A 52,363-nucleotide genomic window follows, 5' to 3' on the forward strand; every position below is an offset into this window, starting at 1 on the left:
CAATGAAGAATTTTGAAATTCTTAACTTTTAGGTGTCATTTCAAATTCTCTAAATTTAACTTGAACAAAATAGTTCATAAATTTCCATCTGTTTGAAAATTCTTCTAATTATTATCCAAACAATGAAATTCACCTCAACGTATTTGAATTTCCTCAAAATATTACATTCCCTCAAAGCATTCATCCATCCAAACACCCTCTTGGATATTAATCTTTATAGTTACGGGCACATAATGTAAGATTTCAATAAAATAAAAAAATCAAATACCAATATTGTTAGTTTCGATACCTACACCATAGGTTTGAATCTCGGAACTCGAAGTTGTTTTATTCTACATACAATAAAAAAAAACAGAAAGTCAAAGAGCTATCTTAAGAAACTAAACATACAAATACGGTTCTTATGAATAAAAATATGAGTTCGTCTAAGAAACTAAAAATAAAATACGGTTCTTATGAATAAAAAATATGAGTTCGTCAAAAACAATATATAAAACATGAGTAGAATTCATACATATATAAAAAAAAAAAACAAAGAGCCAAATAGTATAAGAAAAAAGTCAAAGCAGTCTATGATATTTCCATGGAATTATGTGTAAAAAAGAATTTAATTGGTATGTACCGTTACTATGCTGTTATTATTTTACAGATACATTTAATTATGTGTTTTTCTCATCAATTACTGAATATAAAAATATATGAGTTATTATATTTATTATTTGATGTAACAGTTTTGGTATTTACTCTTTTATGGATATCTATAAAAAAAAAATTCAAATGCTAAAATGTTAGTTTTACGAAATATGCGGTATATGATATGAATTTGGTCACTCATAAATAATTTAACGTTTACACTAATATTGATTATATTAATATATATAATCTATTTGTTTATTTGTCAAAAAAAAAATAATCTATTTGTTTAGATGTGTGGCTCAAACAAAAACAAACTAACTAATACCGGTATGATTAGACTTGACACCTTTAATACCGGTATGATTAGACTTGACACCTTTGCTCAAGTTCAAACCCAGGACCTTCGTAGTTGTAAACGTCTACATACAATGAAAAAATATAAAGTCAAAGACCTAATTAGTCCTTAATAAATTAAAAATACAAATATGATTTTTAGGAATATAAAATACCAGATCAGTCAAAAACAATATATAAAATATGAGTTATATTAGTCCCTAATATAAATTTAAAATAACATGTCCTTAGAGATTAGTCTTTATAGTTACAGGCACATAATGTAGGATATAGAAGAAGAAAAAAAAGCAAATACCGATATTGTTAGTTTTGATACCTACACCTAGGTATGAGTTGTTATATTTTTTTTTTAAGAATATGAGTTGTTATATTTATTAATTGATGTAACAATTTTAGTATTTACTCTTTTATGGATATCTATAAAAAAAATCAAATGCTAAAATGTTAGTTTTACGAAATATATGGTATATGATATGAATTTGGTCACTCATAAATAATTTAACGTTTCCACTAATATTGATTATATTAATATATATAATCTATTTTTTTAGGAGTATACTATAATTTTTCAACATTTATTTATTTTCAAATGAAAAAATATTTTAAAATAAATTTAATCACCTTATAGTGTATAGTTCATATCATCAAAATAGAGTCATTTGTATCGTAAAAAAAGTAGAGTTATTTTGTAATAAAATATGTTTTGTAATAATTTTTTTCTCATAAGATTTTAGTATTTTTTTTACTGGTTTATAATTACTTTTGATAAGCTAATTGAAATAGTGTTTGATCTTATAGTTTGTAGCATATCGTATTTTATTTCAATTTTATCATTAATATCGTCATTGGTGACTTTGTATTTAAATTTTTAAATTTATTTCCTTTAGCTTTAATTATATGACCTAAATAATAAAAGAATAAACATCTTGTAAGAATTCTCTCCTACTTATTCCACAAAACTTCTCATTCCTCTCAAAAATATCAAATATTTTCTCCAAAGCCCTATTGTTCTTCGTTCTTGTTTCACATAACCAAAAAAACATCTTCAACAAGTGGATTGTGTTTGTTACCATTGTCAAACCATGATTTCTCTTCATTATGAGGTATATATGCCTCCTTTCTTTGTCTTCTTCATTTTCTACTATCTTTGTTGTCTTCTGCTGATTTCTGCATTGCCTATTGTAATTTGTAGAGTGGAATTTCATTTAATAATATGTATTTTTGTGTTTTTTTTATGATGATAAACCCATTTTTTTTGAATTTTTATTTGTTATGTAATAAACTTTCCATGAGTTAAATGATATGGTTTTTGGATGTTATAAACCTTTTAGATGGATTTTTTTCATGGGGAAGGTAAACTTCGGATGATATATATAATGATGTTTCTTTGAATACTTTAGATGAGTTGAGTCTTGTGTGTGTGGAATTTTTCCCCCTTTATGTTGGCCCTCACCGGAAAGTTTAGGTTTTCGAGGCTAGTAATTCACAAAACATTAAGGGGAAAACTTTTTACACCCCTAAAATCATTTTGAATGTTTACATTAAAAAAAAACACACAATTTTTGTGCCGTGTTTAGGATTACAATAGAGTCATGAATGATTTGAAAGTTGTTCAATATGTATCTTAATTTTATCTTCGATCGGATCTTACTTTCCCATTGGTTGATTTTGTGTGTAAAATTCAATCAGATCGTAATTTTTTTATCAATATTTTTTAGAGTAAATAATTTTGAGGTCCTTACTGAGTACCCATCATATGACTTTTACTAAAGAGTGGAAATGTTGCTAACCAACGGTCCGATACAAAGTAACATTTAGTAGACGAAATGATTTAGGGTAAATGCCTCTTTATTGGGCCTCACTAGTATGAGTTTTGAGGCCTATAGCAATGACCTAACATCATTTTTTATTTTATTTAGTGTCCTGTTTAAATTTTAAAAGTAAATATTTGAATTTTTTTGAAAGTAATTTTGTTTTTGAAAAAGTCAAAGCAAACTTTTATTGTTTTTTAAGAAGAAAAGTAAACTTTTATTATAATCTCATTCTGTATATATGATTATGAATTTAAATTTTATACTACCAATAATTTTGACCGAAAAGATTAATAAACAATCATATTACCAATACTTTTGACTGAAAAGATTAATAAACAATTTTTTTGACTGAAAAGTCTAACATTGATATACTACCAATTTTTTTCTATACATTTAATTTTATATCATGGTATAATTTTAATATTTTTTTCCCATCAAAATAAAAATTTAATTTTTTTTTGACAAGATATAATTTTAACAATGCTTCCTAAAACATATATAAAAATATCTATGTGGTGAGATGTGAAGAGATGTTTGGGTATATAATTATTAAATTCTTGAAGATATTAAAAATATCACAAAATATTCCTTCAAAAAAAAATATATCCCAAAATATTTTAAAAAATTATAAAAAATAATTTAATTTACAAATATAGTTTGACCACAAAAATAAGTTTGACCATATCGTTAAGATTTAAAATTCATACACAATTTCTTGAGAAAAAAAAATTTAGAATTCATAATCTTACTTACCAATTTTTTTACAGATTCCCAAGATTATAGTCATTTTCTTACAATATATATTCTTTTAATAATATAGATTATAAGTTTTCATCCGTTTGTTATAGATTGAAAAAATAACATAAAAGATTATAATAATAGTTTCAAATAAAAAGTTGTTTTGAGCAGATTTTCTAGATATTAGTATAATCTTGAAATTATTGAATATTAAAATTATATTTTATAGTTCCAATATATTTTTATAATTTGTAACAAACAAATTTAATATTGTCTTCGTGAGCTTATCTCAGTTGGTATGGATAATGCATAATATATGCAAGGTCTGAGGTTTGAACTTCAGCCACCACCAAAAACAAATCTAAATCTAATATTGAATGCTCTAAGTTAACTTGCTATCTACTTTGGTTGAAAAGGGCAAGGATGATAAATTTTGAGATTGTTTATAGCCATCCAAAGAGGTACCCATGTGTTGATAACAAACTCTCCCTTTCATTTCTCCTTCCCCTAAAAGCTTCTTTTAATTATATTTTCCCATACTTATTAATTTTTTTATTCAAACCAATAATTTTAATGATAGAAAAAATAATTATAATCCACAATGCCCCAACCCAACCATACATATAGGTTAAATATTAACCAAGGTTAATGAATACATGAATCTCCTCTAACCCATCTAATATATAAGAAGGGTAGTACATGTACCTCTCTCACCAACAAACAAACAAACAAACCCTTGTAAAACTAAATCTCCATTTTTCTTTTATCTTTATCAAAATGATTCTCTTCTAAATTCCCCCAAAACAATTAAACCTAAACCAAAGAAAAATAAGAATTTAGTTATTATTATAAAGAAGACACATAGGAAAATCAAAAAGGTCAAGGAGGTAACAACACAAAGTTTCATTTCATTTCATTTTCATTTTCAATTTCAACATTTTCAATTTCAAGTCACCATAGGGGTCCATCTATTTTCCTCTCTAAAAAAAACTGGTACGTTTTCCTCTCTTTTCTATTCTATTCTTTTCTTTTTTACTCTTCCAATGAAAAATAATTCAGATTTTGAAGATTAGGGTCTGGTTCTGTTGAAAATTTTCAATTTTGGCCCCTTCCTTCACTCTCTCTCTCTCTGCAATTAACATCAATATTCTAGAGAGAGAAAGTGCCAGATGGGAAAATGAAACGTTTTTTCTTGGCCACACACAAAGGTGACAGAACAAAACAAGCTTCATTTCAAACAAAAAAAAAACCCTAGCTAGTATCAGATCTTAACCCTTTTGAATTTTGCCGCCAAAATCCAATTTTAAGCTTGACCCATTTTCTGAATCGGTGTTAATTTCACACCCGTGAACTCAATTTCATTGATTATTCGTAACAAAAAAAGTTTGTAAAAAAAGGGTTAATAATAATTTTAATTTTTTTTTTTTTTTAAGAAATGGATGATTTTGAACTTGGTTAATTGTTTCTAGGGTTTGGATATGAAATGCTTGACAGGGTTGTTGATGTTTTACGAAGTTGGAGTTTGAGTAGAAGATAGTTGTGTTTTTGTTGTTGAAGTGTTGTTATATACGACATTGCTTTGTGTCATTTTGAGACTTGCATTGTTGTGTTTGATTTGATTGATGTTTTTTTGCAATGTTTGATGATGGACAGAAAGTTGATTTGCACAAGCTGTTGATTGTTGTTGACGGGAAAGGTGGGTTTGATGCTGTTTGTGATGGTGAGTTGTGGGATTTGGTTGGGGAAGAATGTGGCTTAGGTGTTAACGTTGGTTCGACGCTGAAACTGGTGTTTAGTAAGTACAAGAGTGTTTTTGAGTCGTGTGTGATGAAAGTTGGTGATGCTAAGGTGTTTGATGAGTCTGGTTTGATGGGGTTTAAGGCTGAGGTGAATGAGTTGTTGTCGGGTCAGGGTGGGAATGTGGTGGCTGGAGAGAAGGTTAAGGGTGGAGCTGATGGTGCTAACGAGGTGAAGAGTGCGAATTTCGAGTCTAGTGGGGAGAAAGAAATTCACGGTGGGAATGTGGTAACTGGAGAGAAGGTTAAGGGTGGAGTTGATGGTGCTAACGAGGTGAAGAGTGTGAATTTTGAGTCTGGTGGGGTGAAAGAAGTTCCCAATGTAGGATTTCTCGATTCCAGAATGATGAATCGAGGGATGGTCAGTGATACCGATGTTGGAAAGCTGAGTGAGGGTAATGGTGATGGAATGGAAGTAGTTGAAGATTTTGATGGAGGGAAAATAACTGTAGGGACAACTGAGGATGCGTCTGATTTGGTGAAGAGCGGTGAGTCTGGATTGCTGAATGTTGGCGAGAATCATGATGGTGATATCGGTGATAATATTGTTCCGGTAGTGGATTTGTCTGGTGGTGATGGAAGTGGTTCTAGTCTTAAGAGGAAGAGAGAGGAGGCTCTGTTTGATATGATGAGTTGGGTTAAAAAAACCGCGAGTAACCCTTGTGATCCTGAAATTGTTCCGATGCCTGAAAAGCCAAAGTGGAGGGCTTACAGTAATCAGGAGGCTTGGAAGCGGGTTCTGTTGTTTCGAGAGGCTGCGTTTTACAAGAAAAAGTCGAGCATTGAACAGCAAAATTGGCAGGTAATCTTATATAACTATGCTATTAAGCCGAGTTAGCCAAACTTAAATTGCTTTAATAAATGTACGTGTTGTCGATGCATGCTTGAAATTTAGTAAACTTGGGAAGTAAATTAACTGAAAGTTTTTTTTATAAGTTTACATATATTACTTTTCATTCTGTTTTTGTTCTTTGCAATTAAAATTATTTGTGCACTTACATGCTGCATGTAATTGTTCTGTTTCTCAAGGTATATGTGCTTTCATGTGTAAATGATAATTGGATGCACTTTTCTTATTTTGAGCAAATAATTGGATGCATTTGTTAGTTGTTACTGTGGATTTCTGTTTCTTTTTTATTCCCAAGTTTTAATGTCAACTGTTACAGTTTCATTTAGTTTGCTGGGGGGAAACAGATTCTGTTTGTCTTGTAGACCACTGATGACTTATTAAATTTCATGTGGGACCACTTGTCAGTTTTTCATGTGGGGTGAATCTTTCTTTTTGACTGTTAGCTACTGTAAACTTATGTTAATTATGACAAGCTTACATTCTGTCTTCATATCCTTCATCATGATTTAATTTTGTGATTCTTTTATATCATTTTAACATATAATGCAATGCTAATGTGATGTGTATTTGGGTGGGGAAAATTGTTGGACACTGTTTTGTTTGCTTGATCGTTGATGCCGAAAAAAAACGCTGAGATATTGTCATAGTATTTTGGAAGTTTATCTTATTTATGAATAGTATCTTAATTTATTAATATCTTGTTTTTAGTTAGTTAATGTTGGGAAGTATGCTGTAGTGCTTTTTGTGTGAATTATTCAGTTTCCTTACTATTAAGGTGTGTTATTGTTGTTGTTATATTAAAAGTGGCAAGGCAAACATTCTCACCATTATGGGCCCTTTTTATTTAAAGCATGGTTAACTTATGCATTTATGGGCCCTTTTTGGGATAGCATACATTGACTTGCAGGTTAAATTATGATCTAGTAAGTATCTAAATTGAATTGCAGGATAGAAGTAATTGCACGTATTTTTTAGAGTAATAAAGGTTTATTAGCTGGTTCTCAAAAAATATATACTACAATATATTTTTTATTTAAACAAAACCTAAATTTCCTTTTGCATTAACACCAAAACCTTGTATAATTTTGCAGAGTCAGAAGATGCATCCTAGCATGTATGATGATCCCACTCCGACAATCTACAATCTTAGGGAGAGGGGGAAACGTGACAAGAAACTATTTGAAAAACAAAAACCATCTTCACGAAGCTCGTCAAGTTCATCTGTGCTAGGCGAAGGAGATTTGGACGGGACCACAAGTCGTCGTGCTGTGAAACGGTTGCTTGCAAGTAGACGATCAAGTTATAGTAGATGGGCATCGGCTCGCATCTGCGTGGGGCAAAAGTATCAAGCTGAAGTGCCAGAGTGGACTGCTCCGAATCCTGAAAGCGATACTAAGTGGTTTGGGACCCAAGTATGGCCATTGGCTGTATCGAATTCTCAATTTCTTGTCGAAAGGGATCCTATAGGAAGGGGAAGACAGGATTCATGCGGCTGCGCAGTTCCAGGTTCTGTTGAATGTGTCAGATTCCACATTTCTGAGAAAAAAGCTAAAGCTAAGCTGGAGTTAGGCGTGGCTTTTTACCATTGGCGTTTCGATAAGGTCGGTGAAGATGTTCGGAATTCGTGGACAGATGAAGACGAGAAAAGGTTCAGGGAAGTGCTACAGCTTTACCCTCCAAAGAGAGGATATGAACATTTCTGGGATCATATTTTTGAAACATTTCCTAACAAGAGCAGGGAAACTTTAGTTAGCTACTACTTCAATGTCTATCTCCTGCAACGCAAAGCATACCATAGCAGGCATACACTTGGTGACATTCAGAGCGACGATGAAGAATCAGAATCTGATTTGAAGAAGCTTTTTGGACGTCGGGGATAGATTCCAGAGTAGCCACATGGAAAGGGAAAATAGCAATCCAACATTTGTCAACACAGGAGGTTCGTTGAGAATCTGACGAATTTGTGCTTCTTCACATGCAATTTTCAGTATCAATGAATTTTGCTCTCTTTCTTTAGAATATACATCATAGATTTTAAAGGGTTAAAAATCAGAATTTGAAAGGTTGGTTTGTTGTTTTGGTCATGTCTGGAGAGTTCGTGTTTTGAACAGCGTAGGTGTTTTTTAGTCTAGTATGCTTCAGATTTTGAGGTTTAACTTTTGTCTGTCTACATTTATATATAGTGGCCATAGATTGCATATCATATTTTCATTTTTTCATCACTTGGTGACTACAAAGGTTACCTGAAACAGAAGCTTTTTAGAAATACAGGGAAATTTTATTGTAGAGGGTCATGATGAACAAGTACATCATAGTACAATCCAAATTGGAGCTTTTCATTTGATGAGTTCGTTGTTTGATGTTTCTTTTCTTTATCTGAATGCGGTATTCAATTTGTATGTTGTTCTAATGTTGTGGTAAATTTGTATCGTATTCATCCAAAAACGCTTGGATGAAGTGATCGAGTCTCTTCCAATTTAGAGATATTGAGTTCAAATCCAATTTTGAGAATGCAACATCGTTAAAACTCTAGAGTGAGTTTTGCTTAATGGATTATTTTTTGCACTTGTGTGTTTAGGATACTTGATTTTCGCAATAACAAAACCTATACCATATTCTCATTCACGAGGAATAGTAGTGCTTGTCAAAAGTATAGACTAGGTAACCAATTGATTAAGTTCAAATGTTTGAGAGAACTCGAGTTTGATTTTCGAGTGAAATAATTTTTTGTTAGACCATACTTATATTACGGCCAAACTTCATATTACCATACTCGTCTTTCCTTAGAATTTGAAGGGTTAACACCAAATAAAAAAGTACAGAATATGTAAAATATAGCTCCGTAGAGGTAGAGTGTAATTAAAGAAAAGTATTAGTTAAATTAATAAAAGATATTTAGATTTACATGGTTACTTATTGAATACATTTCATTACAAAATCTCCAAGATAGAGTGAGTATCTTGTGGTGGCTAATCTAGTACATGGATGAGAAACACATTTCATTACAAAATCTCTAAGATAGAGTGAGTATCTTGTGGTGGCTAATCTAGTACATGGACGAGAAACACATTTCATTACAAAATCTCTAAGATAGAGTGAGTATCTTGTGGTGGTAATCTAGTACATGGATGAGAAACACATTTCATTACAAAATCTTCAAGATAGAGTGAGTATCATGTGGTGGCTAATAGCACATGGATGAGAAAGTTCTCTCTAAATAAGATGGTTGCATTTTTACGGAGCCACATATCGGTCCTTTTGATTAAATATACTTTTGATCTCCCTGTTTAAAAAAAAAAAATGAAGTTTTGGTCCCCCTATTTCAAGAATCGACTTTTTTATCCTCCAATTTTAAATTTTCTTGAGTTTTTGTTCCGAGTGCATTGTTAATTTATTTAATTAAATAATATTTATTTTAAAAATGATAAACATTTAATTAACTAAAATGTGTTCATTATCATCTTCATCAATGAACCTAAAAAATATCAAAATCATCTTCATCAAAATCAATAAACTCTAGAAAATCAAAATCATCTTCAATAAACCTAAAATATCTTAAAAACATAATCTCAAAAATCCCAATATACCCTAAATTTACCAAATTTAAAAAACTCCCAAAATTCAATATCCTTTTCAATTCCATTCCACCACACCTCAATTCAATTGTGGCAGAGCCTTAGTTCAATGTCTCTGTTGTACAATGGAATGAACATTCCATTTCATGAACTAGAACCAAGATTGGTCTTGTTATGAAATTACCCGGTCTTGTTTTTGTTTATTTGATAGTGTTGATTTTTGGAGGCTAATTGTGATTCACTTACAGCTACTGATAAGTTTTGGGATTTTTTTAGATTTCATAAATTTATGGTATATTGAAATTTTGGATTTTTGAAGATATTTTAGGTTGATCGAAGAAGATTATAGTTTTTTTTTGTTACAAGAAGATTCTAGTTTGTTTGAATTTATTCATTTTGATTGAAGTGATTTTGAAATTTTTAGGTTTATTGATGAAGATGATGCACACATTTTGGATAATTAAATATTTATTATTTCTATAAATATGACTTAATTAAAAATTAATAATGATTTGTATAATATATTTGATCACATAGTCGTCACTACATCATCATTGTCTTTTTTTTTTTCTTGTCAAAAAAATGACAATGATGCATCAGCAAAAATGCCACATAAACAAAATTGCCTTTAAAATGGGCTCGAGGATCAAAACACAAGAAAAAAGTAAGATAAACACGTTTGGTTTCTCGTTTAAAATGCCTTTAAAATGCCTATAAAAGAACTTAGCATGTGTTTGGTTTCTCGTTTGCAACAAACATAAACACGTTTGCACAATTCCCGATGCGTTTTTGCCGTGATTACCAGAAGCTCCAAATATTAGCTTCTAAGCTAACATAGTTTTTTGCCGTGGTTTCCATCAAACTTCATTCTGCAAACCGCAAGCGCAGTACCAAACAGACAGTTATTTTTTTTTGTTTTTTTGACAATCATAAAATTAACTCATTTGGTTCCTTAGAGTAGTCAGTCACAATACAGGATGGAATATACGTAAGATAATGCCTCTCTAGCTAGCAAATGAGCTACATTGTTAGCTTGTCTCCTAATAAAACTTATCCTAAAGTTTGGTAAAGATTGCATAATACGTTTACAAGCACATAGTATAGCGCTAAACTCTGTCCTTTGAATTGGGCTGCCTTTCATGCCATCCATGACTAGCTTGCAATCTAGTTCAACAGACACGCGAGTATAACCCAAACCCATAAGCCATAGCAACGCTTGCTTCAAACCCCATGCTTATGCTTCTTGAGGACTCGGTTGGCCAGCACTCCAAATGGTTTGTGCATGGATAAATCTTCCTTTATCATCTCTAATACACATACCTGCACCAAACATATTAACATCTTTAAAAATAGCCGCATCAACATTGCATTTCAGCTCGCCAATTGTTGGAACAGTCCACTGCCCCACTTCTGTATTGATCCGGTTCTGAAATTCTTGACCTGCTGCCCTTCTTGCACCTTGTACGCTTGATTCAGCTCTGTCATTGTACTGCTGTTGCTGCTGTTCTGCTACTGCGTTGTGCTGCTGTGCTGCCACTGCGTTTCTTTGTGTGTTCCTACTTCGCTGTTCCGATGCTCGTCTCTCACCCCTTGCGCTCACCACCCTCCATTGGTGCAGATTGTCTTGCGCAATTTGGAACGCTATCTCAAGTCGTATCTCTTTGTTTTCCCATATTTTGTCATTCCGTCTTTTCCAAATGCACCAAAGGCCTGTCACAAATGCAATCAGTTGATCTTGCTCCAGCTGCTCCAACATATGAAAGAACTACGATTTAAAACCATCTGCTGTGCCAAACTCACCACTGAAAAAATGTTTAACACTGTTCATGGACCTAGCGATTAGCCGAGGTATCAGTTGATGTTATCAACTTGGATTCTTTCTTCAAAGTGATTAACATTAAGGAAGGAATTTGTCCCTCGGCTTTGGGTTCCTTAACTGCCCTATTAGAGCATTAAGTACGACTGTTTTGGTTTTTTTTTTACTACTAGACTAAGAAATACACGTAAATAAAGATAAAGCCGTCAAAATGACAGGGATAAAAACAACGAAAATAATTTGTGTTTGATTGATTGTGTGTCCAATACATTATAAAAAATTGGTATTTATAGGAAAATTTATTCCTATTGGCTAAAACAACATGGCTTACAATGTCTAGTCTTTGATCGACTATTCATGTGGTACACTTGAGAAAGAATCAGCGGACCATCGTTTGGATCATATAACCTTCACTTAACCTTCCATCGGCTAGGGAGAAACTCTCAATAACCCTCTAATCACCTATCTGCCACAAGATTGATACATCTCTTCAGATTTAAAAATTGTTTATATAAATCTCTGTTTTTTAAGACAAAAAGTAAAGAATACAAACAGATTAGTGTGGAAACCCGAGATGAATGGGCATTATTCGGTGCGGAGTGTGTATGGTCTTTTTGTCGAAGATATTGTGGATAATACCCACCTAAGAAAGAATGGTTATCCGAGTGGAATTTTGAGGTTGAAGGTTTCTCCTTAAGTAAAGAATACGGTGTCAGTTTGTACATAATGTTTTCTTACTCGTGTAAACTGTCTGTTGACGTGTGTAATGTGCAACAATCCGCATGAGGACAACTATCACATTTTTTCCACGACTGTACAGCAGTTAGTATTTGGAGAGCTGCTGGTGTTTGGAATTTTATTGAATCTCTGCTGAACCATTTTGATGATGCGCCTGACATAATTTTTCACTTGTTGGAAAAGGTTTCAGCAGCACAAGCAGAATTAATTGTCACTATTATGTGGAGTATATGGAAAATTAGGAACCTTAAATTGTGGAAACAAGTAGTAGAGTCTAGCAGCAATGTAGTAGGGAAAACAAAGCATGTATACTAGAAGAATGGAGGAGCGCTAATAAAAACAGCAGCACCCACAACTGCTGTCACACTTCATTAGGACCAGGTTCGGCTAGCAGACATGTTGAACAGAAGTGGAAGAAACCACAGCGTGGTCGACTCAAGTGTAATGTCGATGCGTCCTTTGCGACATCCAGAAACAAATTAGGCATATGCATTTGCATTCGGATCTAGGAGAAGCATCAAGATTATATCATGCTATTTGGTGGATTCACGATTTACAACTAACAAATATAGACTTTGAGGTTGATTCGAAAAGAGTAGCCTACTATTTCAAGCAAGGTAATGGCGATATCACCGAATTTAGCGTCATTATGGATAGTAACATACAATATTGTAATCTTTATTTAACAAACTCTCATGTTGAGTTAACCAGGAGACAAACGAATGAGGTTGCATATGAATTAGCAAAGACAGCCACATCCTTAACTTTTTTTTTTTTTTTTTGAATCAGCGAAATATTATTAATCTACAAGCCCGTGCAAGGAGCACTAATAAGCTTGGGTGGAAAAAAAACAATTACAAGGGGAAATCGGTTGCCACAATAATTTGGCTCGAACAAAAACCCCTTAAAACCACCCCAAAAAACAAAGCCTCGGACATTGAGGCTGAAATATACTTTTATAGCGAAGCATACAACCGCATCAAGTCCGAAGACACCCAAAGACAGCAGCAGCCAAAAACACCCTGCCAACCAAAACCAGCAAGCGCAAGACAGTCCATACAGGCTCAAAAAGCTAGCACAAGGCCCACAGAACAGTCCAGAAAATTCAGCTCCAAAAAACCAACAGCAGATCATGGATTAACAGCACAAACAGCAGCTGCTCAGCACCGAAGGCTCAAAAAATTCCTAAGAACAAAGCCGCTAAACACTGTAGTGGACCAGCCAAAAAGACAAAACGCAAATAAAGGAACTAAAACACCAAAATGAAAACCCTCCATCCAGCTACTTCCTCAAAAGACACTCTTGAGGATTCCAATTCCATTCATAATATAGACACTTTGCATATTAAGCTTAGACAAACTCCTCCGCCACGAGTTAACCACAATTTCCGACACAATATCATCCACATGTTTGTCCTCATTCCGGAAAATCATATGATTCCTAGCTTGCCAAATAGCCCAAATAGTTGCGTGCCAAATAATCCACAAACCTTTGCGAATTCTCTTGCTTCTTCCTTCATTGCTCCAACATGCCCAATGCACAAACAAATTTGGAGGCATAATAAAAGAGAAATCAAGCCATCTCATAACTCTTTCCCACACCACGCTAGAAACATTACAATGAAGGAAAAGATGGTTAGCCGATTCTTCCACTAACCGACATAAACCACACCTAGAGGACACCTCCGGAGATAAGCAATTGCGCCTCGCGAGATTTCTTCTAGTAGGGATCCTATCAAGAAGAAGTTTCCAAGAGAAGGCTACCACTTTCAAAGGAGCTTTACTATCCCAAATAGACTCAAACACTCTCAACTCTTCCACACTCCGCCTCGCCCAACGACAACCTCTCCAACTTCTCATAACAAGATTTAACCGAGAAAGCCCCCTCTTCCTCCAAATTCCAAACCCATCTATCGGGATGATTCCCCCACCTATATCCCTCCAAGTCCTCCGTCAAACTAAGTAAAAGGTCTTCTTCCCAAACAAAAAGGGGCCTTCGCCACTCGAAGGAACAACCACCTCCACCTCCATTATGTTGCCTACACTCCTCCACCGAAGCCTCTTTATTATTTGAAATCGCAAAAAGTCTTGGATATTTTTGGCTAAAGGGGATAGCCTCCCTCCATGGATCCTTCCAAAAGCTAGTAGCATTTCCAAACCCCACCTTCCTTATGACTTCCACATTAAACCACTTCTCCCCTCCCCCCTCCTCCAAATGGACAATATCCTTCCACCATCTTGACATGAAGTTCGGCCAAGATCCAACACCTTCGACCAACAAATTACTAACCCGAGTGCCATACTTCTCAATAAGAACATCTTTCCACAAACCCTCTACGCCTTGTATCAATCTCCATCTCCACTTTGCAAACAAACTCAAATTTACCAATCTAATATCCCTCACTCCTAATCCGCCCTTGCTTCAAGATTGACACACCACCCTCCACTTAACCCAACAAAGCTTCCTTCCTCCCCTTGGCCCTCCCCACAAAAAATCACGTTGAATTTTTACCAACCTCCTCCAAACCTTATTCGGCATCTTAAGAAAAGATAGATAAAAAATAGGAATTGCATTTATCACCGCATTAAGAAGAACAATACGACCCCCGAGACTCACATACTTATGACCCCAAGAATTAAGTTTCCGAGATATATGCTCCAAAAGAGGCTCCCAAGTGGAAATCTTCAAAGAATTAGCACCCACCGGCAACTCCAAATACTTGAACGGCACCGCCCCTTCACTACAATTCAAGAAATCACAAGCCATAGACATGAACTCCGAAGGCACGTTTATCCCCATCAAACAACTCTTGTAAAAATTGACTTTGAGACCCGAAGCCATCTCAAAACCTCGCAACAAAGCCTTAAGAGTCCAAAGATTATCCACCGATGCTTCTCCTATTCATAAAGTATCATCCGTATATTGGAGATGAGAAATTTCAATTCCATCATTATTGATTTTCAACCCCTTAAACAAATTCCGACTCACGGCATTCCTCATAACTCCACTAAATCCCTCCGCCACCAATAGGAATAAAAAATGGGCTAGAGGATCACCTTGCTTCAACCCTCTTTGAATATCAATTTCAACCGTCGGACTACCATTAACAAGAACGGACATACTTCCTCCAAAAATACGCGCCTTCATCCACGCCACCCACTTATCACACATCCACACTCTCCTCATCATATACTCCAAAAATCCCCAATCAACCGAATCATACGCTTTTTCAAAATCAACCTTTAAAATCAAGCATTGACGTTCCAATCTCCTCGCATAATCCACAATCTCATTAGCAACCACCACACCATCCACCAAATTACGACCTTTAATAAACGCCGATTGGGATTGAGAGATAATGGAATTCATCACCCCGGAGAGTCTTCTAGCCAAAACCTTTGAAAGCATTTTGTAAAGAGTGCCTAACTAAGATATTGGCCTAAAATCCTTCAAAGCAAGAGGAGAAGATACCTTTGGAATTAACGCCACAAAGTACGAAAGAATACTTTTAGGTACCACCTCGTTTGCATGAAATTGATCAAACATAATCCGAACCTCATTCTTCATTAAGTACAAAAACTCCTTCACAAAAGCGAAATTAAAACCATCCGGCCCCGGACTTTTATTTCCATCACTCTCCCTAACCACCAATTCAATTTCTAACATCGTAAAAGGAGCCACCAACCTACCATTTTCCCCTTCGGAGAGAGTGTTGAAAGTTACACCATCTAACTTCGGACGATCCCAATATGTTGTGGAAACATGCTCGGTAAAATAGTCCACCACCGCCTTACGCACCTCATAAGGGGATTCCACCCATCCATCATTAACCTTTAACGCCTTAATTATATTCTTATTAGATCTCAACTTCACACATCTATGAAAAAAATTTGAATTTGCATCTCCCTCCCGCATCCACTTTGATCTAGATCTTTGGACCATTAAAGCCCTTTTCGCCTTTAAAATTCTCCACATCTCACCAAACATATCTTTTCTTCTTTGCACCTCCTCCCCACTCAACACACTACCCTCCCCTTTCACATCCAAATCCGCAATAGCCTCCACCAAAATTTCCAACCTCCCATCCATACCGCCGTATTCCCCCTTGTGCCACTCCTTCAAATGGAATTTTAACAACTTTAATTTTTCTTTTAAAACAAAACCCATCCAACCTTCACAATTGCAACTCCTCCACATCCCCTCCACCACACCTTTAATTTTCGATTTTCCTTACAAACAAAAAATGAGTACTTTCATAATATTGTGGGTTTTCTCTCCTAGGGTTTCGCCGTCCGCCGATTTCCCTTGTGAGTGTGTTGATTCTCGTTACGTTTAGGTTTATCCTAATCTGTACGCCTGGTGTCTCCCCTAATCTACTCATCATGTGTAGTTATGGTGGAAAAGTATGTGTGTGTCCATGGTAATTGGGCCCGTATCAATTCAAGTGGCTTATGCTTATATGTGATTTCATAGTCTGATTCTGTTCATAAAATTATCCTCTGCCGTGTTTCCAATTCAAATTAATAATTCTTGGTTATGGATATGGATTGAATAGGTCTGATCATGATATTAATTACCTCCATTAGTTGAGAACCGAAGCTTTGCTTATTTTCTTCCAACCACCTGTGTTTCATACTGCTCTAAATTTGGTTGTTGTGTTCCTTGAAAATTCAAACTCGGTATATGTTACTGTTTCAATTTGATCATGTTTCATGTCTGTGCTGCTGGTTCAATGTAATCATGCTCCGTGCCTGGTTGTGTATTTATACAAATGAGTGTAATTAGTTGGAATTGCCGAGGCTTAGGAAGCCCTCTTTCTTAGTGAGACGTTAGTCTTCAGAAATAAAATTGAGGAATTCCGTTACATCCTTGGATTTGATAACTGCTTTGCTGTAGATAGACAAGGTCGGGGAGGGGGTTTAGCTCTCTTTTGGCGTAATTCTTTTAACTGCAGCATTATCAATTATTCACAAAATCATATTAATGTTGAAGTTGATGAAGTTTCACGTGGTAAATGGAAGTTAACAGGTTATTATGGCTTTCCAGAAGGCAACCGTAGAAGAGACTCGTGGAATTTTATCCGTCAATTGGCAAGTGGTAATTCCCTTCCGTGGTGCATTATGGGTGACTTCAATGATATTCTGCATGCTCACGAAAAAAAAGGAAGAAGGGCACGTGCTCCTTGGCTAATAAATGGGTTCAGAAAGGCTATTCAAGATGCAGGTTTGATTGATATCACATTAGAGGGGTATCCTTTTACTTGGTTTAAGAGTCTAGGTACAGTCAAAGCGGTGGAAGAAAGACTTGATCGTGCGTTAGCTAACGAAGAATGGTTCCAGTTGTTTCCAAATGCAAATTTGGATAATTTAGTTGCACCGGTGTCCGATCACTACCCTATTCTTCTGAACCGTGTTCCTAGTGTCCGATCCATTAGAACTCGGAGAAATTTCAAATTTGAAAATGCTTGGAGACTTGAACCGAGCTTAATGGAGGTGGTACAATCGTGTTGGCAGCAGGTTAGTGGAGGAGATTTACTAACCAGATTAGAAGGATGTGCCGAAGATCTGAAACAATGGAGTAAGTCTCATTGCAATAAACTAAAAACTGATATTGAGGAGTGTAGAAAAGAGTTGCTCCGATTCCGAGGTACGAATGATATGGGACATTATGAAGGATTACAACGGAGAATGACACACTTGTTAGTGCAAGAGGATGCATATTGGAGGCAAAGAGCCAAAACTCATTGGTACAAAGATGGTGATCTCAATACCAAGTTCTTCCATGCTTCAGCCACGACTAGGAAAAAGGTGAATAAAATTACTTCTTTAGAAAATAATGATGGTGTACGTGTGACAGATGAAGTAGGAATGGCAAGTGTGGCTAAAGAGTATTTCCACGAGTTGTTTCAAGCAAAAGAAAGTGTGAGAACACCAGTTTTGAATGTTCTTAGACAAGTGATAACAGCAGATGACAATATTCAACTTACGGCACCGTTTCGGATAGAGGAGTTTAAGGAAGCGATGTTCTCGATGCAACCAGATAAATGCCCAGGCCCTGATGGCTTCAATCCAGGATTCTATCAACATTTTTGGCAACTATGTAGTCCTGACATTTTCCAAGAATGTGTGTCTTGGTTAACACAAGGCCAAATCCCAGCTTCTCTAAATGCAACAAACATTGCTCTTATTCCCAAAGGTACTGAGCAGAAGTCTATGAAGGATTGGAGACCAATAGCACTTTGTAACGTTCTTTATAAGTTGTTGTCAAAAGTGCTTGCGAACAGGTTAAAGGGGGTGTTACATAAATGCATTTCAGATAATCAGTCTGCTTTTGTTCCAGGTCGATCTATTTTGGACAATGCAATGGTTGCGATTGAGGTGGTCCATTACATGAAGTCGAAAACATCAGGTAAGGAGGGGTCGGTGGCTTTGAAATTAGATATCAGTAAGGCGTATGATCGTATTGACTGGTTGTATTTGAAAGAAGTCATGGAAAAAATGGGTTTTTGTTCGCAATGGGTGAACTGGATTATGATGTGTATTGAAACTGTTGACTATTCAGTTTTAGTTAACCAAGAGTCTGTAGGGCCTATTATTCCGGGAAGAGGACTTCGGCAAGGAGACCCTCTGTCTCCGTATCTGTTTATTTTATGTGCGGAAGGACTAACTGCACTCATTCATCAAGCTCAAGTCAGAGGAGAAATACACGGGGCAAAATTTTTTCGAAATGCACCGATTATATCTCATTTGTTATTTGCCGATGATTGTTTCTTATTTTTTAGGGCCACAGAGGCAGAAGCGCATAAAATGAAAAGTATTCTTACAACGTATGAGGCAGCTTCAGGTCAGGCAATCAGTCTCACTAAGTCTGAAATATTTTATAGCAGGAATGTGTTGAATAATCTCCAAAATGTGGTTACTTCGATCCTAGGAGTTCAGGCGGTACTTGGGACGGGCAAATATCTCGGATTACCATCCATGATTGGAAGAAATAAAAAAGCTACCTTCAGTTTTATTAAAGATAGAGTATGGCAGAGGATTAATTCGTGGAGTAGCAAATGCTTGTCTAAAGCCGGTAGAGAGGTAATGATAAAATCTGTTCTACAAGCCATACCTTCGTATGTTATGAGCATATTTTTGCTGCCTTCTACTCTTGTTGACGAGATTGAAAAAATGATAAATGCCTTTTGGTGGGGAAATGGTGGAAACAATAATAGAGGTATTCATTGGCTATCTTGGGATAAACTCACTGTTCATAAAAAATTTGGCGGGATGAGCTTCAAAGATTTGACGGCTTTCAATTTGGCAATGCTAGGAAAGCAAGGGTGGAAATTCCAAACACAACCTGGATGTTTGGTCACAAGACTGTTCAAAGCTAGGTACTTTCCACGTGATAATTATATTGAGGCGAAGCTAGGCCACAATCCAAGTTTTGTTTGGCGAAGCATTTTTAATGCAAGGATGGTGGTGCGCTCAGGGGCTAGATGGAAGATAGGCAACGGAATTAATATTCCAATATTTGAAGCGCCTTGGTTGAGTGATGGTGGCTGCATTTCAGGCGAAGGCCAGTCAAGTGATGTAATACATCAGACAAGAATTAACTCTCTTATTGATCACAATAATCATAATTGGGATTATAACGTGATCAATTATTATTTTGATCCTGAAACAGTGCAGAAAATTTTAAAAACTCCTCTCTTTTGTCAGGTGGAGGAAGACCAACTTATATGGAGAGCAGAGAAAAATGGACATTATTTTGTGCGGAGTGCGTATCGTATATGCATGGAGGAGATTGCAGGTAATTATCATCTTCATAGAGCTGGAAATTGGGACAACATTTGGAGGATTAAGGTACCTCCGAAAGTGAAGAATTTAATTTGGAGAGTGTGCCGAAATTGTCTACCGACACGAGCAAGATTGTTAGATAAAGGAGTTCAATGCCCGTCTTTGTGTGCTTTATGCGATGAGAGTTATGAGGATACACTACATGTATTGTTTGACTGTCATAAAGCAAGGAATGTGTGGAGGGAGAGCTGTTTGATGAGTAAAATTGATTTGGCAATGCATAACAACAACACAACAGCTGAGATCATCTTCTCTTTACTGCAGGATCTGCCACAAGATCAAGCTCAGATTTTCTGTACGATCTTGTGGAGCTTATGGAAGAGTCGTAACATGCGCGTTTGGCAAAACACAACAGAAACTTACCAAACTGTTATCGAGCGTGCGCGACATCTGCTGTTTGGTTGGAGAGTAGCAAATGGCAGCAAACAAATGTGTGGAACAACAAGAAATGCTGCTGGTATGCAAACAGTTGAACATGTAGCAGCTGCAGGTGCAATTCCAATGCTGCCAGTTCAGGTGTCGTGGCAGAAACCAGCAAGTGGCAGGCTGAAGTGTAATGTAGACGCATCATTTTCGGAGGCTTTAAACTGTGTTGGGGTTGGTATGTGCATCCGAGATGAAAATGGTAATTTTATTAAGGCAAGAACATTGTGGTCGAATCCGGTGTGTGCAACGGACATTGGTGAAGCTTTAGGACTTTCACATGCCATACATTGGGTGCGAGAATTACAACTTATGAATGTGGACTTTGAACTTGATGCAAAAAAGGTTGTAGATTACTTCAATGGAGGCCACAATGACATTTCTGAATTTGGTGCAATTATAGAGGATTGCAGAAGATGTTGTCAAGTTTATTTTCCAAACTCTAAGGTTGAGTTTAGTCGGAGACAAGCGAATGAGGTCGCTCACACCCTTGCACGAGAGGCCACTTTCTTAGCTAGTCCCCCTGTTTTTAATGTTGTTCCTTCTTGTATTTCAACATTGATTTCTAATGAAAAGCTATAAGCTACTTTTCCCTCAAAAAAAAAAAAAGGTCTTGGTCCCCAATCCCATCCACCAATTTTTAGAAGCAATGGACAATGATCCGAAACATCGCGAGGAAGAACCCAAAGAGACGAAGGCCCCCACATTTGAGTCCACTCTTCCGAAACAAGGACTCTATCAATTCTACTCATCGCTATCCCATTTGGGTGATACCAAGTATACCTACGGCCCAATAAATTCAAATCAGCCAACTCCACATCCCTCAAGAAACCATTGAAAAAATTACACTCCAAAATTTGAGATGTTGACCCCCCCACATTAACGCCTCTTCGCTCATCCCCATGACGAACCGCGTTAAAATCTCCTAAAATACACCAAGCTCCATCCCCCAAACTCCTTCTAATCTCCACCAAACTATCCCACAACCTCTTCTTATCCTCCAAGTTACATTTAGAATATACATTAACCACAATACATCTTCTACGATGGACTCCCCACTCCAAACAAACACACACAAAACCTTCCCCCACAAAGGTGAAAATAATACTAGAATCACATTTATTCCATAAAGATAAAATACTGCCACTATTACCTTCCGATGGAAGAAACGCCCACTCACAATCTTCGCTTCCCCATAAACTATAGCAAAGCTCCGGCGTGATAACCTCCAATTTAGTTTCTTGAATTGCAATAAAATCAACCTTATGAATCCTAATCAACTCCCGAATTTTATTTTTCTTCAACACTCCACCAAGCCCTCTAATATTGAAAGTTGTAATAATCATAATACACCATCTTCATTCTCCCTAGCAAACTTATTTTGCTCATCAATTTTTTTCCATAATCACAAGTTTTTTCACCACTTTACCATCCTCCATGGTAAAAGAATACCCCGCTTCCTTTTCAATCTTAAGTAACCGAGACGCCTCTAACTCCTCCATCATCACATCACCGGTCACACATATTTGTGTCTCCGGAACGAAGGAATCATGCTCCACCACAATATGGCGCAGACCGGACTCCCCCATCATTAAGCAACGCCTCCCTTCCACTTCTTCCCCTTCATCTTCGGCTTCCACCAAAAGCCTACTCCTCTCCTGAGGTTCTCCTGGTTCAAGGCCTGTCCTCAACCTCCTTTTCTTCTTCCCACTTCTCACTCCTTCTACCAATTGAATACATTTAGGAACCCCCAATTGATTATGTTGATTTTTCCCCACCTTAATTCTCTGTTTCTCTTTCCTCCTCTGCTTCTTTAGCCTTTGATCTTCCCCTAAATTATCAATTGAATCACTATTCTCTGATATATATGTATCCTCCAAATGAAATCTAGTGTGTCTGTTTGCTCTTCCCACCCCCCAACATTTGAAACAGCAAGCAAAAGTTGAGAATTTGTCAAATTATCATAATGGGCCACATCCTTAACTTACTTTCGTATCTTTGATGATATTCCGACATGTGTTATCGATTTGATTGCTAATGAAATGATATAAGCATATTTTTCTATTAAAAAAAAAGGCAAAAAATATTGAAAACAAAATTTGCAAGTCTATATATTCATTATGTTTTTTTGTTTTGTTGCTTTTTTTTACCTAAACGATCTCCTTGTTGAACCTTTCAATATTAGGGAATCATCTTTCCTCTAACGTATGGCCACAGGACTATCTACATACATGGGTTGTCTTCAAGAAGAGGTGAAGTGAGTCGTGAAATGCCTGCATAGTTTGGTCTAAGAGTCAATGGATATGAGCCTCAAAGCCTTGAACCACATTATTGCGCCCTTTATTAGGTTCATGATAAACAACTTACATTTCACCGAGCCTTAATACTCACGAAATGAAAGTAAGGAGTCGACCATTTCAATGTGGATGCCGTGGTTTATGGCGTCATTGCATGATTGCAACATAGGGGCTTCTGAATGGATATGACCATCGAATAATCATTGCTTTTGGTGGACTTGAGACGATGAAGTCAGGATGGTGAGTTGATATCAAATCCATGTCCACCATGTCTTTGCGATAGTTAAATGGATATGTCGTGGCCTTCTCGACAACCCGACCTTCCTCCATATTTGGTTCGTGATCCCCTCTGTTGCGCTTTGGGGTCGTGACCTCGGTTGGTAGACCTTAGTGAAGTGGGTGGTTCACGAAGGTGTGGGTCATGCACTCCGGATCTTCTGGGGACGAAGAATGATAATTCTTCCTAATGGATCAAGTCGTTCTAGTTAGGGATTCTAGTGATAACTAGTTGTTGGTTTGGCCTTGGTTGGCCTTGTTGTCTATTTTCCACATGGGTCAGACACTCGCATGGGTATCCCCTCCATTTGGTGTTGATCCACATCTAAAAACCCCAAAAGAAGGTTGTTAGCCTCTTGTCTTTTGTTGAAAGAGGGTTCTCTTTGATCTTAAAGTTCTAGACAAGTATTGTTGAACCATGTTGAGGAGGAAGAATCACCAAGCTTCTGTTATGGGGTTGTAAGGGTTTGAAGCTGGCGAGGATGATGAATTTTTTGTTCTCTCCACCGAATGGATTGGGATGTGACAATAACACTGGCTATCGTCTGATTGCATTAAGTGTTGGCCACTATATCTCGTTAAAAGAAAGTGGTGAAACGTGTAATACATTTCCTATAGACAACACCATTAATCATGTCAGACCGGATATCTTAGGCCTTAAGAGTGTCGTGAGTGAATGTTGACGGTGGAATTTAACAACAGTTTTGTTATTCATCAGAAGAAGGGTGGTGTACTTTAAAATACTATGATGATCAAGTAAGAATACGTCAAATATGCGAGGTTTTAGGATATAAAAATGCAAACATGTGTGAAGGATATGTCAGCCTTTATAGCGGTGAATTTGGGTTTAAGGACCTCAAACATAGTATGGGTGGGTGTCTTGTGAGACAATTGTGAGCAGGTTAGAACACATTGGCTTAAGATATGGACTGAACGATTCATATTACTTTGCACGACCCTGATTCAATGTATTTAGGGAAAGTCCAAGCGATGGTTCATGTGTTAGCCAGTGACTTGACATGACCCATTTCGTTGAAGAAATGGGTCTCGGTTCAGTCCGGGACATATACTATCATGCTATTATGAGTTGTGTATAAAAAACATGATATGATAAAATATCTCCATGATATTTGTTATCTTGTATGCATCAAATACATGATATGATAATTGCTTGTTCTACTCCAATCATATCCTATACATCAACTGCATGATATGATAATTGCTTGTTCTACTCCAATCATACCATATTCTTATCAAACTCCATATACATTATTTCTCATGATTCTCTCTTTTTTTATGCATTTTTTGTAATACCTATGAAATGGTCAATTATGTAGATCATTACGTGAAGTGGTAGTAATAGTACTCCCTCCGTCCCATATTACTTGACCTACTTAGAATATTTGAACTATTCATCTAACATGTTTTGACTCTATTTTTCTACTAATATATAAAAACAAAATATAACATATAAGATGTTGTTAGATTCGTCTCGATTAATATTTTCAAAATATCAAATTTTCGTAATTTTTTCTACTAGATTATTAAAGAAATTTAAGTTTAAAATTGTGCATTGGCATACGTGACGGAGTCAACTAGGTCAAGTAATATGGGACGGAGGGAGTATCATTCATCCATAAAAGAGAAAGGGTCAACGTGAGAAATAATTGGATAGAAAGGAATCTTGGAAGTGTATGGCGTGCCCAAATTTGGATGGGCAATGTGGTTAGAGTACGGTGGTACCAGTCTCCATATTTACGTTTTATTTTATGTAATGTAAAAAAATGTATTTTGCTAAAAAAAAAAATTGAAAGCAAAAACGTGTTCTCATTGATCACGCATGATAGTAGTCTTGAGCACATGCATATGTTACATGCATAACGGAGAAAAATTCATGGCTGGTCTGTTTTTCTTAATAGATTTCCACTGCTATAGGTAAAACTTAATTTGAGACGTGTTTTTGATCGGAGAAAAATTCTATAGTGAAGTTATGAAAATGACTTTTCTAATGAAGTTAAATGGTCAATTATTGAGTATTTGTGTATTTAATCAATGTCATGTGAGATAATATGGTGTATTGCACATTTGTCCATAAGGTGTGTCATTATATCTTTACTTATTGCAATTGTTTCCATAATTAAATCACAATTAAACATAGATTTCCATTTGTGCACTAAGATTGAAATTCTCCTAAATATTTTGTACGAGGAATGATTTGTAATAAGGTAAAGTTTAGTTTTAGAGTGGTTCACCGGCAGGACACTAGCTGACATGACATCGACAATTATACTATTGATTAAACAAAATAATTTTTCCAAAAAAATCAATTTTTCTGACTGTATCGTAAAATCCCCCTCGACTGTAAGTATAAATAGCTCTCTGAGTTAAATTTAAATATCAATTCGTCACGTTATGAAAATCTCAATTACCACTCTTGCTAAATCAAAGCATCATCGGTAATTCAAGTCTTGCCTAATCAACACACTATATTAAGCTTGTAATAAAACATACTTTATTAATTTTTGAATTTAAAATGTCATGAGGGTCTATTTTTTTTTTTGTGGTCGGGGTTTGAACCCCGGACCTTGCATATATGTATTGTCTATACCAACTGAGTTAAGCTCACGAGGACGTCATGATGGTCTATTTATTAAAGTTAGGTGGGTATAAAAAATTGGTATTTGCAAGAAGAATAAATATTTAAACAAAAATGATAGGAACAAAAAAAATTAATATATTATATCCTCGTAAGCTTAACTCAGTTGGTACAAATATTACATATTATATGTAGGAGCCAGAGTTCGAACCACAGACATCCCCTTTCTTTACATTTAAAAAATAATAAATTGATAGGAACAAAAATCTATTACTACCTCCGTCCCTAATTATAAGACCCTTTTGAGAATTTTTCTTGTCCCTTTTTATAAGACCCTTTTGCTATTTTCAACTACATTAATTATTTCTTTACATACATGCCCCTATTTATTATACATCTTTTTCTTCAATCAACAATAAATAACATGTTGAAAACATAAACCAACCCTCTCTCTTAAAGGATAAAATTGTAAAAACAATAACAATTATAAACATATTTAATACAAATATCCACTATCTTAATTCCCGTTATTTTTTCAAAAGGGTCCTATAATTAGGGACGGAGGTAGTACCTTATATGTCGTGAAGACGAATTAGTCTAAAATTAAACTAAACAATCTACCAAAAAATAAATAAACAAACCCTTACTTGCCTTTTAGTTAACACAAAAAAAAAAAAAAAATTAGTAGTTGTCCTCGTGAGCTTAGCTCAAATGGTAAGGACAATGCATAATATATGCAAGGTCCGGGGTTCGAATCCTGGACACCCAAAAAAAAACACATATTTTGACCAAAAAAAAATTCACAAAAAGTGGGTGTAGAGACTCTCTCTTCTCTCCTTCTCAAACCCTAGCCGTCACCCTTCTTCTTCTTCTCTTCTTGTCAGAGAGGTGATTTAGGGTCAATTTTGACCCAAAAAATCACCCCTCCGAGTTGTTTTTCCTTCTGTTCTAATTGAATAAGTGATTTCACATATTTTCTGTTTTCTTTCGTTTGTTTTTTTGATTTCGTCGTCTCTGCACGACTCTGTTTGTTTTGATTTCCGTCTTTGTGCGATGTGTTTTTGTTTTCCCGTCTTAGTGTGGTGTTTATTTGATTCAGGTTGAAAGATTAGCTTTGAGCAAGTGCAGATCTGATCAATGACAATGACTCTGACGTCGTCAACGTTGCAGATCCGGAGACATGAGTATTCCGGAGACTTGAATATAGTCATATTAGTCATATTTGTAGGCATAGATATTTTGCCGTTTTATGCTATTAACATGGATGTTGTGAGTTTGTTCACAGATTCATCTTTTTTGTGTTTAGCGAATTTGGATTTGTATTATATCGATGTACTCTATCAATTTGAATGAATGAATATCGTTTATTTTTGTCAAAAAAAAATAGTAGCTAATAAAAAAACTGATTAAAAGTAAAATTTTAATTAAATTAAAACGAATGTTTCAAAAAATATTATTAGTATATTAAATATATTTTTTATTTGGCCATGGAAAAAAAATTTACAATTAACTTCTCGGACATGGTAAAATCATAAACTTATAAGTTCAAATTAATATTATGTCTAGATTAATTTTTTTTATTTTAATTAATATCATATGACGCCTAGTGATAGATACTTGAGTTTTGTGAGTATAATTTGGTTAGAAATGTGATCCCTAATAGACAATATATATTTGTTGCATTGTTGTTATGTATTTGGTGGATGATCTTGATAAAAAGAGATAAGATACGATAAAATATCATGTTTTGTGACTTCTATCTCATTCTAGTATTTTGTAAATCAGGAAAATAGGATAAGTTAATTCTATCAATAACATATTTTGTATGCTTTAAAATAAAAACTTATTTCATCTCCCTAATTAAATCCTTATCATGATTGGTGGAAACATCTGCTCCTTTATATGGGTGTCCATTTGTAAGTTTTTCTTGTCGGTGTAGGCAGATGCTTCCTTTGTATTTCGCACCTTGAGTTTGTAAATACTTTTGTGCGGTTTGCCTTTTGTATGCCTTATGCGGGGTAAATCACAGTTGTTAATATATCATTTTAGTTTGTTAAAAAAAAGAAGATAAAATTCAGTGTTTCCCTCATTTATCCTTATAAACTTGACTCATATATGTGAAAAAAATAAAATATAATAAAGTTTGTATATTTTAGATTGAGGTGTTATCTAGGCATGGCAACAAAACCCATACCCGCGGTTACCCGCCCGAACCAAACCCAGTTTGACGGGTTTTCCCCGTTTTGACTGGGTTTGGGTATGGGTATGGGTTTTCCCCGATTTCAAAACACGGGTATGGGACGGGTAACGGGTATATAGGTACCCACCCCGAACCCATACCCAAACCCGTCCCAAATGTAAAAAAGCATTTTTTGTTGATATGTCATGTTATTTTATTTGATAATTGTCATATTAATAAAACTACCATTGATATTTAAAGGATCAACTAAATCATTTCGTCTAACAAATATTAAAGTGAGCATATTGTTAGATAATGTATTACAACGTTGCTCTTGGGGATGGAAAAAACTTCTATTTTTTATTAAAAAAATTATTCAATGCGGGGACGGGGATGGGGCGGGGATACCTGAACCCGTCGGGGACGGGGATGGGATTCAATTTTTCATCCCCGTTGGGTATGGGTAGGGTAACGGGTATGTATATGAGAATCGGGTATGGGGACGGGGAAGGTAAAACCCGTCCCCACCCCGCCCCATTGCCATGCCTAGTGTTATCTCAATGGTAAAAACTTAATATTGTAATTTCGACGTAAGATTTCAAATTTTCTAGAGGAAGGTTGTCAAGACTATTAGTGCCACTTTAACTAATAAAAATATCTCTTTTCCAATTTCTTTTCAAATTTAAAATAAAAATAAAAATATTAATAATTAATTTAAAAAATGTACATTGTGCCGACTCATTTCCTATAGAAAAATGTCCAACGGGTGTGTTAGATTAATGGTTAGAGCTTGACTTTGTAAGTTTAAGGGACGAAGTTTGAATCCCATTTAAAACGGTTATGATATGATCATTAGTGTCATTGTTCTTAATAAAATTTCTCTTTCCTTATATTTTTTATTTTATTTTTTGTAAAAGATATATATAATTTTATCATTTTTATATAATCTTAAAACAATCTGGTGGAATAAAAATATTTAAAATTATAACTAAAATTATAATTAATAAGAAATGAAAACTAATTAAAATTTCTTTTTGAAAGGAAAAACTAATTATAAATTTCTTTTTGTGAATTTTTTGTTGAATCCAACTCGATTCTCTTATTTGACTCTGTCCTATCCTAAAAACCAATTAAGTTCCAAGTGCATACTTATCCGAATTATTATTATAGATTTTTTTTTTGGGTGGGGGAATTATTATTATTATAGATAATAGAAAATTGGATACCCCTTTAATTTTATTCAAAAATGAAAGTCACATTAGTACAATTCAATAAAAAAACAATTATATTTTAGACAATTATTACTAATTTGGCACATGACGGTTATGACACGTGTAAACAGACCTGGAACACAAGACCCCAAATTTTGTCACAGTTTAACCGTGGTTAAATTACCCTCTTACTCAGAATTTTTAAAGTGTTTAAAACGATATTGATTAAATTTAAACGACATTGATTAGATTTAATTGTGCTTTTATCCCATTATTTCATCAAAGTTATGATTTTTTCTCATGGATTTTTTTCAAATCAAACTTTTTATTTTTATTTAGCAAAAATCAAACTTTATTTTTTATCACTCCATTGTTACACTTATTGTAAATTTTGGACTCAACCTTAGCTTTTGGCCCCAATAATAATAATTTGTCAAAAATTTGTGAACTTGGGCACAAAAAATGGTACTCCCTTCCATATTATAAGTCGTTTCGAGAAAAAATTGTCTCAATTATAAGTCGTTATATAATACCAATAAAACATTAAATACTACTTTTTCTACTATACACCTTAGCTATTTATTAATTTTTTCTTTTAGTTATTCAATTTATCTTTCATATAATTTTAATAAAAGATAATTTTGTAAAATGAGTTATAATTTATCTTTTCAATACAACATTAATTTCACTTCTTAAATTGTATGATATGGTTAAAATGTGATACTCTCTCCTGTCTCAATTATTAGTAAAAATCTGCTTATTAGATTTATTCAATAACTAATGTATTTGATCTATATTACAAATCAAAAGGTGCCATAAATTAAGATTAAAGATTATGCCATAAATCATCATTTTTTAGTCAAAAATGACCTATTTTAGGATAAAAGTATGAGCTGCGATCAAAATTGCTTCATTCAATCATTATTAAAAACAAAAAAAATCAACTTTTAAGTTTATTGAATAATTAATGTATTTGAGTTATAATATAAACTAAATATATCAGTTATCCAATAAATTAAAAATGTGTTTTTTGTTTCTTATAGTAATGATCGGATGAAGTATTAATGAGTATAAAAAAAGTTCAAGTTGAAAAAGATACTTCCTCATTATAAACAAATATTTATTTTTCAAGTTCATTGAATAATAAATGTATCTAGCATATAATATAGTCTAAATACATCAGTCATTCAATGAATTAAAAAAAACAATATTTATTTATAATAATGTACATGAGAAAGTACTAGTTACATGCACATGCACTCAATAAAATATACTTTTTAGATTATTTAATAAATGATATGTCAATAAATGATATGTCTAATTTTTAATATAAACCAAATATATTATTGATTGAATGAATCTAAAATGTGAAATTTATCGAGTATTATCGAAATACAATTAAACGTATTAATTAACTTTGTTGATATTCATACGTATATCACTCCTAATTTTCTGCTTGCTGTCTTAACCAATTTTACTTCTTTCAGTTGCACAAGTAAAGGCTCTTCCTCAATCCTCTTCTTCCCTTAACCTTCTCTCTCTCTCTCTCTCTCTCTCTCTCTCAAGCAAAGAACCAAACAGAAAGAGAACAACAAGAACCAAACATGTCTTCACCAAGCAAGCGACGAGAGATGGACTTGATGAAACTGTGAATTTTCAACTTTTCAATTTCACTTTAATTTCAATCAAGTTTTAATCTTTTTCCAATTGGGTCACTGAATTTGACTCTTGATTCTGTTTTTGATTGAAAAATTAGGATGATGAGTGATTATAAGGTGGAAATGATTAACGATGGAATGCAAGAATTTTATGTCCATTTTCATGGACCCAGTGAAAGTAATTTCCCTTTCTTTTCTATAATTTGTTTGCTTAATTCAATGATCCTTATGAAAAAAATATTTTTTTTTTGTTTTTTTTCTATTAAGGGTATTTGATATTTGACTTGATTTTGACTTTTTGTGATTATGGATTTAGATTTGTGTATTATCTGAAAGATTCTCTTATAAGACTTTTTTTTTCTTCATTTTTGTTTTGTATCTTTGTTTTGATTGTTAAGTTGATTCTGCATAGTCTACAAATAGATTTGAGAAGCAACAATATTTTTGGTTAATTTTGGTTCTTATTTTATAAAGAAATTTATGTTCGTTTTCTTATTGATTTCCCTTTTGCTTATTATGGTTTTATTAGTCTAGTTCATAAAAAAAACACAAATTTTTAGTATGAAAATAATTGGCATGAGTTTTTTTTTTTTGTTGGTTTTTAAATTCTAATTATATCTATTTCTTTGCCTAAGTTTCTGATTTTCACTCTTAATTATTGTTCTGTCATGATCCTTAATGTTAAAATAAGATTTGATATCTAATTATGAGAAAGGTGCTGTTAATGTATTATGCGCCTTGCAATTTTCAATGTTTTTCTCATCCATGTGATGGCTCATGTCAGGTCCTTATCAAGGAGGTGTGTGGAAAGTAAGAGTTGAGCTACCGGATGCTTATCCTTATAAGTCTCCTTCAATAGGTTTCATCAATAAGATTTATCACCCAAATGTTGATGAGATGTATGCTTCTTGTTTTAATGCATTGAAATTGTGTATTTTGATTAGTTTACCTCACATGTTAATTAATTTTAAGAGTAAGTAAATGTTTGATCATTTTGGATTACGATAATTTCAGGTCAGGATCGGTTTGTCTTGATGTTATCAATCAGACCTGGAGCCCCATGTTTGGTAATGATCTGTCTTTAACCATTTTGGCGAAATACGTTTTTTCATTCAAGTTTTTTGTTTTGATACTTTTGGATTGTTGTTATTATATCTCACAATCTGCATTCTTTCAGATCTTGTCAATGTATTTGAGGTTTTTCTGCCACAACTCCTTCTGTATCCCAATCCATCAGACCCCTTGAATGGAGAAGCTGCGGCTTTAATGATGCGTGACCGACCTACTTATGAACAAAGGGTTAAAGGTATTCTGTATTCGTCCTCTCTAGAATTTCGTCTTTTGAATATATGGGTCTGTTCACATGATTGCTATGTCTCTTTGGTGTTCATGTTTTGCTCTTCCTAATTTGTGCTATAATTGAACACTAAATCAGTATTGGGACTTGACCTAAATGTTAGACCTCAGGGTGGTAGGCGTGTACCATGGTTTTAATTTGTGGTTGCGCTGCAAGCCTTTATTATCTCGTCAAAATGCAGCCGATGCAGTCAATTGCAGTTGCAATGCTGTTGCAGACACCTTCAAATATTGCAGTCGCGGACTGCAATTTGAAACCATGGCATGGACTACTATGCAGTGCACATGCAGAGTTACAATGACTTGCTGATAATTCTTAACCACCTATTGTTATTTATTGCTAACAGAAAAGCTATCGTTACTCTTCTTTAATTGACTTCATCGTGTACTTGATTATCACATGTTGTCATTTGCGAACTGAGCTGACTTTATGATTAATATTACTACTAATTTGTAACTTCCTCATGTGATTCCATCACATTCTAAACAGAAAAGTGGGGCTTATATGGTATTTTCTAGGTGCATATGGATACATACTTGTAGAATAGACGGGTGATGTTAAATTTATAAATGAAAGAGGAGATACTCATACTATCTAAATGAAAAGATTATATATGTCGCCTAACTTTGCTAGTCGGCTGCCAAAATGTTTAGTATCCTTACATCAATGAAACTAACCTTCCATTGACTTTGTTAGTAGATATAATTTTTAACTCAAGGGTTACTCATAAGGTTCAATCTTGTTATCCCTGGGTTATTCTCTCTCGCTAATCTGACCGATTTTGATTTTTCGCTCCAGCTGAATATAAGATGTTAATGATGTTAAAACTAAAATGTCTATCGACATACATATCCCTTGTTCAGTCAAGTCCATTCCTTATCCATAGAAAATGTTACATGTCTTCTTTGCCATTCGGTCTTCTGGTATGTGTCTAGTGTCAACCTATGAATGCACACACGAAGCATGACATTGACTCTAACACTATTGATGTGGGCAGTGTCTAAAATGTAGGACATCGAGACATGATTCATCCACTGAAATGTGTATGTATGAAGTGTATTAGTTGAAATTTCTTCTCAATCGTTCATTTTTTGTATAAGGGTCCTGTGTCTGTCGAGTATCAAGCCATAGTTGAGATTTAGGTAAGTGTTCAAGGTGTGTCTGGGGCACAAGTAATTGAGTAAGTCTTACACCTAATTGAGTTGAACTATGGCTACGGCTAATGACGTGGAGCACAGCTGATTGAGTAGCTCTTACACCTGAGATCAAGTACAATATGTTGAAGAAGACAGCATTGAAATTTGAAATCTTTGCAAGAGAAGTTTGAGGACATCTATGCATCAAAGTCTGTAACCAATTGGGTTTGTTTGAATATGGAGTTGCATGACTCGAAATGGAGATGAGGGGAAATCTCCATGCCCACATTAATGAATTCAACAAACTATTATTATGTTAATTATTAAACACAGGTGATACAATGTTTAAAGAGGAGTAGATGTTGTTGGTGCTTGTTGTAATACCAAAGTCTTGCAATTCTCTGGTTCAAATGTTTCTCGTTAAGAGTGATCACTTGAGTTGTGAGTGTCTTGTGAATGGGTTTTCAAGTTTCGTACAACTTGTAATCTTGTTTGTGAAAGTGGAATTTTTTTTTTGAAGTGTTCATGTGAATGTATATAAGAGGTTTCCAATCACACTAGTTTTATATCTTTTTATATTTTCTTTGTGGCGTGTTTGCGTGTTCACATCTTCAATCTTCACTTTGAATTGTTAATCTGAAAGCATGAATTATTGTGTAATTTTCGGCATGTATTTCATAAACAATAACTTCTCAACATTTACTGATGTCTTCTTTGACGTCCAACTTTCAGAGTACTGTGAGAAGTATGCGAAGCCAGAAGACATTGGAGCTGCCACAGAAGAGAAATCCAGTGATGAAGATGAGGAGCTAACTGAAGACGAATATGATTCTAGTGATGAACAGGTGGCTGGTAAAGCAGACCCCTAGTTTGCCTTGTGTATGCAAGTCCTGTTCTTTCTGTATTTTATCTGTACATGATGTTCTAGTTATGTTTTCACTTCATTCAAATGAATGTGCTTGGATGTTGGTAGGGGAAAAATTCCCCTTCCTGTTTATTAACTTTTCACTGTAAATAATGTACCATTGATTTCCTAATGTAATCTTATTTCTTGTTTCGTTCTTTTGAATTGTGTGGATTAAGCTGTTAGCATAGTGTGGTGATAATGATTGTCCCATATCATAAAGCTGTTTTCTTAATAGTACCAAATCATACACATAAGTGGTTGTGTGCACCATTGATGAATGACATAATTGAATCCTTTGACTTTAGTTTTAAGCCAAAAATCAAGAATTAAACTTAATGATCTCAAGGATTTGGCTGACATTGATGTCCTATTGACAAAAATAGCATTATTTTGATATTTCATATGGACCATACACAAGCTAACCATATATAGTAAGAAATATTTTGTACAACACCCGTCCACCGTGAATCAACTCAGAACTGAAAAGCATAATCCATAAGGACGGTTAACCATCGCACAACTGATGCCTAGCCAACCTGAAACAATGGTCCAAACTTTGCCAAAATAAATGCATTTAAAAAACAAGCGACGAACGGATTCATCAACACCGCACCCAACAACACAAACGATTATCGCCGTGAATAACGCTTCTACGAATCAAACCACCATGCAAATAAGGAAACCTTCAAAAGAACCGCCATATTCCATATGATAGGATTTGAAGGGGAATCTTTTATATTACTTTGATTACGTAATTGATAGTAGGTAACTTTAACAATGTAACCACCTCCATGTAGCTGGTTCCATGCCCATTCATCGTGCTTATCAATATGCAAATGAAACATTAGCCAACAAAGCACAACACTCCTGCCGAAGTCCACTCACTGATAAGTTCCAAAGGGCTCCTCCTAGAAGAAGTCTAAGGGTCGTGGCATGAGAGCGAACAAACCCACAAGAAGACAGCCTAAGCAACCCATAACGGGGAAGAACACCAACCAAGGTGAACAGCCGGTGTGGTCCGTGAGACAGGATGTGGGCCAAGGTGAACAACCAGCAAGGTCTATGGCACAAAAGGACACACAAACCAAAATGTGAACTACAATTCTACAGTTGTCCCTCAAAGGGCAATAGTTGTCCCTAAAAGGAGCACGATGTCCTTCTGAGACAACTGCCCATGCAAAGGTACAAGGACATAAACCCTAATCCTCCACCATAAATACTACACCCTCCTGTCACTATTATAAGCAAAAATCCACATTTTAGGTTCATTCAATTAATGATGTACATAATCTTTATTATAGACCACATACATCAGTTAATGAATGAATCTAAAAAGTTGATTTTTGCTTATAATAGTGTCCGGAGGGTGTATCTCTTAAGCCTAGGGCCATGTTTGTTCCTCTATTTGCTACACAAACCTATCATTTAAGGGTATTTTTTAGCATTTTCATAAAAATTATTCAGAAAAGGAAAATTTTACATTTTAAAAAACATGTTTTATACTTTTATGAATTCGATTACACATCTTTCAAGATAATTTTATCATACTCCCTCTATTGTTAATTATAAGCATATTTGATTTTTTAGGTTCATTCAATTAATGATGTATGTGGTCCACAATATGAAACTCATTAATCACATACATCATTAATTGAATGAATTAAAATGTCAAATTTGCTTATAATTAAAAACGTATGGAGTATTTGGTTTTTTTTTTAACTAATATCCAGGGACACTAATTAGTATTTTCCAAATTATTTTAGTTCTTTTGGTCTTGTATTGTTTCTTCTTTTATTTTATTGTAAAAAATTAAAAGGAAGATATTGCAATTTGTCTATATATTTTTCCAATAGAATTGTCGTGTGTGAGAGAATCTAGAATCTCTTCAAACCACGGAAAAGCATAACAAAAAAACACATCGGAGTTTGTAAATAATGGAGACGTGATAGATACGGAAGATATTATATTTGAGGCTCACAAACCTTTGTGATGTGACGTTTTAACCGATTTTCCAAAACTACTTGCTAGTTAAACTATGAGTTAGAGGGAAATGAATTCTCAGTAGTTAGTGATTTTGGAGGTGATTGCAACCTTTTAAAAATTAAAAGATTCAGATTTCAAATTTTTATTTTAACTGTCTACCACTTAGTTTTTTTAATGGCTCATATTTCATTAACGTGTAAATTTAGGATTTTCTGATATTAGGAGATTCAAATTCAAGTTGGAGACAAAATTTATTAGTGTTGATTCTTTCATGCATAAATTTACGTGAAATTGTAAATTATGATTTCTCGTCATTCAAATTAAGAAAGAAACACGTAAAATAAATTTGTACCAAAAATAAATAGATTGAAGAAGTTTGAATGACGATAATCATATTTTATTCTCTCACGTAAAAAATACACTTGCAGAAATCAATTTTCGCTGGGTAGTACTTTTTATGTCATATGTATTATTTATATTTGTTATTTTTCATCTCATTTCTTTTAGTTTTAATTTGATTCATTAGTTTTAAGAATTAAACTCGACTTCTTCCGAACGATTTGTTCGTTGATGAATCTCATTAACCACTTAAACTCATTCACTTGCTTACTTTTAAAAGTTTTAATTAGATCTCTTACATAAAAGGCAAAATAATAAACATTTTGAAACATAAAAAAAAAAAACCACATTGATATAACTTTATAAAATAAAATACCATTTTAAAACAAAAAATAAAGACAAGGAACCTAATTAAATTTTCAAAAAATTAATGGACTACTTAATCTGAAGAATAAGATAAGGAATATCTAATTAAAACTTTTATCAGTTAAGTGTGAAATTTAAGAATTAGATAAGTTAAAAAAAAAGTATTTTAGCCATTAGTTTATTATGTAATACTAGTAGCCAATGACATCATTACTGTGGAGGAAAAAGACAAAGAGGGTTGTGCTATGTGTGTATCAAAAGGACGGGGATACTAACCAAAGGTATGATTGAGACAAATGATTTACTTTCACCTAATCTCTTTCATTAGTATATTCGAAAAAGTCCAACTTACATTGTATCAAGACTACAGTTTAGTAGGGCAGGGAACACCTTGTCTATTATTACTCAACTCAATGTTTGGCAAGGACGGTTGTAGATAAAAAGTTTATTTGTCTATTATTTGATTATTTCAATAGGAGAAAGGAAATAAATCAAGAACATACTTGCAAACTTGATGAAAAGTAAAGCTAATTCAATAGTTGTTAATTGTGCATCATCATTATTTATTGTTAAGTATATTACTATTTTATTGAACAATTATAGTCACAGTAACCAAAAAAAAAGAACAATTATAGTCACAATTTTTAAAATTTTCAAATAAATCCTCAATTTGCAACATTCTTATGAATGTCCTAGTCTTCCATTTCTTTTGCATCCGTTGAGGCAATTTAGAATCCTAAAACCTCTCTGAGGACATAATGCAAACATGCCAACATGGAGATTTCCGTGGATGACAACAAGAAGCCCTGTTGCGAATAAATATACTCCCTTCGGTCACATTTATAAGCAAAAAAACAACTTTTTAGGTTCATTGAATGATTAACGTATTTAGTCTATATAAAGACCAAATACACCAAATATTCAATGAATCTAATAAAGTGATTTTTACTTATAAATGTGACCGGAGGGAGTAGATCAAACTAACCGATAGAAGTCTATAACCTAGTTTAATAAAAGTATCAACACTCTACTTACGTAAATATAGATTAAACTGTCCGATAGAAGTCTATAACCTAACCTCATCTCGTCATAGTTATTTCAAGAGTTTATTAGCTAAAAGTTATATTTTAGGTCATATTAAAGATTTTCAAGTTTCCGAAAAAAGAAATGGATTGGTAAACCCATTTATGTATATAAATAGTATAATATATGGTATTGCTACTATGATACGAGATTAATTTGTATGAATTGACAGGTGTAATATGTTTTTACACATACATCCAATACAATCATGTCAAATAGGACTTTATAGATATTTTGAGAATTATATAAAAAAAAAAAAGATGACATAATAGAGTGATTTAATTAGATACATGTGTCTGTACATACAAATTAAATAGTGTTAAAGTCATATACTTTTGGTTCAAAAAATATCAAATACTTGTTTTTTTTTTTTAAAAAAAAACAAAAAAATTGTTTTTGTTTTGGACAGTACTCGTTTACTATTCAGTAAAATTGCATCTTAGCCAACATGAAAGACTACTCAAGCCTATACGTTTACTCAAGCAATAAATATAACTTGCTCAAAATTCTTGTTGCAAAATAAAATTTCAATGTCAAATTGGATTATTTTACGCCTTATAAAACTTGTCAGAAAAAATAAGACAAACAGAAACTGAAGTCCATTTTCATCTTTATGTTTGACAGTTGTGAATAGTAAATAAATTTTCATAATCAACAGTTTTTGTCATAAAAGTTTATATTGATATGTTAGTCCTTCCTTTACCCTGTCATGGATTGAGTGACTCAAGCAGACATGTCTCATCTTAAGTTTTTTCAGTAACTGTTGAAAGTGTTGTTCAATTTGTTATTAGTACTTTATTAGGCTTAAATCACATCTCTCTTCTCCACTTGACATTGTTGAAGAACTCCAACAAGAGGACCTTGCAAAATGAACATTTCAGACCAACATGAACCAAGGATTTACTATACAACAGTTTCATCTACCTAAAAGAAAAGTAGCCCCTGCAAGATGCAGATATCATAACCAAAAATAAACTGAACAGCTTACATTTAACACATTCAGGTAAACCTAAATCTATATTAACAGTATGGCAGTAAAATCTATATGAAGTGCCACTAAAACTCTTGCTGAAACTAGCAACAACATGTCTATATTATTATATACCATCTTACATATGACTTGGTCTCCTCTTACCAGAATCTGTTCTTAGCCTCTTTACAGGATTGGCCCACCCAACTGACCCATTTGGTTGTTGAGAAGATGGTTGGCCAGTCCACCCTTGAGTCTGTTGAGTTAATCTAACATCCTTAGGGACTGAACCTGCCCCAGGACTTCTCATAGACGGTGAAACAGGACCAGTCCGAGACTTCACCAATGATTTCTCCCTCTCATTTCTTCTTTTCTTGCATACAACAAGTTCGCCTGGATGAGTGAGTAGTGGAGGAGAATCATCCTGCTGCTGAGGTTGCTCTCGAATGCTGCTACCGCTTCCATATCCGGATCTTGATTCCTTTGGTGGGACACGGACTCTAATCCTGCTGTTTTCACCGCTAGAAGCTGATCCGCGCTGTAGCTGCCTCTGTGAAGGGTGTGAATCCGGTTCCACTTCATTTACCAGCCTGTGCCTCTTGCCTTGGCCAACAGCCACTTGCCTTGGAGACGATACCATGGTGGGGGCAGAGATTGGACCAGTGAAAGAGAGTGCACTTTTTGCGTCTTGGAAGTCGGTATCAGGAAATGCAATTTTCAATATATCGAAAAAGAGATTATGAACCTTCCTTGCTTCAGTTCTTACCTGAAAATAAAATATATATATTTAACATTCATAAAATATTTGAAATAGTAGATTCTCTGGGAAATCAACATCCACAGCAATCTTGAACTTAAGACACTAAAAGTCAGACACAAGTTGTTCCACATTTGGGCGCACATTTGAGGAAGAATCCCTTTGAATGCAAAGAGCAAGAATTATGGAAATACAAAGAGCTTCACATAAGTCTTGTTGTTTGTACGTACAGGTTTGAATATATCACTATATTCGAAGCATATTGATAACTGGGACAGAACCGAGATTTTATTTCATCGGATTTTCCCTCATTGCATAATTAATATGATAGACAGAGAAATGTTTGAATTAATTAATGCATGCAAGTCCATTTTATAGACAAGAAATCTCACCTCAAGGGAAAAACCATAATATTGCATCGCGCTCTTTAACATGAACTGGACGTCAAATACAAGATCTGTTGCTCCAGTATACTCCAATTTATCAATTCGTTGATCAATCTTTCGTAAATCCAACAGATTATTCCCAGATCCACCACTGTACCCAGAATTCTCAATCCTCTTCCACAAATCTGTTAACAGAGGTACAATTTGATGGCCTTCCTTGTCTATCCTCCTTTGGAGCTTGCTAATTACATTTTTGCACTGCAAGTGCAATAACTGTATGAGTTCAAATTCTAACAGTAAAGACAAACAAGAATGTGAAATGGAACATCTCATACAAGTGAGATTAAACTAATATAACCAACGGGAAGTCTTCGTGAAATATGGAAATGAACAAATTAAAAAAAAAAATGTTATCAGGCTTGGAACCTTAGTTGGCAACCTTATATAGTTACATAATTACTATTGCTTTAAATCAAGAATAATGCCACTTCATTTAACACGCAATGAGACACGCTCCATCAAGGAAAACACAAGGCCACTGTAGAAGAAAGTAAAAAGATCCTTCAATTAAAGACACATACCCTTCTCTGGATGATTTCTGTCATCCTAGAGCCATGAGCAGAAGATCCACTTGAATTGATAGGCTTCCCCTCCCAGCTTTCCCTAGAATGTTCACCACCATCCTCTGAAGGAGCAGACAAACGAGTAGGCTTTGGTGAGCTATGTAATTTGGATGTATTAGCAACCCTCCTTGAAGGTAAGGTACGCTTATTTTTTATTGAAGAATTTTGCTCATTCCTACTGGCATTGGACTCTACATGTGATTTCGATTCTAGGTCAGTCCTCAGCTGTGCTTGATATTTACGGTCTGCTTGAACTGACAAACGAGGAATCGTTTCACTACCAGACTTATCCTCAGGTTTTTCAGTGGCATGACGGGGTCGAACACGAATACTACGTTTGCGTTTAATCCTCGGTTTCTGCAAAACTTGCTCATCCTCACCTTCATCGCGATCATGAATCCAACTTCCAGACTGTTGATGCTCCATGTGTGAATCAAAGGATACTGCTATTTCTCCTTCCTCTAACTCATCTGTCTGCCAACAATCATCATAATTTAATCTGAATGAAATAGAAAACTACCACCGAAAAAAAAAAAATCAAAATACAATGTGAAGCCACATACCATTCTTTTTGAAATGGAACCTGGCCGGGCATCTAATGCTGACAGGGAACCAAATTTCTGAGCGGAAATTGATGGTGATACTATCTGTGTCAATTTTTGACAGTCGGCCGAAGATCCAGAAGAACCAGCGTCTTGAACCACTTGATTATTTCTGACAATATCTAAAGATGGAGGAAATTCATATCCACCGTCACAAAGCATACTATTTTCCAGTTGATCTTTAGCAATGGGCTGAGCTCCATCAGCTCCACTATACCCATCATCTTCGAAATCTCCTGCTTCCCCTTCTTCATTTGCAGATCCATTTCTTTCTTCAGAGCTTGCTTCAGAGTATTCCAAATCTTCATCATCCAGCTCTTTATAACTTGTATGCTTTTTGGGTCGGCCTCTTTTCCTTTCTGAACCAAGTTCACTTGGATTCACGGCAATACTACCACCCAATAGAGTTTTCTTTAACGGTCTTTTTGATAAAGCAGCTATAGCAGCATTAACTTCTTTTGTATTGGCACGAATCCATTTAGGCACATGATCATAACATGTCATCTCTTCAATCCAATCCAGTTCATCATCCATTTGATCGAAGAGTTCAACTTCCTCTTCACTCCTAGCAATCATACGATTTACCTCCTGCAATGATGGAACATCATGGACAGTTTCTTGATACCTCTCATCATCATGTAACAATGTCTCCAAAGTCAAACGCCTTTCTTCGTGTGTTGTTCTTTGATCGAAACGTCCGGCATTAATCACCTCATCAGCCATATCTATCTTATATTGCTGAATGTTGTTCCTTATGAGGCCCTCAATGGATCCTATGTAGCGATCCTTGCCGGCAAGTTCATCCTCCAGATCGACAGTGCCTCTACCTCTCATTTCATCTTCCTTCTGATGACTAGGGATTTTGTCAACAACTGCTTCCATGTAGATAACCTTGACTGGTCTTTTCTGACCAATGCGATGAGCTCTGGCAACAGCCTGCTCCTCATTTTTAGGATTTGGATCAGGGTCATAAATAACAACTGTGTCAGCAGACTGAAGGTTAAGGCCTCTTCCAGCAGCTCGAATGCTAAGTAGGAAGATAAAACAGTCTGAATCAGGGCCATTGAAGTCGTTTATAGCTGATTCACGGTCTTCTAAACTAGTTGTCCCGTCAATTCTTCTGTACACAAGTCTTCGCCACTGCAGGTATTCTTCCAATATATCAAGAAGTTTTGTCATGGTACTGAATAGTAGAACACGATGTCCGGTCCTTTGAAGTTTTATCAGGATCCTATCCAGGATCCACAATTTTCCACAAGATTTTACAATGAATTCTTTAGATAAGTCGCTGAAGAATGGGTAATTAAGCAACGGATGATTGCAAGTTTTCCTCAGCTCCATGCATCGGTTGTTTAAAGTTTTATACTGCTTCAGCTGGTAGTTAGGATTCCTCTGAACCTTACGTTCCTCATCCTCGGGATCAAGACGAAGGGTACCAGTTGATTTGACCCAGTCATAAATAGCACTCTGGACAGATGACATTTTACATCGTAAAACTATCGAGTCCTGCAATGCAATAATAATATTAGGTCTGAGCCATAAGAAATAGAATAAGTGATCAAGTAAGGTTAGGGAGCTATAATCACACCTTTGGTGGTAGTGAGCCTTCAACATCTTCAACTCGTCGCCTGAGCATGAAAGGTTCAAGAATCTGATGAAGTCGATGGATTGTGATGACTTTCTTCTCTGTCTCAAGCCAATCATCCTCTGCATTTTGAGTAGCACCTTCCTTTTGAAATGGTTTTGAGAACCAATCATGAAAGGCTTTCTTGTTATCAAAAACCTCAGGAAGAAGTAAATTTAAAAGTGACCAGAGTTCCTTCAAATCATTCTGCAGATAAAATCACACAACAAATAATCCCATCAACAAAATTACACTGTATCAAGTATCTATACCTATCAGTTACCACTTGACACCAACTCCATTAAGAATGTTTAAATAATTTAGCAGAGCGCAACCAAGAAAAATAATAGGTCAAGCCATTATTATGGAGGATTTGGATTTCAATGGTCGTCTATCATTGGACACAATTTACATTAAGACACCAAGGCATTGTTTAATCCATGTATCCAACCTCACCTAGTGTGAAAAGGCTTTGCCTGTGGGTGGTGTTGTTCACTCTTGACATATAATCATTTATTTTATCAAGAAACTACTTAATAATTAGGAGGTGCTTGTAGAAGAACTTTTTAATTCACTACTAGCAACAATTAACCTAAAGATATATTCGAGCCAACATATTCAAGCATTTGATCATTAATTCAAGTACAGGCCAACAGAAAATATCACCTGGTAGTATAATAACTTGTGACAGAAAACAAAAAATGTACCATAGCCTTAAACACTTTGGGGAGTCCGTTCTTAACTTAAAAAATTAGGCCCCTAATAAAAGTTGACCCAGTATATATAAACATCCTTTTATTGTAACAATATAATGATGGCTAAATGATGGATTCTTTTTTTACTTTCCTGGTTGTTTCAAATAAAAAAAAACAATTAAAATAAAAAAATGTCCAAGAAAGGACTCAACTCGCAACCTTATAACCAATGGAAAACGCGCGCAACCACTAAACCGGTCAAGTATTCTGTCAATTTTATTTCACCAACATTACTTAACCATTATATTAAATGATTGACCTGAATATATTATGAAATGCTGGGGCCCTCAATTTCGGGCCAGCCCTGCCGTAGATAACTGTTAATTGACTGAACAGTCTAACATCATACTTAGCCCTGTCCTTCAGGTAGGCATGACAACTTGGACTCCAAGCTCTTTTAAAGCTAATCTAAACCTGTCAGGTACTATTCTTATTGGTGGCAAACACTAGGAGAAAATTATATTTTTGGTTAAATATATTTTTATGCCCCATTTAATATTTACAGTATTCATTTATGATGTGCCGCTATAATGACACTGACATTTTGTATGGAGTTGCTTTGAAATGTAGGAACCACATTGAAAATGACTGTCGTGTATAGGGTCTCATAATAATATATGTGCAATAATTTCTAATTTTGTCCCTACAATTCAATATGTCATGCAAGACTCCAACAAATAAGTGTCATGTATAAGGACTAAATTGAAAATAAGTGTCATGTAAAGACGGTATATTTTATCCTTGGTTTTTTATCTTGAATGGTTCCGTATATATTTTGCTTCATACCTATCCTCGTTACCTAGAATGGTAACTGCACAATACAGCCCCTCATTCTGATATTTGGAATTCTATACGACAGATCTTGAGATTATATAAATAAAAGTTCCAATTTGCACACATTCTGATATTTAACATGCCAACAAACAACGCTTGTTATAAAGGGAAACACCACACAAGCTGAACAAGAAAAGATCAAAAATGGTATCATTTGATCCAAGTAGTGCATAAAAGAAATAAAGTATATGCAGTCACAGACATTATTTGTTTACAACAATGTAGTATATTATATCAAAAAGAAAGCAGACCTGCAACGGCGTTCCTGTCAAAAGTAGACGTCTTTGACAACGATACCTATCAAGATCACGAGCTAAAACTGAATCTCTATCCTTCATTCTTTGTGCTTCATCAATCACGATATACTTCCAATCAATTTTTGAAAGCTTTGACCGGTCATACATGATGAACTCATAAGTAGTCACCAAGACATTAAATTTCAGAGCAGAAACCTATTGTAAATGCACAAAAGAAGTTTAGGCAGTAGTTAACAAAATTATACTTTAGTTGTAGGAGAATCAGGAGATATGTAATATTTTCCTTTGATTTTATGCTTTCTTATTTAGTCGTATTTGATTTGATTTATTTCAGTTCATTAGTCCTAATATTTATATGAACAGAGGTAATAAACATGAAAGTATTTTCCAATTACTTTCTACATTAACATTTTATATGAATAACCTGATGCACACTTACTTGATGAAATAATTTTGTTCGATAATCCTTCCCTCCAGCATAAAAGATGCACGACACAGATGGCAACCACTTATATAACTCACTCTGCACAATAAAGATAGTTTCTCTTGTCAAAACAATTACAAAAATAATAATATTAATCACATGAGTTAGTCTAAAAACTCACCTTCCAGTTAACCATGACAGCATTTGGGACTATTATGAGATGTGGACCATAGTTTCCTTTGAATTCCATCAAGTATGCAATCAATGCCATAACCTAGAGAGGAAATAAAATAGATGGAACAAACAATTATTACAGTACCCTATAATACATTACCCTTAAAACATAATAAACTTAATTATGAAATATGAAGTCACTTGGCTGCCAAAAAAAAATATGTAAATGTCCTTCCCGATCTAAGGAAGCGAAGAGCAACAAACTAATAAGGCCAACCTGTACAGTTTTGCCAAGACCCATTTCATCTGCTAAAATTCCGTTTAATTTGTTGTTGTACAAAGAAAGCATCCATTGTAATCCAACCTTAAAAAAAATTGTGGCAAAGCATTAAAAACATGCTTAAGAATACAACATATGGTGAACAACTAAAGAAAAACTATTTCAATAATGTAGCAACCTACAAGCTGATAGTCTCTCAATGTTCCAGCTCGTAATAGGGATGGTTGTCTTATGACCATTTCATTCACTGCATGTGCGAGGTTGTAATACCTGGAAAGAAGCAAATTAACTTATGTTTAGAAAACAGTTACATAAACAGTTGTTTAAATAAAAATGCACAAAAAATACATAAGCCAATGAATTTCATTACAATTACACCGTTGCTCATGCATTTTTGTGTCGAACAAAAATCAAGACATACAAACATATGGAACTAAATTAACAAAAACTCACTTGTTGACGGATGAACTGTCTCTAGGAGCATTCATCTCCAGAAAACGATTCCTAATCATCACTTCCTCTCCGGCACAAGCAGCAGCAGCTCTGACTTCTTCTTCAGAAAGACCCTTTGGTCAAAAACAATTAATGAAACAGAACACGTCAATGACCTTACAGAACTAGTTCATATAGAACATTAGAAACCATCAAAATCAGATCCTCAAAACTAATTTGTATAGAAAATATTGGATTCAACGTAAGACTTTTTCTCAGAACGTTGGATCAGTGAAGTCAATGAAGCATACCTGCAACCGTGCAGCATCCGCAGCTGCTTTTGCTGCCTCCTCTACTTCCTGTTGATTTTTGGCAGCTGTTATCTTGCTTCCTAATTTATGTAGATACTCTTCAGTCTGGCTTAAAAAAGATGAAAGAACAGTATATCTCTCTGCAGCATCACCCGGAATGCTAGTCTGCTGCTCCAGCAACATCTCCCTATATCTGTCAACATCATTGTTTTTTAAGGCTTCTAACCTTTTGCTTCTGTCGTCATCTTTATGTTTTGAGAATTCCCTCAACATCCTCTCATGATATTTACCCACCCCCCTGTTGCGAGCAGTACGGGCATCACGAATTGCCCAGTGTGCCTCAAGAAGTTTCTTACGCCATAGAAATATAGATTTGAGTTGCTTCTCCCTTGCAGCTTTCTGAGACGCCTGCACTTGTCTAACAAGTTCCATACGCTGACGTTCACACAGCCTAACAAACTTACGATATGGCCTATCAGGCATTGCCATTATCTCTTGTTGCTGTTGATCAATCTCATCCCTCAAACGTGCCTGAACATCTAAAAGGCGGAGCTTTTTCTCTTCAATTTGAAGTCTCAACACAAGATCAGGCCTAATTCGTTTCCTCTCCAAATTTACAGCCAGTAAACCTTCAATCTTCTTTAAATTTTCTGTCCGCTTTTTGTTAAGTACTTCAGCGCCTTCCTCAGAAAGAAGATCTTTGACATCATATGCCAGTGATAAATTGTTGTTGTTGTTTACCATCATTGATGACCCAAAAGAGTCATGTTTCCTAGTGAAGAAAGGAAAATCAAACAGGGGTCCGTGATATTTTCTGGCTGGTCCCACATCCTTCGGCTGAGAAACAGTGGTTGCTTGTGCAGGTTTTGTAATTTGCATTGTGTCAGATACAGAGGCCTGTGGTGCAATAGCCTTTCCCCTATCTAATGCCGACTCATTTCTAACAGGAGTGCTGTTATTTCCATGTTCACTGTCCTGCTTTGGCTTAAAAGAGGATCCAATTGTTTTCTGCTCTTCCTTTCCCGCAGATGATGTTGAAGCAGATTCCTTTGACATAGATGGCATAACAGCAATATGAACTGGTGGTGGAGCCGATTTCTCCTCTCTTGAAAAGGATTCCTGCTTTACAGAACTGTGTCCATTAACGGCAGGAATAGATTGTGATTCTTTGGCATTGGCCTCAACATGCCGTGGTTGTTCTGCAGCAATATGTCCAGCAGATCTGACTTGATTTTGTCCTCCCGTAGGCTGGTTTGGTTGTTCTGCCTGCACCTCAAGAGGCGGTGGAGTGATAGCTTGAAGAAGTTCTGGAGGCAGCATTCCTTCTCCTTTCTATCAAATAACAGAAGAAAAAAAAAAGTAGGATTAAGATTACATATAGACGACTGAATTAGTAAGATGCAGATAATGAGAAAATAATAAGAGATATAACCTTTATCCTCCTGAATGCTAGTATCTGTGCTTTAAGAACATGTAGCTGTTGTTTGGTAAATGCACTTTGTCGCTCAGGCATCTGAGCAGGTGGCCCTTGAGATTTAGCACTATTTCTCGAACCCCCTTCTTTTGTTGGACCTCCGGCCTGAGTAGTAGATTGGTTTAACTGCCTGATATACTGCATTTGAGGAGGTTCTGCACCAGAAGATAAACCTTTTGCATTTAAAGAATGGTCTGCTGCACCTAAGTTCATGGCTGCAGAAGATTGCTGAGAATGTATAGACGGCATTCCATTTCCAGCTTTTACTTGTTGCCTCGGAGGAGCTTGAGACTCTCTACCATGAATATTGAATTGCTGCATGGCCATGTCACTGGAGTGACCAGCATTTGTTGTTTGGCCAAGATGGCTGGGTGGAACAGTATGCCTAGCTTTCGAAGAACCTGACTGCCCAGACACATCGCTTGATGAATTAGCAAGTGCTGAGCTCTCACTTGCAACAGCTGGAGAATTAACCTGCTGCTTTGAAACAGGGACAGGTGACGACTGTGCACCAACGTTGCTCTCGCCTGCCTTTGGTGGTAAGACCATCCTCGACTGCATCATTGGAATGAGCTTTGCCATTAAATTTGCATTCGTAGGATGTGATAAATCAATATTATTTTCGCGTGCCCATGCTTGCATCATCTGCAATTGATGAGCTACTGCAATCTGGGTGTTCATAACATTTTGAACGTTGCCCTGTAGTGCTTCTGGTGCTTGAATAGGTCTTATCTGCTGCCCTTGCTCCATCTGCTTTTCTCCACGAGCATTGTGTTCGGATGAATTTCTAGAGGATGATCCTTGAGCTTGATTGACTGCCTGCATTGACATAGCTTCTTGCATTTTCAGATTTCCCATACGCATTTCCTGATCTTTTACAGATGCAGGGTTTAACATTCCCATCTTAGCTTGTTGTTGCGAATGAATTCCCAAAGCAGGCTGCTTTTGTTGCGCAGCCTGAAAAGCATATTGAAGGTATGCTTGTTGGACAGGGTTAACCATTTGCTGTTGCTCGCTACCTTGACCTCTGAGCTGACCATCTTGGTTTGAACCATGTTGAGCTAAATTAACGAATTTTCCAGACTGCTGAGGCAGCTGCATAGCATTAGGTTGTTGGAAATTGTTACTTCCAAATACACCTTGACGCCCTGCTTGATAAGCTAAAAATGCTTCATTCGATTCAGGTTTTCTAAGCAGTTGCTGTTGAAATGACTGCATTTGAATACAGTTATGTAAAAGTCATTATAAAGAAGTAACAAACATGAAAAGCATAAATAAGGCCAATATTATGAGTTGTGACAAACTCCCAACCACTATTATGACATAGCACACAGAAAATCAGTCCTATATCAGAGATCACCACATTTTGAGAAATAAGTCGATACCATGATGATTTTCCTATTATGATTGCATTAGATACAAAACTAGACTCGTCAAGAAACATGCAATTTCCCTCAGATTTTGCTACTAAGTAATAACAGTAAGCTATATAAGTAGCACGAAGAATAAAGGTTAAACCAACAGTATGCATAAGCTGACGAAACATCATTTTTAATTATTGTTAAATAGCAGCTACAGCAGCACTGTACCGTAGTGGAATTTGGACAAACTGCTATTTCTGGGATACACTATTTAGTAGTACAAATGTTATCAAATAGCTGCCATAGTGACGGCTATAGCATTATTTTTAACAATTCATTATTCTCCACTATCCGCGATCGACAAGATTGCTTTTAACACTTGCAACTTTGTTGTTAACTACAATCAATCAACATGTTTAAAGCAATACAAACACAGCAACAACACCAGAAGAGAGAAAATTGTATCGATTCGAACGAAAACTTCATATTTAAATGAAAACAAAAACCTCAAATTTTGTCGATTCGACATTTAATAATCCTCATTAATGACTAAAAAAGGAAACTCCGGTCCACGTCATTTTAGAAAAGAAATAGTAGAGACAGAATAGCAAAGTTTTCAAATAAGTAAATAAACGTCGCATATGAACATAAAAATAAATGCAGAAAAGACCAAATAGTTTAAAAATAAATAAATAAATAAATAAAACAGCTTAGTTCCTAGTGATTGAAAGGAAACTAAACTGGAAAACACTTAATGGCATCACTGAATTGTACTACCGAAAATTAATTAATCTTGAAATAAACAAACCACAAACCCGACAATCTAGGACAGAATAAAGAGAGGTACAATGTTGTCATAATTAAAACACAAAAAGGTAAAAAAAATAAAAATTGGAAATTGGAAATTTTACCACAACCCAAATTACAACACGTACTAGTACTACACTCCCAAAACCACAACAAATGTCAAAAAGCTTCAACCAAAAAAAGCAACCACCGTACACACAACACTAGAAATCATCAACATTCAACACCACTCCTAAAAGTAACCTATGAAGCATCAACACTGATAAAATTTGAGAAAAATTATATGATTCAATGTAATCATGTGTATCAATGTCGAAGCGTGTTGGACACTGAAACACACATTCGATCAGAAGTGTCGGTGCTATAGAGATCATAACTCATCAAAGTAACATGTTCAATTCTAAGGGTCATAGAAATTCAGCTAAAACCCATAAATTCTAACCTGCCTAGAACCTATCTGCTGCTGCTGTTGCTGCTGCTGCTGTTGTTGGTGTTGCTGTTGTTGGTGCAAAGATTCAAACCCTAACTGTGAAGCCGAAGAAGACGAAGACGGTGAAGCAGCTGCCGACGGTGTCGACGCCCGCCCCGCCGTCCGGCCAGGTCCACCACCACCAGACTGCATTCAAACTAACCCCGAATTTCAACACGTGGCAATGAAAAAATTCAGATCACTCACACTACAAATTTTTCCAACCCAAAAAAAATTCAAATTTCTACAAAATCAAAATGACCCAGAAAAGGAAAAACCTCAAATCCCAATAAAAACCCAAAAAAATCGATTTTTTCTAATTCAAAAAGCTTGATTATTGCAACATTTTTTCTCTCTCTAAAGATTTTAGACACCGATTTTCTCTCTCTAAAAAGCCGGAATTTTAGGGAGAAGATGGATCTTGGGAATCGAAGGGTAACGGAGTGCGAGGTTGTCCGAATCGGAGTGGAAATTCCACTACGCGATTGTGCAATTTTCGGTCAAACCCTAACTTTTTTTTTCTTTTTTAAAATTAAAAGAAAATGGTTTTTTTTTTGTTGATAGAGAGAGGAGAGAGAAATTGTTGAGGTTGGTGAGTTGAGTGTGTGTTATTAAAGGACCCTTTGTTGTGTTATCCTTGGAGATTGCCCTTGCTTTTTCAATACAATTACTAGCTTATCCCTTTCTTAAATCATCACTTGGTGAGCTTTTCTAAAAGGTCTTTGAATGGGATTAACTCGTATCAAATTCTCGCCATTTTTTTCAATTGTTACATTTACTTCATTAAACGTAAAAGATATGAAATTATTGAAAAAAGATAATATTGAATGTGTGGTTGAAATTAACAATTGAAGTGAATTGATATAATTTCACTTGAGAGAATCAATTTTACTTGTTGACTTGTCGTGACATTTTTTAAAGATCAGTGGTGTCGTTTGTGTGAAATGTACTTTGCAACTTCACCACCTGTTTGTTATAAGATCCCATTGCTAATCTAAGACTTGAACGAATAGTGTCTAGCATCGTTGTCGATAACCTGCAACTCCAACATGTTGACAGAACTACGGTTTCATCGTCATCTCCTGAAGCGAGGCAAAACCAACCCCGTGATATAACTTGGTAACTCCTTTTTCGAATCAAGAAGTTCATCTTTAGAACCTAGAGATCTAGAGGATTTCAACTTTTAAGGAGACCAGAAGACCAACAAAATCCTTTGTGACCTCTTGACGATCGTTCATCAGCAGCCCCAAATCATAATGAAGCAAGGCGAGTGTTAGCTCACATTAAGAACAAACATCAGGAACTCTCATTTGTAATTATTGAAAACCAAGATTCTCATCAACATGTTTCAATTCGTCTAAAGAAGACAACATTTTCCTTCCAAAGAAAGTTTGACATACCAGATCCACACCGTCGTCACCCATATATGTCTCCATGTCCTAGATATGGAAGGCACGGTGGAAACAAACTCAAACCACCGCCGAAAAGTAGAAGACCGTCTACAAGGTATCTAGGGAGACGTGGACATCACGGAGGACACCATAAAGGTTCATTTTCACCTCCAAGAAGTAATGGATTGGGAGGTCGTGAAAATGATTTTCCCAACCGAAATGCTTTCAGCAACATGACTAATGATTATTAAGTCTCAAGGTCACTCCAGAAAACCCTCTCGTTGGAGTTTTATGTCGTAACCACCGACCCAACCGATTCCATGAGTAGATTGACATTGTTATTTCATTTTTGTGAAACTAGATGTTCAATGAAGCACTGGTTGTTTGTCATAATGTTGGAAAGGGTTGTTATGATATGATTTATGGGTTTAAGGCCCAAATCCATCAATTCATGGATTGA

The 52,363-nt window shown here is 35.2% G+C and overlaps 3 protein-coding genes across 5 annotated transcripts; 2 read left to right on the plus strand and 1 right to left on the minus strand.

The window, feature by feature from the left end:
* Positions 1–4,254: 4,254 nt before the first annotated feature.
* Positions 4,255–8,535, plus strand: LOC146897718 (AT-rich interactive domain-containing protein 1-like). Of its 3 annotated transcripts, none has more exons than XM_085734899.1 (3): positions 4,255–4,535; positions 5,196–6,140; positions 7,280–8,535. In XM_085734899.1, the coding sequence occupies exons 2-3, from the start codon at positions 5,370–5,372 to the stop codon at positions 8,066–8,068; spliced, it is 1,560 nt and encodes a 519-aa protein (XP_085591025.1). In that variant the 5' UTR covers positions 4,255–4,535; positions 5,196–5,369; the 3' UTR covers positions 8,069–8,535. The 3 variants fall into 3 exon arrangements, with proteins under 3 accessions (XP_085591025.1, XP_085591026.1, XP_085591023.1); XM_085734900.1 differs by lacking the exon at positions 4,255–4,535 and adding an exon at positions 4,557–4,750; XM_085734897.1 differs by lacking the exon at positions 4,255–4,535 and having other exon boundaries at positions 5,033–6,140; positions 7,280–8,272.
* A 22,074-nt stretch (positions 8,536–30,609) lies between these two features.
* LOC146897719 (ubiquitin-conjugating enzyme E2 5-like) lies at positions 30,610–34,350 on the plus strand. The gene is made up of 6 exons (XM_085734635.1): positions 30,610–30,791; positions 30,900–30,979; positions 31,586–31,700; positions 31,816–31,868; positions 31,979–32,107; positions 34,027–34,350. The coding sequence occupies exons 1-6, from the start codon at positions 30,748–30,750 to the stop codon at positions 34,161–34,163; spliced, it is 558 nt and encodes a 185-aa protein (XP_085590761.1). The 5' UTR covers positions 30,610–30,747; the 3' UTR covers positions 34,164–34,350.
* A 4,483-nt stretch (positions 34,351–38,833) lies between these two features.
* BRM (transcription regulatory protein SNF2) lies at positions 38,834–51,117 on the minus strand. The gene is made up of 14 exons (XM_085734636.1): positions 50,486–51,117; positions 47,834–49,087; positions 46,402–47,733; positions 46,112–46,224; positions 45,841–45,928; positions 45,656–45,742; positions 45,386–45,478; positions 45,220–45,303; positions 44,775–44,975; positions 42,899–43,141; positions 41,272–42,816; positions 40,667–41,182; positions 40,092–40,343; positions 38,834–39,708 (listed from the first exon to the last, which is right to left on the minus strand). The coding sequence occupies exons 1-14, from the start codon at positions 50,663–50,665 to the stop codon at positions 39,082–39,084; spliced, it is 6,615 nt and encodes a 2,204-aa protein (XP_085590762.1). The 5' UTR covers positions 50,666–51,117; the 3' UTR covers positions 38,834–39,081.
* Positions 51,118–52,363: the final 1,246 nt, after the last annotated feature.

This window comes from Medicago sativa, chromosome 8 (genome assembly GCF_051527215.1).
Source record: "Medicago sativa cultivar Bolivia chromosome 8, Bolivia_mono, whole genome shotgun sequence".
In the NCBI taxonomy this organism is placed as follows: domain Eukaryota; kingdom Viridiplantae; phylum Streptophyta; class Magnoliopsida; order Fabales; family Fabaceae; genus Medicago; species Medicago sativa.

Excerpts from the sequence above, each read along its gene's own strand:
- BRM (XM_085734636.1), bottom strand. The coding sequence starts at position 50,665 with ATGCAGTCTGGTGGTGGTGGACCTGGCCGGACGGCGGGGCGGGCGTCG. Across the intron at positions 45,743-45,840 it reads CATTGAGAGACTATCAGCTT|GTTGGATTACAATGGATGCT; the intron begins GTAGGTTGCTAC and ends ATTTTTTTTAAG. Across the intron at positions 41,183-41,271 it reads GTTCCATTTCAAAAAGAATG|ACAGATGAGTTAGAGGAAGG; the intron begins GTATGTGGCTTC and ends GATTGTTGGCAG.
- LOC146897718 (XM_085734897.1), top strand. The coding sequence starts at position 5,178 with ATGTTTGATGATGGACAGAAAGTTGATTTGCACAAGCTGTTGATTGTT. Across the intron at positions 6,141-7,279 it reads TTGAACAGCAAAATTGGCAG|AGTCAGAAGATGCATCCTAG; the intron begins GTAATCTTATAT and ends ATAATTTTGCAG.
- LOC146897719 (XM_085734635.1), top strand. The coding sequence starts at position 30,748 with ATGTCTTCACCAAGCAAGCGACGAGAGATGGACTTGATGAAACT. Across the intron at positions 30,980-31,585 it reads TTTTCATGGACCCAGTGAAA|GTCCTTATCAAGGAGGTGTG; the intron begins GTAATTTCCCTT and ends GGCTCATGTCAG. Across the intron at positions 31,701-31,815 it reads CACCCAAATGTTGATGAGAT|GTCAGGATCGGTTTGTCTTG; the intron begins GTATGCTTCTTG and ends CGATAATTTCAG.